Source organism: Schistocerca gregaria, unplaced genomic scaffold, assembly GCF_023897955.1.
Source record: "Schistocerca gregaria isolate iqSchGreg1 unplaced genomic scaffold, iqSchGreg1.2 ptg000345l, whole genome shotgun sequence".
NCBI classification, from domain to species: Eukaryota; Metazoa; Arthropoda; class Insecta; order Orthoptera; family Acrididae; genus Schistocerca; species Schistocerca gregaria.
Genome location: NW_026061808.1, coordinates 1,100 through 73,188, shown reverse-complemented (window position 1 = coordinate 73,188; position 72,089 = coordinate 1,100).

Genomic DNA, 72,089 nt, shown 5'->3' with positions numbered 1-72,089 from the left:
CATAAAACATTTCATCCCCTATTTCACTCTATTAGTGAGTTAAATTTCCAAAAGCAACGAAACACATTTGTTTTACATCCAACCGAGATGTCAAATACCTATTTTCATAGATGTAGCTATAGAAATGCTTCAGTAGTTCTTTAATAATTATTTATTTTCAAAAAACCTTCACTAATTATTTTATCCCCCAATGGAAGAATTTCGGAAAATGCTAAAAACTTGTTTCTTTTTTGTTTCTGACTGAGACACCAAGTATCAATTTTCGTAGTTTTGTAGTTATAGCTTCAATAGGGACATAGGGACATATATTAAAAAAAACTTTCAACCCATATTTCACCCCCTTAGGAGTGAAATTTCGAACAATCTCTTCTTAAATGATGCTTTCAGCGTAAGATTTACACCTTCATCAAATTTCAAGTCCATATACTTTGCAGGTTGGGCTGGAAGGCTATGGGTCAGTGAAACCTGTGCTCCTATTGCACCTTCTTGGTGGTTGTAGTTCCAAAAACAGTGAAACACGTATTTTTCAATAACACAATTTTCATAGATTTCGCTTTAAAAATTCTTTCGCACTGAAATACTTTCATAAAACATTACATCCTATATTCCACCCCTCTTAATGGTTGAATGTATCAAAAACAGGTTTTCATATATTTCATGAAACATTTCATCCTCTATGAAATGGGGTATGGTAGTGACACACCAAAATCACAATAGTAATCCGTTGTAGTTGCTACATATTTTATTACAATCAAAAGCATTATAAAATCACAATCACAATAATAGAGGAGACTGCCTTACAAGGCCAGATCAGTTGGACAAATAATAAATAAGTGGAACGAGACCCGTAAAACTTGAAATTTGAATATGACTAGGTAAATATACTTAGGTAAAGCTTTACTAAAATAGCACAAATGTCCATAAAATTCATAGCAGAACTCTCACTACTTGCAATCAGGGGAGAAACAGATTAAGCGTAAGAATACAGATATTTAACGTTCGGCTAGCCAACTTTCCTAAACAAAACTGTATAAAAATGACTAAAACAATTAAGGGGGTCCTTTAATTTTGACCAAACGGACCTTCAAATTTACTTACTCAGTTGATTAATCAACAATATTCTTAGAATGATTACAACTAGAACATGACTATATGACAATATCCTTAAAATAAGGTTGCTTCAATATTTCGCGTGAATTGGCGATAGACGCGAGCAGACTAAGGATTCTAATCAATACAAGAGATCCACGAGGCAGAGAATGACATAGAAATATACTCAACTTGGCAATGCAATTGAACTTTGGATGCTATAGTTCAGCACCGGAAAGATGGAATCACGCAAAAGTGACAACATAACCCAGGATGTAAAGGAGAGGACATGGCCTTAAATATCTCTCTGCCGCCGTGGTGCTCTGCTCGCAGTATGTTAGCGTCGACCGCTGCCAATTATCTCTAACAAAACACACATCAAGGGCAGACACTTTTCTGAGACATAAACTACACAACCTTATCTGGAGAACAGGTGAGCAATACAACTGGACTGAAACCAATGAGCCTCCGTGAGTTACTTGGCCAGTGCCAGCCCTTAAACTTCGATTAATAAGATCGCTAAAAATCATACCGAAGTTAAGATGACAAGACTTATCTCCAGGTTCGGCATATTAGTGGAAGAGACAATGAATTGGCGACGCTCTCAGCCGTATGTTCGCGGTAGAGTCTAGGGAAGGCAAGGGCCACGTGGAGCCGGATCTTGGGGTGAATTTCCTTCTCTCCGAGACACCCGGCTTCTTCTGCGACTTAGCCGGCAAACAGGTCGAGGACCCCGGGTGGGGACCGATTCGGCAGCAGTTGGCGGATGGCGAGGTCTTCGGGGGGGGGGGGGGGGGTCTTGTGTAAAGGGGAAGACAACCGTGGTGAAGGGAAGGTCTGTATTCCACAGGAACGAGTTAGCATGGCACTCAGATATTTCCACTATTCGGCGGTAGGGGATCATTTGGGGTTCTACAAGTCCTTGAACCGAGTTCGGGAACACATGTTTTGGCCCAACCTATATGGTGATGGCAGGCGATTTGTTGGCAACTGTGTCCAGTGTAAGCGCGGTAAGCCCGATGTTGGGCCGCACAGGGAACTACTACAGTCGCTTAGGGAGCAGTGTCCTCTGGACCGCGACTCAAAGATCGAAACAACGATCGATGGAAACTGGCGCCAGAAACGCACCAGCTCACTCTATTTCATCCCCTTAGAGGTTGAACTTCCAAAAACACGAAAATACGTATTTTCTTATTTGTAACCTTGAAGTCAAATACCAATTTTCGTAGATGTAGCCTTAAAAATACTTCCATAGTTCTTCCATAATTTTTTTATCTCAAAATAAAATGTTCATCCACTATTTCACCTCATAGAGGTTAAATCCCCAATAATACTGGAACACATATTTCTTTATTTCTGACCTAGAAACCAGATACAAGTTTTCGTCTGCCAAGCTTCAAAATTACCTTAATAGCTACATGTTTCAAAAATCCTTTCATTTCCTGTGCATCCCCCTTAGAGGTGGAATTTCGAAATATGCAGCATAAGCGGTATAAGATCAACACCCTTTCCAAATCTCAAGGTTTATTTTCGTTGGCGGTCTGGACTGTGTGAATTTAATAGTAATGGCATCCACACACACACGCACACACACACACACACACACACACACACACACACACACACACACACCACTAACAATGCCACCACCACCTCCTGGGGAAATTTCTGCAGACTCCCTTGTTCCACTGCAGTCATATTTTGCCGACGACCTACATTTAGCAGCGTGGGAGGGATAGTGTCGTGCAACAGACAGTATACTCAGTAGACAACGAACTGTTCGTTGTGAAATCAGCGACATAGGAACCGAGACTGACACAGAAGGTGCTGTAGGTGAAGCACACTAGACTCGTGTCTACCACGGCTTCAAATAGTATCGATTTACTATGAACGGAAGTTCCGAAAAGTGAGCAAGTAATTTTACAGTGAATTCAGTACCGATTGTGAGGATATACAACGAAAAACATTTCTATAATATTTCAGAAATAATGAAACATTCCACTCAAGTCGCGCGGCAGAAAACGCAATGGATATGCTTGCACTTAAGACGGAAGGCCCCACGTGCTTACGCAGGCTTACGACAGATCGCAAAATTCGGCAGTAGGCGTAAGGCAACCTCTTGTGCTGCCATCTGTTATTGATGCCAGGAATCAAGGTCTCAGTAGTACGACCATCCACTGGAGAGTAGTTTGCTTTGTAAGCACTCCGTCTTCAGGCCACGAGTGGCCTACTGGGACGGGACCATCCGACCGCCGTGTCATCATCCGTGGAGGATGCGAACAGGAGGGGCGGGGGTCAGCACACTGTTCTCCCAGTCGTTATGATGGTTTTCTTTGACCGGAGCCGCTACTATTGGGTCGAGTAACTCCTCGATTGGCATCATGAGGCTTAGTGCACCCCGAAAAATGGCAAGAGCGCATGGCGGACTGGATGATCACCCATCCAATTGCCTTCAACGCCCGACAACGCACTTAACTTCGGTGATCTCACGTGAACCGATGTAACCTCCGCGGCAAGTCCGTTGCTGCAGATATTTTAGAGTAGTTGTTACGTTTCATAATTATCTAGTTTACGGGGAAAATGTAAAAAAGGCGATTGTCACCGAAGCTACAACTAATCTGAATTTCTGGTTAGTTATCAAGTGGTCTTATGTGCAAGCCTGAATATTTCATCCTTTGAGGTGGGAATGATTCAAACCCGTCATGTTCTTCTTATGAGGTGTTCTATTTATTTTGCACACAATGATCGTTTGTAGTTGTGTTGAGTTACCACCTTGATAAATTTTTGGATGGCGCATGTATCATAACTGAGATCTGCGCTTGCGCTTAATGGCTGAAGGTCAATTAGCGTAATGAGTAGTAGCGAATGTTATAGTTACATGTTTGTAAATTATTTCAGGTAAATTACCTTAGTAGTGTAATATTATCAGTATACCAGTACAGTATGTGGGCCAATTACGTTAGTCATGGAATACTATCCGTATAAGACTATGTCATCTTGATGTCCCGGAATTGGCTTCAATTTTGGAATCCACGAAAGAACTGGAAATTTTCCTTTACACAGCTTTCCATATAATTTCTATTACAGTGATTCAGTCTTGTCTCTCACTCGACTTTTCTGACTGTGAAATAAATTCTATCGCTCAGGTGCTTATTACCACTTCGTGTTTCCATTTGCCGATATTGCGCATAAACACTTACATATCTCAAAGTTGCTATGGACATTGATGGAACGACACACTTTTCTGTGGCGACATTGCAGTTTAGAGATAGAAAAACCGATCAGTTAAAACGACATGGGTATTTTAGTTCTGAATAACCGATGTCTTTCGGTATTTGTTTGCTCTCGGTTATAACAAGTATCTTTTTATTTTTTCCTGATAACCACGTAAAAACAGATATACCAATTAGCCACAGCTGTCGTAGTAAAATTTTTAGTTTTCAAATAAACCTTTTTTAAAAAAGACGAGTAATTTTTATTCGTAAGATTTCCATAGTTCTGAAATACTGCGTTATTACAGAAAAAATGGGAAAAGTGATGTATGCCGCTTTAATAACACTGCTGATAGAAACGAGCAACAAATGAATTGGTCCAACATTGCCGAGACAATACTGTGCGTGCCTGTTATACAAGCAGTTCGCGAGAATGGACGCAGTTTCTCGCTGTTATCGAACGTCAGTTGTAACACAGAATGGCACCATCTGAAAGCCTGGAAGTATTTTACGATATGCAGTACGAGTGAAGCACAATGGTCGATTTGGTCACTTGCGACATCATACAAGGAAAAAAGTTAAAATTTTACAAATCATTCATAGTTCGGAATAAAAATAGAAAGTGCCTGATCTGCTGCCTGTGTCTACGTAGTATGCCGTTATCTGCTTTTAGCCGTTAACAGAGAAATATAAACGAAAAAGAGAGTTCTCCTGCCGCAGTTTTCACTTTTTATCGCTGGATTATACATAATGCCCGCATAGTGCTGTGATAACCGATTTAAATATAATTTTTGAGCAGAGTTCTAAAAACTAAAATCAGTAGGATAATACTGGCAGTTTTCTGTAGTATAGAAGCACTCGCTATATTTTGAGAGAAGCAGCGAACAGCGGACAAAGTTTTATTGGACTATTTAATTTAAAGAAATTAGAATTATATTAATACCGTCAGTTGCTCACGGGCGTTGATAAATATCAACGTGGACAAGTGAAAATGTGTGCCGCGATCGGGACTCGAACCCGGGATCTCTTGCTAAAATGACAGACGCTCTATCCATCTAGGCCACCGAGGGCACAGTGTATGGTTCGACTGCACGGACTATCTCGCGCACGCCTCCTGCGAGACTCACATTCTCACCTTGAATGTCCATACACTACAGTCGTAGAGTCCCACTCCAACACACTCATTCCTCGTGGAAGACATGTCCATATCCATATAAGTATATGGTTCTGGCAATACCAGCCATGACCTTCTTCTGTGAAGATGCACAAGTATTCCCCGAACTGCTACGGGACTTGGTAAGAATGTGTTCCACGAGTAATGAGTGTGTTGGTGTGGGACACTACGAATGTAGTGTGTGCATATGCAAGGTGAGAATGTGAGTCTCGCGGGAGGCGTGCGCGAGATAGTACCTGCAGTCACACTATCGTCTGTGCCCTCGGTGGCTCAGATGGGCAGAGCGCCTGCCATGTAAGCAGGATATCCCGGGTTCGAGTCCCAGACGTGCACACATTGTCACCTGTCCCCGTTGATATTTATCGACACCCGTGAGCAGCTGACGGTATTAATATAATTCTAATTTCGTTCTGGACGGCTGCAGGTCGTCATAAATGTATTTGACGTTTTGATTCCATTTATCAATAAACTGAGAAAGTAAAATATTTTTAATCTTTGTTTGATTTCTACGTTTACTAGAGGAAATAATGTAAATAAAAGACTGAAAATCGGTTATTACGAGAACTGGTATTGTGACGGGCTTTAACAATTAGGTTAAAGTGAGGCTGGGAAACTGATAAGAGCCGAAAACCAGTTGTTTCAGCGATAACCGACATTCCCACTGCTGTTCTGAGTGGTAAGATTGACACGCAAGGACATCTACAACAGTTTCTCAGAAAGGTTACTGCAACTCTGATGTTCTCAAAATGAACGGGCCAGCCATTGGCGTCCGCGAGGGGGAAGGGGAGGGGGAGGGGAGGAGGTGGGGAGGGGAGGATTGGCAAAAGGGCACTTTCACCCGTCGCCCCTAACCATCCTTGGAATCTGGAGTAAAGAGTTTTTATTCGTTACAGTATACTCATACTCTTCCAGATAAGAATTCTCCACAATACTGCTAAACCTTAGCTTTGACCAGTTGTAGCGCTTATAGAGTTAGGGTCTTGTAGCTTGATGCACCTCGTAACTGACCAGCTGATTTGTACACAGAGTGCCAGTTTCAGAATCATGCATTCCAGCCCCGACGCGCCTTTCCCCCTCCCCACCACTGGAAATATTTCTGCAGACTCCAGTCTGCCACTGTGCATATATTTTGATAACATCCTGGTTTTAATAGCATCGAAGGAACAGCATTGTGGAGTAAAGGGTAGACCTAGCACAGAACACACCATTCACAATGAAACGCATCACTTAGTAGATGGTGAAGTACTCTGAAGCTAGCCAGATAGAAACAAAACCTCCTGACACTGTATCTAACCCAAATTCTAATCTTACACTAATCTCTTGTATGTACCTACCACGCCCTCAAAGGGGCAACGATTTACTATTATCAGAAGTTCCGAAAAATGAGGAAGAAATTGACCCACACTTTTTTCCGTTGTTCATTATTTCGATTACCCCATAAAGGGAATGGACTTGTAGCCACAGGTTACACAAGCGATAGATGGTTTAAAATACATAAAAAGAGATGACAATAGGAAACGATTTTTAAAAACACAATGATGCTCGGCTTTTACGATTTTTACAGGAAAAAAATGGATGACAAAATAAAGGTTTTTCAAAAATACGCTGGTGGACAATATTGGGGATTTTTTTATCTGTATAGATGACTAGCGGAAAAGCTTGGTGTTGACCAGGCATTTATTTACATCTGTGCGTCCACGTCCGTACTATGCAGCGTCTGGCCTTGTCCTGAGTTTTTATGACGTATCTCCTGAAACATGTGTCGTACAATGATATAATTTTGTAGGTACATTCAGCGTCATATGCGGATACTGTCTGCAAAATTTATTGCGAATATAGTACCAAAGAAGTAACAAATTTAAATGTCACGAATGCTGTGATCCCCACACACATGGGTGCAACTAATGTACACAGGATGCTTGGCTCCATCATTATGGCTACCATCACCTGTGGTCGAAATTGGACCAGCTGTGTCGACGTAGTGAAAATATAAATGTGCATAACATGGTAAACGTCCATTCTTTCCAGCCATCAGACCTGATCTACGATCAAAAATATCATGTAAAAGTGGTAGGGGCAACGGCCTTGCCGCAGTGGATACACCGGTTCCCGTCAGATCACTGAAGTTTAGCACTTTCGGGCGTGGTCGGCACTTGGATGGGTGACCATCCGATCCGCTATGCGCTGTTTCCATTTTTCGGCTTGCACTCAGCCTTGCGATGCCAATTGAGGAACTACTCGACCGAATAGTAGCGGCTCAAGTCAAAGGAAACTACCACAACGAGTGGGAGAGCCAGCTCCTCCTCCACCCTCAGTGAGAATGACGTGGCGGTCGGATGGTCCTGATTGGCCACTTGTGGTCTGAACACGGAGTGCTTTCTTAAAGTAGTGCTCCCTACATAAAATTGACAGTCTTGGCTCATGGACTGTCCACGGTAAATGCTGCATTGGACCTACGAATACTATTAAAATAACGGTTTGAGTTCTCTTTAATTGTCCAATCATCTGAAGTGAGTCCTTATTGAAGTGCGCTGAAAAATAGATTTTATGTTAATGGCGGATAAATTTTTTGTTAATGGCGGCAAATTAACTTTACCCTAATGACACACAAGGTCAATGCCGTTCTATCACGTAAAGTATTCTCAGATCGAAATGTTTTGCATTACCAAATCTCCAATGTAGATTCATCATACCGCAATTATAATTCTCAAAATAATTTGGAGCTACGTTCAATGCATATTTAAATGCATCTTTCAAAACAATACCAGAATTCTCATTAGATCATCATTATCAGTGGCTAGAGTATTCCTATTATTTCGTCTACCAAAATCCGCGTCTCACTATGGCTTTTTCAGTACGCTGTTTTGTTTTCCACTGCTGACAATAGAAACAATCTGGCAGATGTGACATTGTAGATGTCCAGTATGCGTGTCTTAATGCAAATAAACCGTCTGGAACATTTACCCTTAAACGTCCCTAGAATGGGATTTCATGGAACGTTATTACTTTCCTGTGTCCATTTCTATCACACCAGCTGATCGCAACGACTGGGGAGAGTGAGGAGGGGGTGGGGTGAAAGTTGGAAGCACTTTGAGTGGCAGAAACCTCACGTTTTCATAATGACGTAGTGCCAATTCGTCACATTGGACGCTTTTCTCTCGGAAACGTTTGCATTCATCGTCTGGATATTAATGTCGCCTTCTGAGGTATGCAGTCGCACCACTCTGTACGAAATAGGTCCTAAGCTGATGCAGTCGACAAGTAACGTCGATATATATCGTCACCTCGAAATATATCGACACCTCGAAATAAATCAACACCTATAAATAAATCGCCACCCCGAAATAAATCACAACCTCGAAATAAATCGACACCATGAAAAAAATCGAAACTTCGAAATAAATCGACATATCCAAAAGACTGCTACATCGAAATGATTCGATATACCGAAATATATCGACATCTAGACGCATTTCAACTTACCATATAGATCGATATCTCGAAACTCAAGGACCTCTCGAGATAAATCGAGGTATAGAAATCTATCGATATCTTGAAATATATTGGTACCTCGTAATATAGAGATATCTCTAAAAATACGATATCTAGAAATTTATGGATTACTTGAGATATAGAGGTTTCTTGAAATATATCGATATCTAGAAAGGAATCGATATCTGAAGTACACCAATACATTGAAATATATCGATACATCGAAATATATAGGCAACACGATTTGTGTCGGTATATCAAAATAAATCGATATCTCGACATAAACAGATACTTCGAAATCAATCGATACCTCGAAATAAATGGAGTCATCATTATAGATAGATATCTCGAATAAATCGACATCTCGATATAATGTGTGCCTCGACATAAGTCGATATATCGAAATGAATCGTTAATGGGAAAAAATGGACATCTCGAAATAAATCTGTACCCCTAAGAAAACTTTTCTCGAAATAAATAGATATATCGAAATATATCGCTATCTCGATAAATACCGATATCTAGTGGTCGGATATATGTTTCAAGATGACATGACATATCAGTATAGTTCGATATACATGAAAATACTTAGGATTTTCAATACATCGATAGATTTCTAGACCTTGGGGAAAAAATCGCCGATCCGACCTCGGTGCAAAAACGCAGACCTACGGAAAAAACGCCGACCTCGGGGAAAAACGTAGACCTCGAGGGAAAAACGTCGACCTCTGGGTAAAACGCCGACGTCGGGGTAAAACGCCGACCTCGGGGGAAAAACGCCGAACTCGGGGTAAAACGCCGGCCTCGGGGAAAAACGACGACATCGTGGGAAAACGCCGACCTCAGGGAGAAACGCCGCCGTTGGGAAAAAAGGCCAACCTCGGGGAAAAACTCCGACCTTGGGAAAAACGTCGACCTCGGGAAAAACGCCGACCTTCGGAAAACTGCCGACCTCAGGAAAAATCCAGTTTCATTAATTTACAAAGACACTAATGTATATCACCATTAGGTTCCCAAAATGCAAACAAATTACTGGTACTTATCAAATCACACAAAAAGTGGTCGTGACAGAAAAGTCTCGTTCTTTAGAAAGTTTAGAATGAGATGTTCTAAACATTGCAGTTTATCCATTTACAATAATCTAAAAGCACTGCACAATGAGAAGAGACTGTCAACCACAGCACTTTGAAATAGTGGACAGCCAGGAAGACAGAGGTTCCATTGCTGTTTTTAATCCTCTGGTGCTTGAGATTCAGAATAGAGGATTGCCTCGAATGAGAACAGCAAGAATGAATGTCCTGCACCAGTGTAGAACTTACTCTGGAACTCCACAGAAAATAACAAGGCACAATTATATCACATCATTCTCAGCAAACTACAGAAGCATCTAATGGACGTAACAACGTCGTCACCTCCTTCACCAGTGAAAGATCTTAGTAGCTATTGAGTCAAGAGTAGGTGACCAATTAATAATTTGTTGTTCAAAGCTAACTTCAGTGTATATGGGAATACTCAGTGGACATCTTTAACCATCATATTTTACTGTCTAAGATATGTCAACATCCCAGACTATAAGTATAAGCAGAGCTTGGTCTTTCCCAATCCGAGATTGTTTAGAATGGGTATCAAGGGAATCAGATCCACTGGGCATTTAGAGCAACCTGCTTTAAACAATATGAGCAGGCAGTAGACACAAACATACAATTTAAAATTTCTCTGTGAAGCGGTTACCTTCATCGTCTGCAAACTTATGTTGTGTGCTGCGGTATGCGGAGGCACTAATAGCAACACAGTAAAACACAGAAGAAGCTTATAAGATAATGTAATCAGCCAGTAAGAAGCAGTAAAATTCAAGTTTTAGTAATCGATTATTGACTTATTATCCGGCTTTGGTGCTTTGGACATGACCGACGACCTTAAGATTTTGCATGAAGGGAGGTCTAGAAGCCACGTTACACGAGAGAATGTGAAAAGTGTTCATATGTAGTAACAACCTAAGAAATAAGCCCGTTTTCGTCATTTGCTATCAAATCGACGTAATGCCAGAGCGTTACATTGGCAGCTTTTCTCTCTGAAACGGTTACATTTATCGTCTGCAAACTTATGTCGCGTGCTAAGGAATGCAGAGACACTAAAAACAACACAGTAGAACACAGAAGAAGCTTCTAGGTTGATGTAATTAGACCGTAGGAAACAGTACGATTCAGGTTTCAGCTATCGATTATTGATTTATTAGCCGGCTTTGGTGCCAGTGAAATGACCGACAACCTTAAGATTTGGCTTTAAACAAGGTCTGGCAGCCACGTTACACGAGAGAATGTGAAAAGTGTTCATATGTACTAAAAACCCAAGAAATCCACCCGTTTTCACATCTGCTTTCGAATCCACGTAATGCCAGATCGTCACATTGGCCGTTCTCTCTCTGAAACGGTTACATTTATCGTGTGCAAACTTATGTAGCGTGCTGCGGTATGAGGAGACACTAAAAGAACCATAGTAGAACACAGAAGAAGCTTCTAAGTTGATGTAATAGCCAATAAGTAGCTGTACAATTGAAGCATTAGTTGTCGATTATTGAGTTTTTAGAAGGCTTTAGTGCATTGGGCATGAGCTAGAACCTTACGTTTTAGTGTGAAGGGAGGTCTAGCAGCCACGTTGTACGGAACATTGTGAAAAGTGTTCATATGTAGAAAAAACCTGAGAAATCCGCCCGTTTTCTTCATTTGCTATCGAATCGACTAAATGCCAGATCTCACATTGGCCACTCCTCTATCTGAAACATTTACATTAATCGTGTGCAAAGCTATGACGTGTGCTGCGGTATGCGGAGACAATGAAAGCACCATAGTAGAACACAGAAGAAGTTCTTAAGTTGATGTAATAAGCAGTAAGAAGCAGTAAAATTCAATTTTTAGCTATCGGTTAATGACTTTTTAGCCGGCTTTGATGCCCTGCATGTGTGCTAGGACCTTACGATTTTGCATGAAGGAAGGTCTATCAGCCACGTTGCACGGGAGAACGTAACAAGTGTTCACATCTGGAAAAAAACCTGAGAAATCCGCTCGTTTTCGTCATTCGTTATCGAATCGACTTAATTCCAGATCGTCACATTGGCTGCTCTTTTCTCTGAAACGATTACATTTATCGTGTGCAAAGCTATGTCGCGGGCTCCGGTATGCGGAGACAATGAAAACACCATAGTAGAACACAGAAGAAGTTTCTACATTCATGTAATACCCAGTAAGAAGCAGTACAATTCAAGTATTAGCTTTCGATTATTGACTTTTTGGCCGGCTTTGGTGCATTGGACATGAGGTAGGACGTTACGAATTTGCATGAAGGGAGGTCTAGCAGCCAAGTTGCACGGGAGAATGTGGAAAGTGTTCATATGCAGTAAAAAGATAAGAAATCCGACCGTTTTCGTCATCTGCTTTCGAATCGACGTAATGCCAGATCGTCACATTGGCCGTTTTCTCTCTGAAACGGTTACATTTATCGTTTGCAAAGATATGTAGCGTGCTGCGGTATGCGGAGACAGTAAAAGCACCATAGTAGAACACCGAAGAAGCTTTTAATTTGGTGTAATAGCCAGTAAGAAGCAGTACAATTCAAGTTTTAGTTACCGATTATTGACTTCTTACAATACTTTGGTGCCATGGACATTAGCTAGGACATTACGATTTTGCATGAAAGGAGGACTGGCAGCCGCGTTGCATTGGAGAATGTGAAAAGTGTTCATATATAGTAAAAACTTGTGAAATCTGTCCGTTTTCCTCATTGGTGATCGAAACGACATAAAGCCAGATCGTCACATTGGCCGCTCTTCTCTCTGAAACGGTTACAATTGTCGTCTGCAAAGCTCTGTTGCGTGCTACGATATGCGGACACACTAAAAGCACCATACTAGAACACAGATGAAGCTTCTAGTTGATGTAATAGCCAGTAAGATGTAGTACAATTCAAGTTTTAGTTATCGATTATTGACTTTTTAGCCGGCTTTGGTGCCTTGGACATGAGCCAGGAACTTAAGATTTTGCATGAAAGGAGAACTAGCAGCCGCGTTGCACGGGAGAATGTGAAAAGTGTTCATATGTAGTAAAAACCTGAGAAATCCGTCCGTTTTCGTCATTTGTTATCGAATCGACTTGAAGCCAGATCGTCACATTGGCCGCACTTCAGTCTGAAACGGTTACATTTATCGTCTGCAAAGCTATGTCGCGTGCTGCGGTATGCGGAGACACTGAAAGCACCATAGTACAACACAGCTGAAGCTTCTAATTTGATGTAATAGCCAGTAAGAAGTCGTACAATTCAAGTTTTAGGTGTCGATTATTGACTTTTTAGCTGGCTTTGGTGCCTTTAACAAGAGCTAGGACCTTAAGATATTGCATGAAAGGAGGACTAGCAGCCGAATTGCACGGGAGAATGTCAAAAGTGTTCATATGTAGTAAAAACCTGAGAAATCCGTTCGTTTTCATCATTTGTTATCGAATCGACTTAAAGCCACTTCGCCACATTGGCCGCTCTTTTCCCTGAAACTGTTACATTTATCGTCTGCAATGCTATGTCGCGTGCTGCGGCATTAGGAGACACTGAAAGCACCATAGTAGAACACAGATGAAGCTTCTAAGTTGATGTAATAGCCAGTAAGAAACAGTACAATTCAAGTTTTAGCTATCGATTATTGATTTTTTACCCTTCTTTGGTGCCTTGGACATGAGCTAGGACCTTAAGATTCTGCATGAAAGGACGACTAGCAGCCGCGTTGCATTGGAGAATGTGAAAAGTGTTCATAAGTAGTAAAAACCTGAGAAATCATTCCGTTTTCTTCATTTGTTATCGAAACGACTTATTGCCAGATCGTCACACAGGCCGCTCTTCTCTCTGAATCGGTTACATTTATCGTCTGCAAAGCTATGTCGCGTGCTGCGATATGCGGAGACACTAAAAGAACCATAGTAGAACACAGATGAAGCTTCTACGTTGATGTAATAACCAGTAAGATGTATTACAATTAAAGTTTTAGTTACCAATTATTGACGTTTTGCCCTTCTTTGGTGAATTGGACAAGAGCTAGGACCTTAAGATTTTGCATCAAAGGAGAACTAGCAGCCGCGTTGCACTCGAGAATGTCATAAGTGTTCATATGTAGTAAAAACCTGAGAAATCCGTCCGTTTTCGTCATCTGTTATCGAATCGACTTAAAGCCAGATCGTCACATTTGCCGCTCCTCTCTCTCAAACGGTTACATTTATCGTCTGCAAAGCTATGTCGCGTGCTGCGGTATGCGGAGACCCTAAAAGCACCATAGTAGAACACAGATGAAGCTTCTATGTTGATGTAATAGCCAGTGAGAAGTAGTACAATTCAAGTTTTAGGTATCGATTATTGACTTTTTAGCTGGCTTGGGTGCCTTTGACATGAGCTAGGACCTTAAGATTCTGCATGAAAGGACGACTAGCAGCCGAGTTGCATGAGAGAATGTGAAAAGTGTTCATATGTAGTAAAACCCTGAGAATTCCGTCCGTTTTCGGCATTTGTTATCGAATCGACTTAAAGCCAGATCGTCACATTGACCGCTCTTTTCTCTCGAACACATTTATCGTCGGCAAAGCTATGTCGCGTGCTGCTTTATGCGGTGACACTAACAGCACCATAGTAGAACACAGATGACTCTTCTAAGTTGATGTAATAGCCAGTAAGAAGTAGTACAATTCAAGTTTTAGTTACCGATTATTGACTTCTTACAATTCTTTGGAGCCTTGGACATGAGCTGGGACATTACGATTTTGCATGAAAGGAGGACTAGCAGCCGCGTTGCATTGGAGAATGTGAAAAGTGTTCATAAGTAGTAAAAACCTGAGAAATCATTCCGTTTTCTTCACTTGTTATCGAAACGACTTATTGCCAGATCGTCACACAGGCCGCTCTTCTCTCTGAATCGGTTACATTTATCGTCTGCAAAGCTATGTCGCGTGCTGCGATATGCGGAGACACTAAAAGAACCATAGTAGAACACAGATGAAGCTTCTACGTTGATGTAATAACCAGTAAGATGTATTACAATTAAAGTTTTAGTTACCAATTATTGACGTTTTGCCCTTCTTTGGTGAATTGGACAAGAGCTAGGACCTTAAGATTTTGCATCAAAGGAGAACTAGCAGCCGCGTTGCACTCGAGAATGTCATAAGTGTTCATATGTAGTAAAAACCTGAGAAATCCGTCCGTTTTCGTCATCTGTTATCGAATCGACTTAAAGCCAGATCGTCACATTTGCCGCTCCTCTCTCTCAAACGGTTACATTTATCGTCTGCAAAGCTATGTCGCGTGCTGCGGTATGCGGAGACCCTAAAAACACCATAGTAGAACACAGATGAAGCTTCTATGTTGATGTAATAGCCAGTGAGAAGTAGTACAATTCAAGTTTTAGGTATCGATTATTGACTTTTTAGCTGGCTTGGGTGCCTTTGACATGAGCTAGGACCTTAAGATTCTGCATGAAAGGACGACTAGCAGCCGAGTTGCATGAGAGAATGTGAAAAGTGTTCATATGTAGTAAAACCCTGAGAATTCCGTCCGTTTTCGGCATTTGTTATCGAATCGACTTAAAGCCAGATCGTCACATTGACCGCTCTTTTCTCTCGAACACATTTATCGTCGGCAAAGCTATGTCGCGTGCTGCTTTATGCGGTGACACTAACAGCACCATAGTAGAACACAGATGACTCTTCTAAGTTGATGTAATAGCCAGTAAGAAGTAGTACAATTCAAGTTTTAGTTACCGATTATTGACTTCTTACAATTCTTTGGAGCCTTGGACATGAGCTGGGATATTACGATTTTGCATGAAAGGAGGACTAGCAGCCGCGTTGCATTGGAGAATGTGAAAAGTGTTCATAAGTAGTAAAAACCTGAGAAATCATTCCGTTTTCTTCATTTGTTATCGAAACGACTTATTGCCAGATCGTCACACAGGCCGCTCTTCTCTCTGAATCGGTTACATTTATCGTCTGCAAAGCTATGTCGCGTGCTGCGATATGCGGAGACACTAAAAGAACCATAGTAGAACACAGATGAAGCTTCTACGTTGATGTAATAACCAGTAAGATGTATTACAATTAAAGTTTTAATTACCAATTATTGACGTTTTGCCCTTCTTTGGTGAATTGGACAAGAGCTAGGACCTTAAGATTTTGCATCAAAGGAGAACTAGCAGCCGCGTTGCACTCGAGAATGTCATAAGTGTTCATATGTAGTAAAAACCTGAGAAATCCGTCCGTTTTCGTCATCTGTTATCGAATCGACTTAAAGCCAGATCGTCACATTTGCCGCTCCTCTCTCTCAAACGGTTACATTTATCGTCTGCAAAGCTATGTCGCGTGCTGCGGTATGCGGAGACCCTAAAAGCACCATAGTAGAACACAGATGAAGCTTCTATGTTGATGTAATAGCCAGTGAGAAGTAGTACAATTCAAGTTTTAGGTATCGATTATTGACTTTTTAGCTGGCTTGGGTGCCTTTGACATGAGCTAGGACCTTAAGATTCTGCATGAAAGGACGACTAGCAGCCGAGTTGCATGAGAGAATGTGAAAAGTGTTCATATGTAGTAAAACCCTGAGAATTCCGTCCGTTTTCGGCATTTGTTATCGAATCGACTTAAAGCCAGATCGTCACATTGACCGCTCTTTTCTCTCGAACACATTTATCGTCGGCAAAGCTATGTCGCGTGCTGCTTTATGCGGTGACACTACCAGCACCATAGTAGAACACAGATGACTCTTCTAAGTTGATGTAATAGCCAGTAAGAAGTAGTACAATTCAAGTTTTAGTTACCGATTATTGACTTCTTACAATTCTTTGGAGCCTTGGACATGAGCTGGGACATTACGATTTTGCATGAAAGGAGGACTAGCAGCCGCGTTGCATTGGAGAATGTGAAAAGTGTTCATAAGTAGTAAAAACCTGAGAAATCATTCCGTTTTCTTCATTTGTTATCGAAACGACTTATTGCCAGATCGTCACACAGGCCGCTCTTCTCTCTGAATCGGTTACATTTATCGTCTGCAAAGCTATGTCGCGTGCTGCGATATGCGGAGACACTAAAAGAACCATAGTAGAACACAGATGAAGCTTCTACGTTGATGTAATAACCAGTAAGATGTATTACAATTAAAGTTTTAGTTACCAATTATTGACGTTTTGCCCTTCTTTGGTGAATTGGACAAGAGCTAGGACCTTAAGATTTTGCATCAAAGGAGAACTAGCAGCCGCGTTGCACTCGAGAATGTCATAAGTGTTCATATGTAGTAAAAACCTGAGAAATCCGTCCGTTTTCGTCATCTGTTATCGAATCGACTTAAAGCCAGATCGTCACATTTGCCGCTCCTCTCTCTCAAACGGTTACATTTATCGTCTGCAAAGCTATGTCGCGTGCTGCGGTATGCGGAGACACTGAAAGCACCATAGTACAACACAGCTGAAGCTTCTAATTTGATGTAATAGCCAGTAAGATGTCGTACAATTCAAGTTTTAGGTGTCGATTATTGACTTTTTAGCTGGCTTTGGTGCCTTTGACAAGAGCTAGGACCTTAAGATTCTGCATGAAAGGAGGACTAGCAGCCGAATTGCACGGGAGAATGTCAAAAGTGTTCATATGTAGTAAAAACCTGAGAAATCCGTTCGTTTTCATCATTTGTTATCGAATCGACTTAAAGCCACTTCGCCACATTGGCCGCTCTTTTCCCTGAAACTGTTACATTTATCGTCTGCAAAGCTATGTCGCGTACTGCGGTATGCGGAGACACTGAAAGCACCATAGTACAACACAGATGAAGCTTCTAAGTTGATGTAATAGCCAGTAAGAAACAGTACAATTCAAGTTTTAGCTATCGATTATTGATTTTTTTACCCTTCTTTGGTGGCTTGGACATGAGCTAGGAACTTAAGATTTTGCATGAGAGGAGGACTAGCAGCCGAGTTGCACGGGAGAATGTGAAAAGTGTTCATATGTAGTAAAAACCTGAGAAATCCGTCCGTTTTCGTCATTTGTTATCGAATCGACTTAAAGCCAGGTCATCACATTGGCCGCTCTTCTCTCTGAAACGGTTGTACTTATCGTGTGCAAAGCTATGTCGCGTGCTGCCGTATGCGGAGACACTAAAAGCACCATAGTAGAACACAGACGAAGCTTCGAAGTTGATGTAATAGTAAGTAAGAAGTAGTACAATTCAAGTTTTAGTTATGGATTATTGACTTTTTACCCTTCCTTGGTGCCTTGCACATGAGCTAGGACCTTAAGATTTGGCATGAAAGGAGGACTAGCAGCCGCGTTGCCAGGGAGAATGTGAAAAGTGTTCATATGTAGTAAAAACCTGAGAAATCCGTCCGTTTTCGTCATTTGTTATCGAATCGACTTAAAGCCAGATCGTCACATTGACCGCTCTTCTCTCTGTAACGGCTGTACTTATCGTCTGCAAAGCTATGTCGCGTGCTGAGGAATGCGGAGACACTAGAAGCACCATAGTAGAAGACAGATGAAGCTTCGAAGTTGATGTAATAGCCAGTAAGAAGTAGTACTATTCAAGTTTTAGGTATCGATTATTGACTTTTTACCCTTCTTTAGTGCCTTGGGCATGAGCTAGGAACTTAAGATTTTGCATGATAGGAGGACTAGCAGCCGCGTTTCACGGGAGAATGTAAAAAGTGTTCATATGTAGTAAAAACCTGAGAAATCCGCCCCTTTTCTTCATTTGTTATAGAATCTACTTCAAGAGAGATCGTCACATTGGCCGCTCTTCTCTCTGAAACGGTTGTACTTATCGTCTGCAAAGCTATGTCGCGTGCTGCGGTATGCAGAGACACTAAAAGCACCACGGTAGAACACATATGAAGCTTCAAAGTTGATGTAATAGCCAGTAAGAAGTAGTACAATTCAAGTTTTAGTTATCGATTATTGACTTTTTAGCTGGTTTGGTGCCTTAAACATGAGCTAGGACGTTAACGTTCTGCATGAAATTACCACTAGCAGCGGAGTTGCACGGGAGAATGTGAAAAGTGTTCATATATAGTAAAAACCTGAAAAATCCGTCCATTTTCGCCATTTGTTATCGAATCGACTTAAAGCCAGATCGTCACATTGGCTGCTCTTCTCTCTGAAACTGTTGCACTTAGTGTCTGCAAAGCTATGTCGCGTGCTGCGGTATGCGGAGACACTAAAAGCACCATGGTAGAACACAGACAAAGCTTCTAAGAAGGTGTAATAGCCAGTAAGAAGTAGTACTATTCAAGTTTTAGGTATCGATTATTGACTTTTTACCCTTCTTTAGTGCCTTGGACATGAGCTAGGAACTTAAGATTTTGCATGATAGGAGGACTAGCAGCCGCGTTTCACGGGAGAATGTAAAAAGTGTTCATATGTAGTAAAAACCTGAGAAATCCGCCCCTTTTCGTCATTTGTTATAGAATCTACTTCAAGAGAGATCGTCACATTGGCCGCTCTTCTCTCTGAAACGGTTGTACTTATCGTCTCCAAAGCTATGTCGCGTGCTGTGGTATGCGGAGACACTAAAAGCACCATGGTAGAACACAGATGAAGCTTCTAAGAAGGTGTAATAGCCAGTAAGAAGTAGTACAATTCAAGTTTTAGTTATAGATTATTGACTTTTTAGCTGGCTTTGGTGCCTTGGACATGAGCTAGGACCTTAACATTTTGCATGAAAGGAGGACTAGCAGCCGAGGTGCACGGGAGAATGTGAATAGTGTTCATATGTAGTAAAAACCTGAGAAATCCGCCCGTTTTCGTCATTTGTTATCGAATCGACTTAAAGCCAGATCGTCACATTGGACGCTCTTATCTCTGAGACGGTTGTACTTATCGTCTGCAAAGCTATGTCGCGTGATGCGGTATGCGAGACACTAAAAGCACCATAGTAGAACACAGATGAAGCTTCTAAATTGATGTAATAGCCAGTAAGAGGTAGTACAATTCAAGTTTTAGTTATGGATTATTGACTTTTTAACATTCTTTGGTGCGTTGGACATGAGCTAGGAACTTATGATTTAGCATGATAGGAGGACTATCAGCCGCGTTCCACGGGAAAATGTGAAAAGTGTTCATATGTAGTAAAAACCTGAGAAATCCGTCCATGTTCGTCATTAGTTATTGAATCGACTTAAAGCCAGATCTTCACATTGGCCGCTCGTCTCTCTGAAACGCTTGTACGTATCGTCTGCAAAGCTATGTCGCGTGCTGCGGTATGCGGAGACACTAAGAGCACCATAGTAGAACACAGATGAAGCTTGTAAGTTGATGTAATAGCCAGTAAGAAGTAGTAAAATTCGAGTTTTAGTTATCGATTATTGACTTTTTAGTTGGCTTTGGTGCCTTGGAAATGAGCTAGGACCTTAACATTTTGCATGAAAGGAGGACTAGCAGCCGCGTTGCATGGGAGAATGTTAAAAGTGTTCATATGTAGTAACAACATGAGTAATCCTCCCATGTTCGTCATTTGTTATCGAATCTACTTCAAGAGAGATCGTCACATTGGCCGCTCTTCTCTCTGAAACGGTTGTACTTATCGTCTGCAAAGCTATGTCGCGTGCTGCGGAAAGCGGAGACTCTAAAAGCACCATAGTAGAACACAGATGAAGCTTCTAAGTTGTTGTAATACCCAGTAAGGAGTAGTACAATTTGAGATTTAGTTATGGATTATTGACTTTTTACCCTTCTTTAGTGCCTTGGACATGAGCTAGGAACTTAAGGTTTTGCATGAAAGAAGGACTAGCAGCCGCGTTGCACGGGAGAATGTGAAAAGTGTTCATATGTAGTAAAAACCTGAGAAATCCGTCCATGTTCGTCATTTGTTATCGAATCTACTTAAAGCGAGATCTTCACATTAGCCGCTCTTCTCTCTGAAACGGTTGTACTTATAGTCTGCAAAGCTATGTCGGGTGCTGCGGTATGTGGAGACACTAAAAGCACCATAGTAGAACACAGATGAAGCTCCTAAGTTGATGTAATAGCCACTAAGAAGTAGTACAATTCAAGTTTTAGGTATCAATTGTTGACTTTTTACCCTCCTTTGGTGCCTTGGCCATGAGCTAGGAACTTAAGATTTTGCATGATAGGAGGACTAGCAGCCGCGTTTCACGGGAGAATGTGAAAAGTGTTCATATGTAGTAAAAACCTGAAAAATCCGCCCGTTTTCGTCATTTGCTATAGAATCTACTTCAAGAGAGATCGTCACATTGGCCGCTCTTCTCTCTGAAACGGTTGTACTTATCGTCTGCAAAACTATGTCGCGTGCTGCGGTATGCGGAGACACTAAAAGCACCATGGTAGAACACAGATGAAGCTCCTAAGAAGGTGTAATAGCCAGTAAGAAGTAGTACAATTCAAGTTTTAGGTATTGATTATTGACTTTTTACTCTTCTTTGGTGCCTTGAACATGAGCTAGGAACTTAAGATTTTGCATGAATGGAGGACTAGCAGCCGCGATGCGCGAGAGAATGTGGAAAGTGTTCATATGTAGTAAAAACCTGAGAAATCCGTCCATGTTCGTCATTTGTTATCGCATCGACTTAAAGCCAGATCGTCACATTGGCCACTCTTCTCTCTGAAAAAGTTGTACTTATCGTCTGCAAAGCTATGTCGCGTGCTGCGGTATGCGGAGATACTAAAAGCACCATAGTAGAACACAGATGAAGCTTCTAAGTTGATGTAATAGCAAGTAAGAAGTAGTAAAATTCAAGTTTTAGTTATCGATTATTGACTTTTTAGCTGGCTTCGATGCCTTGGACATGAGCTAGGACCTTAACGTTTTGCATGAAAGGAGGACTAGCAGCCGAGGTGCACGGGAGAATGTGAAAAGTGTTCATATGTAGGAAAAACTTGAGAATTCCGTCCGTGTTCGTCATTAGTTATTGAATCGACTTAAAGCCAGATCTTCACATTGGCCGCTCGTCTCTCTGAAACGCTTGTACGTATCGTCTGCAAAGCTATGTCGCGTGCTGCGGTATGCTTAGACACTAAAAGCACCATAGTAGAACACAGATGAAGCTTCTAAGTTGATGTAATAGCCAGTAAGAAGTAGTACAATTCGAGTTTTAGTTATCGATTATTGACTTTTTAGTTCGCTTTGGTGCCTTGGAAATGAGCTAGGAACTTAACATTTTGCATGAAAGGAGGACTAGCAGCCGCGTTGCATGGGAGAATGTTAAAAGTGTCCATATGTAGTAGAAACCTGAGAAATCCGCCCGTTTTCGTCATTTGTTATAGAATCGACTTCAAGAGAGATCGTCACATTGGCCGCTCTTCTCTCTGAAACGGTTGTACTTATCGTCTGCAAAGCTATGTCGCGTGGTGCAGTATGCGGAGATACTAAAAGCACCATGGTAGAACACAGATGAAGCTTCTAAGAAGGTGTAATAGCCAGTAAGAAGTAGTACAATTCAAGTTTTAGTTATAGATTATTGACTTTTTTAGCTCGGCTTTGGTGCCTTGGACATGAGCTAGGAACTTAAGATTTTGCATGAATGGAGGACTAGCAGCCGCGATGCGCGGGAGAATGTTAAAAGTGTTCATATGTAGTAAAAAATTGAGAAATCCGTCCGTTTTCGTCATTTGTTATCGAACCGACTTAAAGCCAGATAGTCACATTGGCCGCTTTTCTCTCTGAGACGGTTACAATAATCGTCTGCAAAGCTATGTCGCGTGCTGCGGTATGCGGAGACACTAAAAGCACCATAGTAGAACACAGAAGAAGCTTCCATGTTAAAGTAATAGCCAGTAAGAAGTAGTACAATTCAAGTTTTAATTGTCGATTATTCACTTTTTAGCCGGCTTTGGTGGCTTGGACATGACCTAGGACCTTAAGATTTTGCATGAAAGGAGGACTAGCAGCCGCGTTGCACGGGAGAATGTGAAAAGTGTTCATATGTAGTAAAAACCTGAGAAATCCGTCCGTTTTCGTCATTTGTTATCGAATCGACTTAAAGCCAGATCGTCACATTGGCCGCTTTTCTCTCTGAGATGGTTACATTTATCGTCTGCAAAGCTATGTCGCGTGCTGCGGTATGCGGAGACACTAAAAGCACCATAGTAGAACACAGAAGAAGCTCCTAAGTTGAAGCAATAGCCGTAAGAAGCAGTACAATTCAAGTTTTGGTTATCGATTATTCTTTTTTTGCGGCTTTGGTGCCTTGGACAAGAGGTGGAACCTTAAGATTTTGCATGAAAGGAGGACTAGCAGCCGCGTTGCACGGGAGAATGTGAAAAGGGTTCATATGTAGTAAAAACCTGAGAAATCCGTCCGTTTTCGTCATTTGTTATCGAATCGACTTAAAGCCAGATCGTCACATTGGCCGCTTTTCTCTCTGAAACGGTTACGTTTATCGTCTGCAAAGCTATGTCACGTGCTGCGGTATGCGGAGACACTAAAAGCACCATAGTAGAACACAGAAGAAGCTTCTAAATTGAAGCAATAGCCATAACAAGCAGTGCAATTCAAGTTTTGGTTATCGATTATTGATTTTTAGCCGGCTTTGGTGCCTTGGACATGTGGAGCCTTAAGATTTTGCATGAAAGGAGGACTAGCAGCTGCGTTCACGGGAGTATGTGAAAAGGGTTCATATGTAGTAAAAACCTGAGAAATCCCTCCGTTTTCGTCATTTGTTATCGAATCGACTTAAAGCCAGATCGTCACATAGGCCGCTTTTCTCTCTGAAACGGTTACGTTTATCGTCTGCAAAGCTATGTCACGTGCTGCGGTATGTGGAGACACTAAAAGCACCATAGTAGAACACAGAAGAAGCTTCTAAGTTGAAGCAATAACCAGTACGAAGTAGTACAAATCAAGTTTTAGTTGTCGATTATTCACTTTTTAGCCGGCTTTATTTACTTGGACATGACCTAGTTCCTTAAGATTTTGCTTGAAAGGAGGACTAGCAGCCGCGTTGCACGGGAGAATGTGAAAAGTGTTCATATGTACTAAAAACCTGAAAATCCGTCCGTTTTCGTCATTTGTTATCGAATCGACTTAAAGCCAGATCGTCACATTGGCCGCTTTTCTCTCTGAGACGGTTACATTTATCGTCTGCAAAGCTATGTCGCGTGCTGCGGTATGCGGAGACACTAAAAGCACCAAAGTAGAACACAGAAGAAGCTTCTAAGTTGAAGCAATAGTCAGCAAGATGTAGTACAATTCAAGATTTAGTTGTCGATTATTCACTTTTTAGCCGGCTTTGGTGGCTTGGACATGACCTAGGACCTTAAGACATTGCATGAAAGGAGGACTAGCAGCTGCGTTGCACGGGCGAATGTGAAAAGTGTTCATATGTAGTAAAAACCTGAGAAATCCGTTCGTTTTCGTCATTTGTTATAGAATCGACTTAAAGCCAGATCGTCACATTGGCCGCTTTTCTCTCTGAAACGGTTACATTTATCGTCTGCAAAGCTATGTCGCGGGCTGCGGTATGCGGAGACACTAAATGCACCATAGTAGAACACAGAAGAAGCTTCTAAGTTGAAGTAATAGCCAGTAAGAAGTAGTACAATTGAAGTTTTAGGCGTCGATTATTCACTTTTTAGCCAGTTTTGGTAGCTTGGACATGACTTCGGACCTTAAGATTTTGCATGAAAGGAGGACTAGTAGCCGCGTTACACGGGAGAATGTGAAAAGTGTTCATATGTAGTAAAAACCTGAGAAATCCGTCCGTTTTCGTAATTTGTTATCGAATCGACTTAAAGCCAGATCGTCACATTGGCCGCTTTCCTCTCTGAGACGGTTACATTTATCGTCTGCAAAGCTATGTCGCGTGCTGCGGTATGCGGAGACACTAAAATCACCATAGTAGAACACTGAAGAAGCTTCTAAGTTGAAGCAATAGCCATAAGAAGCAGTACAATTCAAGTTTTGGTTATCGATTATTGATTTTTAACCGGCTTTGGTGCCTTGGACATGAGGTGGAACCTTAACATTTTGCATGAAAGGAGGACTAGCAGCTGCGTTGCACCGAAGAATGTGAAAAGGGTTCATATGTAGCAAGAACCTGAGAAATACGCCGGTTTTCGTCATTTGTTATCAAATCTACTTAAAGCCAGATCGTCACTATGGCCGCTTTTCTCTCTGAAATGGTTACGTTTATCGTCTGCAAAGCTATGTCACGTGCTGCGGTATGCGGAGACACTAAAAGCACCATAGTAGAACACAGAAGAAGCTTCTAAGTTGAAGCAATAAAAAGTAACAAGTAGTACAATTCAAGTATTAGTTGTCGATTATTCACTTTTTAGCCGGCTTTATTGGCTTGGACATGACCTAGTACCTAAAGATTTTGCATGAAAGGAGGACTTGCAGCCGCGTTGCACGGGAGAATGTGAAAAGTGTTCATATGTACTAAAAACCTGAGAAATCCGGCCGTTTTCGTCATTTGTTATCGAATCGACTTAAAGCCAGATCGTCACATTGGCCGCTTTTCTCTCTGAAACGGTTACATTTATCGTCTGAAAAGCTATGTCGCGTCCTCCGGTATGCGGAGACCTTAAAAGCACCATAGTAGAACACAGAAGAAGCTTCTAAGTTGAAGTAATAGCCAGTAAGAAGTTGTACAATTCAAGTTTTAGGCGTTGGTTATTCACTTTTTAGCCAGTTTTGGTGGCTTGGACATGACCTAGGACCTTAAGATTTTGCATGAAAGGAGGACTGGTAGCCACGTTGCACGGGAGAATGTGAAAGGTGTTCATATGTAGTAAAAACCTGAGAAATCCGTCCGTTTTTGTCATTTGTTATCGAATCGACTTAAAGCCAGATCGTCACATTGACCGCTTTTCTCTCTGAGACGGTTACATTTATCGTCTGCAAAGCTATGTCGCGTGCTGCGGTATGCGGAGACACTAAAAGCACCATAGTGCAACACAGAATAAGCTTCTAAGTTGAAGCAATAGCCAGTAAGAAGTAGTACAATGCAAGTTTTAGTTGTCGATTATTCACATTTTAGCCGGCTTTGGTGGCTTGGACATGACCTAGGACCTTAATATTTTGCATGAAAGGAGGACTAACAGCCGCGGTACACGGGAGAATGTGAAAAGTGTTCATATGTACTAAATACCTGAGAAATCCGTCCGTTTTCGTCATTTGTTATCGAATCGACTTAAAGCCAGATCGTCACTATTGCCGCTTTTCTCTCTGAAACGGTTACGTTTATCGTCTGCAAAGCTATGTCACGTGCTGCGGTATGCGGAGACACTAAAAGCACCATAGTAGAACACAGAAGAAGCTTCTAAGTTGAAGCAATAAAAAGTAACAAGTAGTGCAATTCAAGTATTAGTTGTCGATTATTTACTTTTTAGCCGGCTTTATTGGCTTGGACATGACCCAGTACCCTAAGATTTTGCATGAAAGGAGGACTAGCAGCCGCGTTGCACGGGAGAACGTGAAAGGTGTTCATATGTACTAAAAACCTGAGAAATCCGTCCGTTTTCGTCATTTGTTATCGAATCGACTTAAAGCCAGATCGTCACATTGGCCGCTTTTCTCTCTGAAACGGTTACATTTATCGTCTGCAAAGCTATGTCGCGTGCTGCGGTATGCGGAGACACTAAAAGCACCATAGTAGAACACAGAAGAAGCTTCTATGTTGAAGTAATAGCCAGTAAGAAGTAGTACAATTCAAGTTTTAGGCGTCGATTATTCACTTTTTAGCCGTCTTTGGTGGCTTGGACATGACCTAGGACCTTAAGATTTTGCATGAAAGTAGGACTAGCAGCCGCGTTACACGGGAGAATGTGAAAAGTGTTCATATGTACTAAAAACCTGAGAAATCCGTCCGTTTTCGTCATTTGTTATAGAATCGACTTAAAGCCAGATCGTCACATTCGCCGCTTTTCTCTCTGAAACGGTTACATTTATCGTCTGAAAAGCTATGTCGCGTCCTCCGGTATGCGGAGACCTTAAAAGCACCATAGTAGAACACAGAAGAAGCTTCTAACTTGAAGTAATAGCCGATAAGACGTAGTACAATTCAAGTTTTAGGCGTCGATTATTCACTTTTTAGCCAGTTTTGGTGGCTTGGACACGACCTAGGACCGTAAGATCTTGCATTAAAGGAGGACTGGTAGCCGCGTTGCACGGGAGAATGTGAAAGGTGTTCATATGTAGTAAAAACCTGAGAAATCCGTTCGCTTTCGTCATATGTTATCGAATCGACTTAAAGCCAGATCGTCACATTGGCCGCTTTTCTCTCTGAGACGGTTACTCTTATCGTCTGCAAAGCTATGTCGCGTGCTGCGGTATGCGGAGACACTAAATCACCATAGTAGAACACAGAAGAAGCTTCTAAGTTGAAGCAATAGCCGTAAGAAGCAGTACAATTCAAGTTTTAGTTATCGATTATTGATTTTTAGCGGCTTTGGTGCCTTGGACAAGAGGTGGAACCTTAAGATTTTGCATGAAAGGAGGACTAGCAGCCGCGTTGCACGGGAAAATGTGAAAAGCGTTCATATGTAGTAAAAACCTGAGAAAACCGCCCGTTTTCGTCATTTGTTATCGAATCTACTTAAAGCCAGATCGTCACATTGGCCGCTCTTCTCTCTGAATCGGTTACATTTATCGTCTGCAAAGCTATGTCGCGTGCTGCGGTATGCGGAGATACTAAAAGCACCATAGTAGAACACAGAATAAGCTTCTAAGTTGAAGCAATAGCCAGTAAGAAGTAGTACAATTCAAGTTTTAGTTGTCGATTATTCACATTTTAGCCGGCTTTGGTGGCTTGGACATGACCTAGGACCTTAAGATTTTGCATGAAAGGAGGACTAGCAGCAGCGGTGCACGGGAGAATGTGAAAAGTGTTCATATGTAGTAAAAACCTGAGAAATCCGTAGGTTTTCGTCATTTGTTATCGAATCGACTTAAAGCCAGATCGTCACTATTGCCGCTTTTCTCTCTGAGACGGTTACGTTTATCGTCTGCAAAGCTATGTCACGTGCTGCGGTATGCGGAGACACTAAAAGCACCATAGTAGAACACAGAAGAAGCTTCTAAGTTGAAGCAATAAAAAGTAACAAGTAGTACAATTCAAGTATTAGTTGTCGATTATTTACTTTTTAGCCGGCTTTATTGGCTTGGACATGACCCAGTACCCTAAGATTTTGCATGAAAGGAGGACTAGCAGCCGCGTTGCACGGGAGAATCTGAAAAGTGTTCATATGTACTAAAAACCTGAGAAATCGGTCCGTTTTCGTCATTTGTTATCGAATCGACTTAAAGCCAGATCGTCACATTGGCCGCTTTTCTCTCTGAGACGATTACATTTATCGTCTTCAAAGCTATGTCGCGTGCTGCGGTATGCGGAGACACTAAAAGCACCATAGTAGAACACAGAAGAAGCTTCTAAGTTGAAGTAATAGCCAGTAAGAAGTAGTACAATTCAAGTTTTAGGCGTCGATTATTCACTTTTTAGCCGGCTTTGGTGGCTTGGACATGACCTAGGACCTTAAGATTTTGCATGAAAGGAGGACTAGCAGCCGCGTTGCACGGGAGAATGTGAAAAGTGTTCATATGTAGTAAAAACCTGAGAAATCCGTCCGTTTTCGTCATTTGTTATCGAATCGACTTAAAGCCAGATCGCCACATTGGCCGCTTTTCTCTCTGAGACGGTTACATTTATCGTCTGCAAAGCTATGTCGCGTGCTGCGGTATGCGGAGACACTAAAAGCACCATAGTAGAACACAGAAGAAGCTTCTAATTTGAAGCAATAGCCATAAGAAGCAGTACAATTCAAGTTTTGATTATCGATTATTGTTTTTTAGCGGCTTTGGTGCCTTGGACAAGAGGTGGAACCTTAAGATTTTGCATGAAAGGAGGACTAGCAGCTGCGTTGCACGGGAGAATGTGAAAAGGGTTCATATGTAGTAAAAACCTGAGAAATCCTCCCGTTTTCGTCATTTGTTATCTAAACTACTTAAAGCCAGATCGTCACATTGGCCGCTCTTCTCTCTGAATCGGTTACATTTATCGTCTGCAAAGCTATGTCGCGTGCTGCGATATGCGGAGACACTAAAAGCACCACAGTAGAACACAGAAAAAGCTTCTAAGTTGAAGCAATGGTCAGTAAGAAGTAGTACAATTCAAGTTTTGGCTATCGATTATTGATTTTTAGCCGGCTTTGGTGCCTTGGACATGAGGTGGAACCTTAAGATTTAGCATGAATGGAGGACTAGCAGCCGCGTTGCACGGGAGAATGTGAAAAGTGTTCATATGTAGTAAAAACCTGAGAAATCCGTTCGTTTTCGTCTTTTGTTATCAAATCGACTTAAAGCCAGATCGTCACATTGGCCGCTTTTCTCTCTGAGACGGTTACATTTATCGTCCTCAAAGCTATGTCGCGAGCAGCGGTATGCGAAGACACTAAAAGCACCATAGTAGAACACAGAAAAAGCTTCTAAGTTGAAGCAATAGCCATAAGAAGCAGTACAATTCAAGTTTTGGTTATCGATTATTGTTTTTTAGCGGCTTTGGTGCCTTGGACAAGAGGTGGAACCTTAAGATTTTGCATGAAAGGAGGACTAGCAGCTGCGTTGCACGGGAGAATGTAAAAAGTGTTCATATGTAGTAAAAACCTGAGAAATCCGCCGGTTTTCGTCATTTGTTATCTAATCTACTTAAAGCCAGATCGTCACATTGGCCGCTCTTCTCTCTGAATCGGTTACATTTATCGTCTGCAAAGCTATGTCGCGTGCTGCGGTATGCGGAGACACTAAAAGCACCATAGTAGAACACTGAAGATGCTTCTAAGTTGAAGTAATAGCCAGTAAGAAGTAGTACAATTCAAGTTTTAGGCGTCGATTGTTCACTTTTTAGCCCGCTTTGGTGGCTTGGACATGACCTAGGACCTTAAGATTTTGCATGAAAGGAGGACTGGTAGCCGCGTTGCACGGGAGAATGTGAAAGGTGTTCATATGTAGTAAAAACCTGAGAAATCCGTCCGTTTTCGTCATTTGTTATCGAATCGACTTAAAGCCAGATCGTCACATTGGCCGCTTTTCTCTCTGAGACGGTTACATTTATCGTCTGCAAAGCTATGTCCCGTGCTGCGGTATGCGGAGACACTAAAAGCACCATAGTAGAACACAGAAGAAGCTTCTATGTTGAAGTAATAGCCAGTAAGAAGTAGTACAATTCAAGTTTTAGGCGTCGATTATTCACTTTTTAGCCGGCTTCTGTGGCTTGGACATGACCTAGGACCTTAAGATTTTGCATGAAAGGAGGACTAGTAGCCGCGTTGCACGGGAGAATGTGAAAAGTGTTCATATGTAGTAAAAACCTGAGAAATCCTTCCGTTTTCGTCATTTGTTATAGAATCCACTTAAAGCCAGATCGTCACATTCGCCGCTTTTCTCTCTAAGACGGTTACATTTATCATCTGCAAAGCTATGTCGCGTGCTGCGGTATGCGGAGACCTTAAATATACCATAGTAGAACACAGAATAAGCTTCTAAGTTGAAGCAATGGTCAGTGGGAAGTAGTACAATTCAAGTTTTGGTTATCCATTATTGATTTTTAGCCCGCTTTGGTGCCTTGGACAACAGGTCGAACCTTAAGATTTTGCATGAAATTAGGACTAGCAGCTGCGTTGCACGGGAGAATGTGACAAGTGTTCATATGTAGTAAAAACCTTAGAAATCCGTCCGTTTTCGTCATTTGTTATCGAATCGACTTAAAGCCAGATCGTCACATTGGCCGCTTTTCTCTCTGAAACGGTTACGTTTATCGTCTGCAAAGCTATGTCACGTGCTGCGGTATGCGGAGACACTAAAAGCACCATAGTAGAACACAGAAGAAGCTTCTAAGTTGAAGCAATAAAAAGTAACAAGTAGTACAATTCAAGTATTAGTTGTCGATTATTTACTTTTTAGCCGGCTTTATTGGCTTGGACATGACCCAGTACCCTAAGATTTTGCATGAAAGGAGGACTAGCAGCCGCGTTGCACGGGAGAATGTGAAAAGTGTTCATATGTAGTAAAAACCTGAGAAATCCGTCCGTTTTCGTCATTTGTTATCGAATCGACTTAAAGCCATATCGCCACATTGGCCGCTTTTCTCTCTGAGACGGTTACATTTATCGTCTGCAAAGCTATGTCGCGTGCTGTGGTATGCGGAGACACTAAAAGCACCATAGTAGAACACAGAAAAAGCTTCTAAGTTGAAGCAATAGCCATAAGAAGCTGTACAATTGAAGTTTTGGTTATCGATTATTGTTTTTTAGCGGCTTTGGTGCCTTGGACAAGAAGTGGAACCTTAAGATTTTGCATGAAAGGAGGACTAGCAGCTGCGTTGCACGGGAGAATGTAAAAAGGGTTCATATGTAGTAAAAACCTGAGAAATCCGCCCGTTTTCGTCATTTCTTATCTAATCTACTTAAAGCCAGATCGTCACATTGGCCGCTCTTCTCTCTGAATCGGTTACATTTATCGTCTGCAAAGCTATGTCGCGTGCTGCGGTATGCGGAGACACTAAAAGCACCATAGTAGAACACAGAAGAAGCTTCTAAGTTGAAGCAATAGCCAGTAAGAATTAGTACAATTCAAGTTTTGGCTATCGATTATTCACATTTTAGCCGGCTTTGGTGGCTTGGACATGACCTAGGCCTTAAGATTTTGCTTGAAAGGAGGACTAGCAGCCGCGTTGCACGGGAGAATGTGAAAAGGGTTCATATGTAGTAAAAACCTGAGAAATCCGTCCGTTTTCGTCATTCGTTATCGAATCGACTTAAAGCCAGATCGTCACATTGGATGCTTTTCTCTCTGAAACGGTTACGTTTATCGTCTGCAAAGCTATGTCACGTGCTGCGGTATGCGGAGACACTAAAAGCACCACAGTAGAACACAGAAAAAGCTTCTAAGTTGAAGCAATGGTCAGTAAGAAGTAGTACAATTCAAGTTTTGGCTATCGATTATTGATTTTTAGCCCGCTTTGGTGCCTTGGACATGAGGTGGAACCTTAAGATTTAGCATGAATGGAGGACTAGCAGCCGCCGTGCACGGGAGAATGTGAAAAGTGTTCATATGTAGTAAAAACCTGAGAAATCCGTTCGTTTTCGTCTTTTGTTATCAAATCGACTTAAAGCCAGGTCGTCACATTGGCCGCTTTTCTCTCTGAGACGGTTACATTTATCGTCCTCAAAGCTATGTCGCGAGCAGCGGTATGCGAAGACACTAAAAGCACCATAGTAGAACACAGAAAAAGCTTCTAAGTTGAAGCAATAGCCATAAGAAGCAGTACAATTCAAGTTTTGGTTATCGATTATTGTTTTTTAGCGGCTTTGGTGCCTTGGACAAGAGGTGGAACCCTAAGATTTTGCATGAAAGGAGGACTAGCAGCTGCGTTGCACGGGAGAATGTAAAAAGGGTTCATATGTAGTAAAAACCTGAGAAATCCGCCCGTTTTCGTCATTTGTTATCTAATCTACTTAAAGCCAGATCGTCACATTGGCCGCTCTTCTCTCTGAATCGGTTACATTTCTCGTCTGCAAAGCTATGTCGCGTGCTGCGGTATGCGGAGACACTAAAAGCACCATAGTAGAACACTGAAGATGCCTCTATGTTGAAGTAATAGCCAGTAAGAAGTAGTACAATTCAAGTTTTAGGCGTCGATTGTTCACTTTTTAGCCCGCTTTGGTGGCTTGGACATGACCTAGGACCTTAAGATTTTGCATGAAAGGAGGACTGGTAGCCGCGTTACACGGGAGAATGTGAAAGGTGTTCATATGTAGTAAAAACCTGAGAAATCCGTCCGTTTTCGTCATTTGTTATCGAATCGACTTAAAGCCAGATCGTCACATTGGCCGCTTTTCTCTCTGAGTCGGTTACATTTATCGTCTGCAAAGCTATGTCGCGTGCTGCGGTATGCGGAGACACTAAAAGCACCATAGTAGAACACAGAAGAAGCTTCTATGTTGAAGTAATAGCCAGTAAGAAGTAGTACAATTCAAGTTTTAGGCGTCGATTATTCACTTTTTAGCCGGCTTTTGTGGCTTGGACATGACCTAGGACCTTAAGATTTTGCATGAAAGGAGGACTAGCAGCCGCGTTGCACGGGAGAATGTGAAAAGTGTTCATATGTAGTAAAAAACTGAGAAATTCTTCCGTTTTCGTCATTTGTTATAGAATCCACTTAAAGCCAGAACGTCACATTCGCCGCTTTTCTCTCTAAGACGGTTACATTTATCGTCTGCAAAGCTATGTCGCGTGCTGCGGTATGCGGAGACCTTAAATACACCATAGTAGAACACAGAATAAGCTTCTAAGTTGAAGCAATGGTCAGTGGGAAGTAGTACAATTCAAGTTTTGGTTATCCATTATTGATTTTTAGCCCGCTTTGGTGCCTTGGACATGAGGTCGAACCTTAAGATTTTGCATGAAATTAGGACTAGCAGCTGCGTTGCACGGGAGAATGTGAAAGGTGTTCATATGTAGTAAAAACCTTAGAAATCCGTCCGTTTTCGTCATTTGTTATCGAATCGACTTAATGCCAGATCGTCACATTGGCCGCTTTTCTCTCTGAAACGGTTACGTTTATCGTCTGCAAAGCTATGTCACGTGCTGCGGTATGCGGAGACACTAAAAGCACCATAGTAGAACACAGAAGAAGCTTCTAAGTTGAAGCAATAAAAAGTAACAAGTAGTACAATTCAAGTATTAGATGTCGATTATTCACTTTTTAGCCGCCTTTATTGGCTTGGACATGACCTAGTACCATAAGATTTTGCATGAAAGGAGAACTTAAAGCCGCGTTGCACGGGAGAATGTGAAAGGTGTTCATATGTACTAAAAACCTGAGAAATCCGTCCGTTTTCGTCATTTGTTATCGAATCGACTTAAAGCCAGATCGTCACATTGGCCGCATTTCTCTCTGAGACGGTTACATTTATCGTCTGCAAAGGTATGTCGCGTGCTGCGGTATGCGGAGACACTAAAAGCACCATAGTAGAACACTGAAGAAGCTTCTATATTGAAGTAATAGCCAGTAAGAAGTAGTACAATTCAAGTTTTAGGCGTCGATTATTCACTTTTTAGCCGGCTTTGGTGGCTTGGACATGACCTAGGACCTTAAGATTTTGCATGAAAGGAGGACTAGCAGCCGCGTTGCACGGGAGAATGTGAAAAGTGTTCATATGTAGTAAAAACCTGAGAAATCCGTCCGTTTTCGTCTTTTGTTATCGAATCGACTTAAAGCCATATCGTCACATTGGCCGCTTTTCTCTCTGAGACGGTTACATTTATCGTCTGCAACGCTATGTCGCGTGCTGCGGTATGCGGAGACACTAAAAGCACCATAGTAGAACACAGAATAGGCTTCTAAGTTGAAGCAATGGTCAGTAAGAAGTAGTACAATTCAAGTTTTAGGCATCGATTATTCACTTTTTAGCCGGCTTTGGTGCCTTGGACATGAGGTGGAACCTTAAGATTTTGCATGAAAGGATGACTAGCAGCTGCGTTGCACGGGAGAATGTGAAAAGGGTTCATATGTAGTAAAAACCTGAGAAATCCGTCCGTTTTCGTTATTTGTTATCGAATCGACTTAAAGCCAGATCGTCACATTGGCCGCTTTTCTCTCTGAAACGGTTACGTTTATCGTCTGCAAAGCTATGTCACGTGCTGCGGTATGCGGAGACACTAAAAGCACCATAGTAGAACACAGAAGAAGCTTCTAAGTTGAAGCAATAAAAAGTAACAAGTAGTACAATTCAAGTATTAGTTGTCGATTATTCACTTTTTAGCCGGCTTTATTGGCTTGGACATGACCTAGTACCTTCAGATTTTGCATGAAAGGAGGACTTGCAGCCGCGTTGCACGGGAGAATGTGAAGAGTGTTCATATGTACTAAAAACCTGAGAAATCCGTCCGTTTTCGTCATTTGTTATCGAATCGACTTAAAGCCAGATCGTCACATTGGCCGCTTTTCTCTCTGAGACGGTTACATTTATCGTCTGCAAAGCTATGTCACGTGTTGCGGTATGCGAAGACACTAAAAGCACCATAGTAGAACACAGAAGAAGCTTCTAAGTTGAAGTAATAGCCATAAGAAGCAGTACAATTCAAGTTTTGGTTATCGATTATTGATTTTTAGCAGCTTTGGTACCTTGGACAAGAAGTGGAACCATAAGATTTTGCATGAAAGGAGGACTAGCAGCCGCGTTGCACGGGAGAATGTGAAAAGGGTTCATATGTACTAAAAACCTGAGAAATCCGTCCGTTTTCGTCATTTGTTATCGAATCGACTTAAAGCCAGATCGTCACATTGGCCGCTTTTCTCTCTGAGACGTTTACATTTATCGTCTGCAAAGCTATGTCGCGTGCTGCGGTATGCGGAGACACTAAAAGCAGCATAGTAGAACACAGAAGAAGCTTCTAAGTTGAAGTAATAGCCAGTAAGAAGTAGTACAATTCAAGTTTTAGGCGTCGATTATTCACTTTTTAGCCAGTTTTGGTGGCTTGGACATGACCTAGGACCTTAAGATTTTGCATGAAAGGAGGATTAGCAGCCGAGTTGCACGGGAGAATGTGAAAAGTGTTCATATGTACTAAAAACCTGAGAAATCCGTCCGTTTTCGTCATTTGTTATCGAATCGACTTAAAGCCAGATCGTCACTTTGGCCGCTTTTCTCTCTGAAATGGTTACGTTTATCGTCTGCAAGGCTATGTCACGTGCTGCGGTATGCGGAGACACTAAAAGCACCATAGTAGAACACAGAAGAGGCTTCTAAGTTGAAGCAATAAAAAGTAACGAGTAGTACAACTCAAGTATTAGTTTTCGATTATTCACTTTTTAGCCGGCTTTATTGGCTTGGACATGACCTAGTACCTTAAGATTTTGCATGAAAGGAGGATTAGCAGCCGCGTTGCACGGGAGAATGTGAAACGTGTTCATATGTACTAAAAACCTGAGAAATCCGTCCGTTTTCGTCATTTGTTATCGAATCGACTTAAAGCCAGATCGTCACATTGGCCGCTTTTCTCTCTGAGACGGTTACATTTATCGTCTGCAAAGCTATGTCGCGTGCTGCGGTATGCGGAGACACTAAAAGCACCACAGTAGAACACATAAGAAGTTTCTATGTTGAAGTAATAGCCAGTGAGATGTAGTACAATTCAAGTTTTAGGCGTCGATTATTCACTTTTTAGGCGGCTTTGGTGGCTTGGACATGTCCTAGGACCTTAAGATTTTGCATGAAAGGAGGACTAGCAGCCGCGTTGCACGGGAGAATGTGAAAAGTGTTCATATGTAGTAAAAACCTGAGAAATCCGTCCGTTTTCGTCATTTGTTATCGAATCGACTTAAAGCCAGATCGTCACATTGGCCGCTTTTCTCTCTGAGACGGTTACATTTATCGTCTGCAAAGCTATGTCGCGTGCTGCGGTATGCGGAGGCACTAAAAGCACCATAGTGGAACACAGAAGAAGCTTCTAAGTTGAAGCAATAGCCATAAGAAGCAGTACAATTCAAGTTTTGGTTATCGATTATTGATTTTTAGCAGCTTTGGTACCTTGGACAAGAAGTGGAACCTTAAGATTTTGCATGAAAGGAGGACTAGCAGCCGCGTTGCACGGGAGAATGTGAAAAGGGTTCATATGTACTAAAAACCTGAGAAATCCGTCCGTTTTCGTCATTTGTTATCGAATCGACTTAAAGCCAGATCGTCACATTGGCCGCTTTTCTCTCTGAGACGGTTACATTTATCGTCTGCAAAGCTATGTCGCGTGCTGTGGTATGCGGAGACACTAAAAGCACCATAGTAGAACACAGAAAAAGCTTCTAAAATGAAGTAATAGCCAGTAAGAAGTAGTACAATTCAAGTTTTAGGCGTCGATTATTCACTTTTTAGCCGGCTTTGGTGGCTTGGACATGACCTAGTACCTTAAGATTTTGCTTGAAAGGAGGACTAGCAGCCGCGTTGCACGGGAGAATGTGAAAAGTGTTCATATGTACTAAAAACCTGAGAAATCCGTCCGTTTTCGTCATTTGTTATCGAATCGACTTAAAGCCAGATCGTCACTTTGGCCGCTTTTTTCTCTGAAATGGTTACGTTTATCGTCTGCAAGGCTATGTCACGTGCTGCGGTATGCGGAGACACTAAAAGCACCATAGTAGAACACAGAAGAGGCTTCTAAGTTGAAGCAATAAAAAGTAACGAGTAGTACAATTCAAGTATTAGTTGTCGATTATTCACTTTTTAGCCGGCTTTATTGGCTTGGACATGACCTAGTACCTTAAGATTTTGCATGAAAGGAGGATTAGCAGCCGCGTTGCACGGGAGAATGTGAAACGTGTTCATATGTACTAAAAACCTGAGAAATCCGTCCGTTTTCGTCATTTGTTATCGAATCGAGTTAAACCCAGATCGCCACATTGGCCGCTTTTCTCTCTGAAACGGTTACATTTATCGTCTGCAAAGCTATGTCACGTGCTGCGGTATGCGGAGACACTAAAAGAACCATAGTGGAACACAGAATAAGCTTCTAAGTTGAAGCAATGGCCAGTAAGAAGTAGTACAATTCAAGTCTTGGCTATCGATTATTGATCTTTAGCCGGCTTTGGTGCCTTGGACATGAGGTCGAACCTTAAGATTATGCTTGAAAGGAGGACTAGCAGCTGCGTTGCACGGGAGAATGTGAAAAGGGTTCATATTTAGTAAAAACCTGAGAAATCCGTCCGTTTTCGTCATTTGTTATCGAATCGACTTAAAGCCAGATCGTCACTATGGCCGCTTTTCTCTCTGAAATGGTTACGTTTATCTTCTGCAAGGCTATGTCACGTGCTGCGGTATGCGGAGACACTAAAAGCACCATAGTAGAACACAGAAGAAGCTTCTATGTTGAAGCAATAAAAAGTAACGAGTAGTACAATTCAAGTATTAGTTGTCGATTATTCACTTTTTAGCCGGCTTTATTGGCTTGGACATGACCTATTACCTTAAGATTTTGCATGAAAGGAGGACTTGCAGCCGCGTTGCACGGGAGAATGTGAAAAGTGTTCCTATGTACTAAAAACCTGAGAAATCCGTCCGTTTTCGTCATTTGTTATCGAATCGACGTAAAGCCAGATCGTCACATTGGCCGCTTTTCTCTCTGAGACGGTTACATTTATCGTCTGCAAAGCTATGTCGCGTGCTGCGGTATGCGGAGACACTAAAAGCAGCATAGTAGAACACAGAAGAAGCTTCTAAGTTGAAGTAATAGCCAGTAAGAAGTAGTACAATTCAAGTTTTAGGCGTCGATTATTCACTTTTTAGCCAGTTTTGGTGGCTTGGACATGACCTAGGACCTTAAGATTTTGCATGAAAGGAGAACTGGTAGCCGCGTTGCACGGGAGAATGTGAAAGGTGTTCATATGTAGTAAAAACCTGAGAAATCCGTCCGTTTTCGTCATTTGTTATCGAATCGACTTAAAGCCAGATGGTCACATTGGCCGCTTTTCTCTCTGAGACGGTTACATTTATCGTCTGCAAAGCTATGTCGCGTGCTGTGGTATGCGGAGACACTAAAAGCACCATAGTAGAACACAGAAGAAGCTTCTAAAATGAAGTAATAGCCAGTAAGAAGTAGTACAATTCAAGTTTTAGGCGTCGATTATTCACTTTTTAGCCGGCTTTGGTGGCTTGGACATGACCTAGGACTTTAAGATTTTGCATGAAAGTAGGACTAGCAGCCGCGTTGCATGGGAGAATGTGAAAAGTGTTCATATGTAGTAAAAAGCTGAGAAATCCGTCCGTTTTCGTCATTTGTTATCGAATCGACTTAAAGCCAGATCGTCACTTTGGCCGCTTTTCTCTCTGAAATGGTTACGTTTATCGTCTGCAAAGCTATGTCACGTGCTGCGGTATGCGGAGACACTAAAAGCACCATAATAGAACACAGAAGAAGCTTCTATGTTGAAGTAATAGCCAGCAAGTTGTAGTACAATTCAAGTTTTAGGCGTCGATTATTCACTTTTTAGCCGGCTTTTGTGGCTTGGACATGACCTAGGACCTTAAGATTTTGCATGAAAGGAGGACTAGCAGCCGCGTTGCACGGGAGAATGTGAAAAGTGTTCATATGTAGTAAAAACCTGAGAAATCCTTCCGTTTTCGTCATTTGTTATAGAATCCACTTAAAGCCAGATCGTCACATTCGCCGCTTTTCTCTCTGAGACGGTTACATTTATCGTCTGCAAAGCTATGTCGCGTGCTGCGGTATGCGGAGACCTTAAATACACCATAGTAGAACACAGAATAACCTTCTAAGTTGAAGCAATGGTCAGTGGGAAGTAGTACAATTCAAGTTTTGGTTATCCATTATTGATTTTTAGCCCGCTTTGGTGCCTTGGACATGAGGTCGAACCTTAAGATTTTGCATGAAATTAGGACTAGCAGCTGCGTTGCACGGGAGAATGTGACAAGTGTTCATATGTAGTAAAAACCTTAGAAATCCGTCCGTTTTCGTCATTTGTTATCGAATCGATTTAAAGCCAGATCGTCACATTGGCCGCTTTTCTCTCTGAAACGGTTACGTTTATCGTCTGCAAAGCTATGTCACGTGCTGCGGTATGCGGAGACACTAAAAGCACCATAGTAGAACACAGAAGAAGCTTCTAAGTTGAAGCAATAAAAAGTAACAAGTAGTACAATTCAAGTATTAGTTGTCGATTATTCACTTTTTAGCCGGCTTTATTGGCTTGGACATGACCTAGTACCATAAGATTTTGCATGAAAGGAGAACTTGTAGCCGCGTTGCACGGGAGAATGTGAAAGGTGTTCATATGTACTAAAAACCTGAGAAATCCGTCCCTTTTCGTTATTTGTTATCGAATCGACTTAAAGCCAGATCGTCACATTGGCCGCCTTTCTCTCTGAGACGGTTACATTTATCGTCTGCAAAGCTATGTCGCGTGCTGCGGTATGCGGAGACACTAAAAGCACCATAGTAGAACACTGAAGAAGCTTCTATATTGAAGTAAAAGCCAGTAAGAAGTAGTACAATTCAAGTTTTAGGCGTCGATTATTCACTTTTTAGCCGGCTTTGGTGGCTTGGACATGACCTAGGACCTTAAGATTTTGCATGAAAGGAGGACCAGCAGCCGCGTTGCACGGGAGAATGGGAAAAGTGTTCATATGTAGTAAAAACCTGAGAAATCCGTCTGTTTTCGTCTTTTGTTATCGAATCGACTTAAAGCCAGATCGTCACATTGGCCGCTTTTCTCTCTGAGACGGTTACATTTATCGTCTGCAACGCTATGTCGCGTGCTGCGGTATGCGGAGACACTAAAAGCACCTTAGTAGAACACAGAATAAGCTTCTAAGTTGAAGCAATGGTCAGTAAGAAGTAGTACAATTCAAGTTTTAGGCATCGATTATTCACTTTTTAGCCGGCTTTGGTGCCTTGGACATGAGGTGGAACCTTAAGATTTTGCATGAAAGGAGGACTAGCAGCTGCGTTGCACGGGAGAATGTGAAAAGGGTTCATATGTAGTAAAAACCTGAGAAATCCGTCCGTTTTCGTCATTTGTTATCGAATCGACTTAAAGCCAGATCGTCACATTGGCCGCTTTTCTCTCTGAAACGGTTACGTTTATCGTCTGCAAAGCTATGTCACGTGCTGCGGTATGCGAAGGCACTAAAAGCACCATAGTAGAACACAGAAGAAGCTTCTAAGTTGAAGTAATAGCCAGTAAGAGGTAGTACAATTCAAGTTTTATGCGTCGATTATTCACTTTTTAGCCAGTTTTGGTGGCTTGGACATGACCTAGGACCTTAAGATTTTGCATGAAAGGAGGACTGGTAGCCGCGTTGCACGGGAGAATGTGAAAGGTGTTCATATGTAGTAAAATCCTGAGAAATCCGTCCGTTTTCGTCATTTGTTATCGAATCGACTTAAAGCCAGATCGTCACATTGGCCGCTTTTCTCTCTGAGACGGTTACATTTATCGTCTGCAAAGCTATGTCGCGTGCTGCGGTATGCGGAGGCACTAAAAGCACCACAGTAGAACACAGAAGAAGCTTCTAAGTTGAAGCAATAGCCATAAGAAGCAGTACAATTCAAGTTTTGGTTATCGATTAGTGATTTTTAGTAGCTTTGGTACCTTGGACAAGAAGTGGAACCTTAAGATTTTGCATGAAAGGTGGACTAGCAGCAGCGTTGCACGGGAGAATGTGAAAAGGGTTCATATGTACTAAAAACCTGAGAAATCCGTCCGTTTTCGTCATTTGTTATCGAATCGACTTAAATCCAGATCGTCACTTTGGCCGCTTTTCTCTCTGAAATGGTTACGTTTATCGTCTGCAAGGCTATGTCACGTGCTGCGGTATGCGGAGACACTAAAAGCACAATAGTAGAACACAGAAGAAGCTTCTATGTTGAAGTAATAGCCAGTAAGAAGTAGTACAATTCAAGTTTTAGGCGTCGATTATTCACTTTTTAGCCGTCTTTGGTGGCTTGGACATGACCTAGGACCTTAAGATTTTGCATGAAAGGAGGACTAGCAGCCGCGTTGCACGGGAGAATGTGAAAAGTGTTCATATGTACTAAAAACCTGAGAAATCCGTCCGTTTTCGTCATTTGTTATAGAATCGACTTAAAGCCAGATCGTCACATTGGCCGCTTTTCTCTCTGAGACGGTTACATTTATCGTCTGCAAAGCTATGTCGCGTGCTGCGGTATGCGGAGACACTAAAAGCAGCATAGTAGAACACAGAAGAAGCTTCTAAGTTGAAGTAATAGCCAGTAAGAAGTAGTACAATTCAAGTTTTAGGCATCGATTATTCACTTTTTAGCCAGTTTTGGTGGCTTTTACATGACCTAGGACCTTAAGATTTTGCATGAAAGGAGGATTAGCAGCCGAGTTGCACGGGAGAATGTGAAACGTGTTCATATGTACTAAAAACCTGAGAAATCCGTCCGTTTTCGTCATTTGTTATCGAATCGACTTAAAGCCAGATCGTCACTTTGGCCGCTTTTCTCTCTGAAATGGTTACGTTTATCGTCTGCAAGGCTATGTCACGTGCTGCGGTATGCGGAGACACTAAAAGCACCATAGTAGAACACAGAAGAGGCTTCTAAGTTGAAGCAATGGTCAGTAAGAAGTAGTGCAATTCAAGTTTTGACTATCGATTATTGATTTTTGGCCGGCTTTGGTGCCTTGGACATGAGGTGGAACCTTAAGATTTTGCATGAAATGAGGACTAGCAGCCGCGTTGCACGGGAGAATGTGAAAAGGGTTCATATGTACTAAAAACCTGAGAAATCCGTCCGTTTTCGTCATTTGTTATCGAATCGACTTAAAGCCAGATCGTCACATTGGCCGCTTTTCTCTCTGAGACGGTTACATTTATCGTCTGCAAAGCTATGTCGCGTGCTGCGGTATGCGGAGACACTAAAAGCACCATAGTGGAACACAGAAGAAGCTTCTAAGTTGAAGCAATAGCCATAAGAAGCAGTACAATTCAAGTTTTGGTTATCGATTATTGATTTTTAGCAGCTTTGGTACCTTGGACAAGAAGTGGAACCTTAAGATTTTGCATGAAAGGAGGACTAGCAGCCGCGTTGCACGGGAGAATGTGAAAAGGGTTCATATGTACTAAAAACCTGAGAAATCCGTCCGTTTTCGTCATTTGTTATCGAATCGACTTAAAGCCAGATCATCACATTGGCCGCTTTTCTCTCTGAGACGGTTACATTTATCGTCTGCAAAGCTATGTCGCGTGCTGTGGTATGCGGAGACACTAAAAGCACCATAGTAGAACACAGAAGAAGCTTCTAAAATGAAGTAATAGCCAGTTAGAAGTAGTACAATTCAAGTTTTAGGCGTCGATTATTCACTTTTTAGCTGGCTTTGGTGGCTTGGACATGACCTAGTACCTTAAGATTTTGCTTGAAATTAGGACTAGCAGCCGCGTTGCACGAGGGAATGTGAAAAGTGTTCATATGTACTAAAAACCTGAGAAATCCGTCCGTTTTCGTCATTTGTTATCGAATCGACTTAAAGCCAGATCGTCACTTTGGCCGCTTTTCTCTCTGAAATGGTTATGTTTATCGTCTGCAAGGCTATGTCACGTGCTGCGGTATGCGGAGACACTAAAAGCACCATAGTAGAACACAGAAGAGGCTTCTAAGTTGAAGCAATAAAAAGTAACGAGTAGTACAATTCAAGTATTAGTTGTCGATTATTCACTTTTTAGCCGGCTTTATTGGCTTGGACATGACCTAGTACCTTAAGATTTTGCATGAAAGGAGGATTAGCAGCCGCGTTGAACGGGAGAATGTGAAACGTGTTCATATGTACTAAAAACCTGAGAAATCCGTCCGTTTTCGTCATTTGTTATCGAATCGACTTAAAGCCAGATCGCCACATTGGCCGCTTTTCTCTCTGAGACGTTTACATTTATCGTCTGCAAAGCTACGTCGCGTGCTGCGGTATGCGGAGACACTAAAAGAACCATAGTGGAACACAGAAGAAGCTTCTAAGTTGAAGCAATGGCCAGTAAGAAGTAGTACAATTCAAGTCTTGGCTATCGATTATTGATCTTTAGCCGGCTTTGGTGCCTTGGACATGAGGTCGAACCTTAAGATTATCCTTGAAAGGAGGACTAGCAGCTGCGTTGCACGGGAGAATGTGAAAAGGGTTCATATGTAGTAAAAACCTGAGAAATCCGTCCGTTTTCGTCATTTGTTATCGAATCGACTTAAAGCCAGATCGTCACTATGGCCGCTTTTCTCTCTGAAATGGTTACGTTTATCTTCTGCAAGGCTATGTCACGTGCTGCGGTATGCGGAGACACTAAAAGCAGCATAGTAGAACACAGAAGAAGCTTCTAAGTTGAAGTAATAGCCAGTAAGAAGTAGTACAATTCAAGTTTTAGGCGTCGATAATTCACTTTTTAGCCAGTTTTGGTGGCTTGGACATGACCTAGGACCTTAAGATTTTGCATGAAAGGAGGACTGGTAGCCGCGTTGCACGGGAGAATGTGAAAGGTGTTCATATGTAGTAAAAACCTGAGAAATCCGTCCGTTTTCGTCATTTGTTATCGAATCGACTTAAAGCCAGATCGTCACATTGGCCGCTTTTCTCTCTGAGACGGTTACATTTATCGTCTGCAAAGCTATGTCGCGTGCTGTGGTATGCGGAGACACTAAAAGCACCATAGTAGAACACAGAAGAAGCTTCTAAAATGAAGTAATAGCCAGTAAGAAGTAGTACAATTCAAGTTTTAGGCGTCGATTATTCACTTTTTAGCCGGCTTTGGTGGCTTGGACATGACCTAGGACTTTAAGATTTTGCATGAAAGTAGGACTAGCAGCCGCGTTGCATGGGAGAATGTGAAAAGTGTTCATATGTAGTAAAAAGCTGAGAAATCCGTCCGTTTTCGTCATTTGTTATCGAATCGACTTAAAGCCAGATCGTCACATTGGCCGCTTTTCTCTCTGAGACGGTTACATTTATCGTCTGCAAAGCTATGTCGCGTGCTGCGGTATGCGGAGGCACTAAAAGCACCATAGTAGAACACAGAAGAAGCTTCTAAGTTGAAGCAATAGCCATAAGAAGCAGTACAATTCAAGTTTTGGTTATCGATTATTGATTTTTAGCAGCTTTGGTACCTTGGACAAGAAGTGGAACCTTAAGATTTTGCATGAAAGGAGGACTAGCAGCCGCGTTGCACGGGAGAATGTGAAAAGGGTTCATATGTACTAAAAACCTGAGAAATCCGTCCGTTTTCGTCATTTGTTATCGAATCGACTTTAAGCCAGATCGTCACTTTGGCCGCTTTTCTGTCTGAAATGGTTACGTTTATCGTCTGCAAGGCTATGTCACGTGCTGCGGTATGCGGAGACACTAAAAGCACCATAGTAGAACACAGAAGAAGCTTCTATGTTGAAGTAATAGCCAGTAAGAAGTAGTACAAATCAAGTTTTAGGCGTCGATTATTCACTTTTTAGCCGTCTTTGGTGGCTTGGACATGACCTAGGACCTTAAGATTTTGCATGAAAGGAGGACTAGCAGCCGCGTTGCACGGGAGAATGTGAAAAGTGTTCATATGTACTAGAAACCTGAGAAATCCGTCCGGTTTCGTCATTTGTTATAGAATCGACTTAAAGCCAGATCGTCACATTGGCCGCTTTTCTCTCTTAGACGGTTACATTTATCGTCTGCAAAGCTATGTCGCGTGCTGCGGTATGCGGAGACACTAAAAGCAGCATAGTAGAACACAGAAGAAGCTTCTAAGTTGAAGTAATAGCCAGTAAGAAGTAGTACAATTCAAGTTTTAGGCGTCGATTATTCACATTTTAGCCAGTTTTGGTGGCTTGGACATGACCTAGGACCTTAAGATTTTGCATGAAAGGAGGACTAGCAGCCGAGTTGCACGGGAGAATGTGAAAAGTGTTCATATGTACTAAAAACCTGAGAAATCCGTCCGTTTTCGTCATTTGTTATCGAATCGACTTAAAGCCAGATCGTCACTTTGGCCGCTTTTCTCTCTGAAATGGTTACGTTTATCGTCTGCAAGGCTATGTCACGTGCTGCGGTATGCGGAGAGACTAAAAGCACCATAGTAGAACACAGAAGAGGCTTCTAAGTTGAAGCAATAAAAAGTAACGAGTAGTACAATTCAAGTATTAGTTGTCGATTATTCACTTTTTAGCCGGCTTTATTGGCTTGGACATGACCTAGTACCTTAAGATTTTGCATGAAAGGAGGATTAGCAGCCGCGTTGCACGGGAGAATGTGAAACGTGTTCATATGTACTAAAAACCTAAGAAATCCGTCCGTTTTCGTCATTTGTTATCGAATCGACTTAAAGCCAGATCGTCACATTGGCCGCTTTTCTCTCTGAGACGGTTACATTTATCGTCTGCAAAGCTATGTCGCGTGCTGCGGTATGCGGAGACACTAAAAGCACCTTAGTAGAACACAGAAAAAGTTTCTAAGTTGAAGCAATGGTCAGTAAGAAGTAGTGCAATTCAAGTTTTGACTATCGATTATTGATTTTTGGCCGGCTTTGGTGCCTTGGACATGAGGTGGAACCTTAAGATTTTGCATGAAAGGAGGACTAGCAGCCACGTTGCACGGGAGAATGTGAAAAGGGTTCATATGTACTAAAAACCTGAGAAATCCGTCCGTTTTCGTCATTTGTTATCGAATCGACTTAAAGCCAGATCGTCACATTGGCCGCTTTTCTCTCTGAGACGGTTACATTTATAGTCTGCAAAGCTATGTCGCGTGCTGCGGTATGCGGAGACACTAAAAGCACCATAGTAGAACACATAAGAAGTTTCTATGTTGAAGTAATAGCCAGTAAGAAGTAGTACAATTCTAGTTTTACGCGTCGATTATTTACTTTTTAGGCGGCTTTGGTGGCTTGGACATGTCCTAGGACCTTAAGATTTTCCATGAAAGGAGGACTAGCAGCCGCGTTGCACGGGAGAATGTGAAAAGTGTTCATATGTAGTAAAAACCTGAGAAATCTGTCCGTTTTCGTCATTTGTTATCGAATCGAATTAAAGCCAGATCGTCACATTGGCCGCTTTTCTCTCTGAGACGGTTACATTTATCGTCTGCAAAGCTATGTCGCGTGCTGCGGTATGCGGAGGCACTAAAAGCACCATAGTGGAACACAGAAGAAGCTTCTAAGTTGAAGCAATAGCCATAAGAAGCAGTACAATTCAAGTTTTGGTTATCGATTATTGATTTTTAGCAGCTTTGGTACCTTGGACAAGAAGTGGAACCTTAAGATTTTGCATGAAAGGAGGACTAGCAGCCGCGTTGCACGGGAGAATGTGAAAAGGGTTCATATGTACTAAAAACCTGAGAAATCCGTCCGTTTTCGTCATTTGTTATCGAATCGACTTAAAGCCAGATCGTCACATTGGCCGCTTTTCTCTCTGAGACGGTTACATTTATCGTCTGCAAAGCTATGTCGCGTGCTGTGGTATGCGGAGACACTAAAAGCACCATAGTAGAACACAGAAGAAGCTTCTAAAATGAAGTAATAGCCAGTAAGAAGTAGTACAATTCAAGTTTTAGGCGTCGATTATTCACTTTTTAGCCGGCTTTGGTGGCTTGGACATGACCTAGTACCTTAAGATTTTGCTTGAAATTAGGACTAGCAGCCGCGTTGCACGGGAGAATGTGAAAAGTGTTCATATGTACTAAAAACCTGAGAAATCCGTCCGTTTTCGTCATTTGTTATCGAATCGACTTAAAGCCAGATCGTCACTTTGGCCGCTTTTCTCTCTGAAATGGTTACGTTTATCGTCTGCAAGGCTATGTCACGTGCTGCGGTATGCGGAGACACTAAAAGCACCATAGTAGAACACAGAAGAGGCTTCTAAGTTGAAGCAATAAAAAGTAACGAGTAGTACAATTCAAGTATTAGTTGTCGATTATTCACTTTTTAGCCGGCTTTATTGGCTTGGACATGACCTAGTACCTTAAGATTTTGCATGAAAGGAGGATTAGCAGCCTCGTTGCACGGGAGAATGTGAAACGTGTTCATATGTACTAAAAACCTGAGAAATCCGTCCGTTTTCGTCATTTGTTATCGAATCGACTTAAAGCCAGATCGCCACATTGGCCGCTTTTCTCTATGAGACGGTTACATTTATCGTCTGCAAAGCTACGTCGCGTGCTGCGGTATGCGGAGACACTAAAAGAACCATAGTGGAACACAGAATAAGCTTCTAAGTTGAAGCAATGGCCAGTAAGAAGTAGTACAATTCAAGTCTTGGCTATCGATTATTGATCTTTAGCCGGCTTTGGTGCCTTGGACATGAGGTCGAACCTTAAGATTATGCTTGAAAGGAGGACTAGCAGCTGCGTTGCACGGGAGAATGTGAAAAGGGTTCATATGTAGTAAAAACCTGAGAAATCCGTCCGTTTTCGTCATTTGTTATAGAATCTACTTAAAGCCAGATCGTCACATTGGCCGCTTTTCTCTCTGAGACGGTTACATTTATCGTCTGCAAAGCTATGTCGCGTGCTGCGGTATGCGGAGACACTAAAAGCACCATAGTAGAACACATAAGAAGTTTCTATGTTGAAGTAATAGCCAGTAAGAAGTAGTACAATTCAAGGTTTAGGCGTCGATTATTCACTTTTTAGCCGGCTTTGGTGGCTTGCACATGACCTAGTACCTTAAGATTTTGCTTGAAAGAAGGACTAGCAGCTGCGTTGCACGGGAGTATGTGAAAAGGGTTCATATGTAGTAAAAACCTGAGAAATCCGTCCGTTTTCGTCATTTGTTATAGAATCTACTTAAAGCCAGATCGTCACATTGGCCGCTTTTCTCTCTGAGACGGTTACATTTATCGTCTGCAAAGCTATGTCGCGTGCTGCGGTATGCGGAGACACTAAAAGCACCATAGTAGAACACATAAGAAGTTTCTATGTTGAAGTAATAGCCAGTAAGAAGTAGTACAATTCAAGGTTTAGGCGTCGATTATTCACTTTTTAGCCGGCTTTGGTGGCTTGGACATGACCTAGTACCTTAAGATTTTGCTTGAAAGGAGGACTAGCAGCCGCGTTGCACGGGAGAATGTGAAAAGTGTTCTTATGTACTAAAAACCTGAGAAATCCGTCCGTTTTCGTCATTTGTTATCGAATCGACTTAAAGCCAGATCGCCACTTTGGCCGCTTTTCTCTCTGAGACGGTTACGTTTATCGTCTGCAAGGCTATGTCACGTGCTGCGGTATGCGGAGACACTAAAAGCACCATAGTAGAACACAGAAGAGGCTTCTAAGTTGAAGCAATAAAAAGTAACGTGTAGCACAATTCAAGTATTAGTTGTCGATTATTCACTTTTTAGGCGGCTTTATTGGCTTGGACATGACCTAGTACCTTAAGATTTTGCATTAAAGGAGGATTAGCAGCCGCGTTGCACGGGAGAATGTGAAACGTGTTCATATGTACTAAAAACCTGAGAAATCCGTCCGTTTTCGTCATTTGTTATCGAATCGACTTAAAGCCAGATCGCCACATTGGCCGCTTTTCTCTCTGAAACGGTTACATTTATCGTCTGCAAAGCTATGTCGCGTGCTGCGGTATGCGGAGACACTAAAAGAACCATAGTGGAACACAGAATAAGCTTCTAAGTTGAAGCAGTGGCCAGTAAGAAGTAGTACAATTCAAGTCTTGGCTATCGATTATTGATCTTTAGCCGGCTTTGGTGCCTTGGACATGAGGTCGAACCTTAAGATTATGCTTGAAAGGAGGACTAGCAGCTGCGTTGCACGGGAGAATGTGAAAAGGGTTCATATGTAGTAAAAACCTGAGAAATCCGTCCGTTTTCGTCATTTGTTATCGAATCGACTTAAAGCCAGATCGTCACTATGGCCGCTTTTCTCTCTGAAATGGTTACGTTTATCTTCTGCAAGGCTATGTCACGTGCTGCGGTATGCGGAGACACTAAAAGCACCATAGTAGAACACAGAAGAAGCTTCTATGTTGAAGCAATAAAAAGTAACGAGTAGTACAATTCAAGTATTAGTTGTCGATTATTCACTTTTTAGTCGGCTTTATTGGCTTGGACATGACCTATTACCTTAAGATTTTGCATGAAAGGAGGACTTGCAGCCGCGTTGCACGGGAGAATGTGAAAAGTGTTCCTATGTACTAAAAACCTGAGAAATCCGTCCGTTTTCGTCATATGTTATCGAATCGACGTAAAGCCAGATCGTCACATTGGCCGCTTTTCTCTCTGAGACGGTTACATTTATCGTCTGCAAAGCTATGTCGCGTGCTGCGGTATGCGGAGACACTAAAAGCACCATAGTAGAACACAGAAGACGCTTCTAAGTTGAAGTAATAGCCAGTAAGAAGTAGTACAATTCAAGTTTTAGGCGTCGATTATTCACTTTTTAGCCAGTTTTGGTGGCTTGGACATGACCTAGGACCTTAAGATTTTGCATGAAAGGAGGACTGGTAGCCGCGTTGCACGGGAGAATGTGAAAGGTGTTCATATGTAGTAAAAACCTGAGAAATCCGTCCGTTTTCGTCATTTGTTATCGAATCGACTTAAAGCCAGATCGTCACATTGGCCGCTTTTCTCTCTGAGACGGTTACATTTATCGTCTGCAAAGCTATGTCGCGTGCTGTGGTATGCGGAGACACTAAAAGCACCATAGTAGAACACAGAAGAAGCTTCTAAAATGAAGTAATAGCCAGTAAGAAGTAGTACAATTCAAGTTTTAGGCGTCGATTATTCACTTTTTAGCCGGCTTTGGTGGCTTGGACATGACCTAGGACTTTAAGATTTTGCATGAAAGTAGGACTAGCAGCCGCGTTGCATGGGAGAATGTGAAAAGTGTTCATATGTAGTAAAAAGCTGTGAAATCCGTCCGTTTTCGTCATTTGTTATCGAATCGACTTAAAGCCAGATCGTCACATTGGCCGCTTTTCTCTCTGAGACGGTTACATTTATCGTCTGCAAAGCTATGTCGCGTGCTGTGGTATGCGGAGACACTAAAAGCACCATAGTAGAACACAGAAGAAGCTTCTAAAATGAAGCAATAGCCAGTAAGAAGTAGTACAATTCAAGTTTTAGGCGTCGATTATTCACTTTTTAGCCGGCTTTGGTGGCTTGGACATGACCTAGGACTTTAAGATTTTGCATGAAAGTAGGACTAGCAGCCGCGTTGCATGGGAGAATGTGAAAAGTGTTCATATGTAGTAAAAAGCTGAGAAATCCGTCCGTTTTCGTCATTTGTTATCGAATCGACTTAAAGCCAGATCGTCACATTGGCCGCTTTTCTCTCTGAGACGGTTACATTTATCGTCTGCAAAGCTATGTCGCATGCTGCGGTATGCGGAGACACTAAAAGCACCATAGTGGAACACAGAATAAGCTTCTAAGTTGAAGCAATGGCCAGTAAGAAGTAGTACAATTCAAGTTTTGGCTATCGATTATTGATGTTTAGACGGCTTTGGTGGCTTGGACATGAGGTCGAACCTTAAGATTTTGCTTGAAAGAAGGACTAGCAGCTGCGTTGCACGGGAGTATGTGAAAAGGGTTCATATGTAGTAAAAACCTGAGAAATCCGTCCGTTTTCGTCATTTGTTATCGAATCTACTTAAAGCCAGATCGTCACATTAGCCGCTTTTCTCTCTGAGACGGTTACATTTATCGTCTGCAAAGCTATGTCGCGTGCTGCGGTATGCGGAGACACTAAAAGCACCATAGTAGAACACATAAGAAGTTTCTATGTTGAAGTAATAGCCAGTAAGAAGTAGTACAATTCAAGGTTTAGGCGTCGATTATTCACTTTTTAGCCGGCTTTGGTGGCTTGGACATGACCTAGTACCTTAAGATTTTGCTTGAGAGGAGGACTAGCAGCCGCGTTGCACGGGAGAATGTGAAAAGTGTTCATATGTACTAAAAACCTGAGAAATCCGTCCGTTTTCGTCATTTGTTATCGAATCGACTTAAAGCCAGATCGCCACATTGGTCGCTTTTCTCTCTGAAACGGTTACATTTATCGTCTGCAAAGCTATGTCGCGTGCTGCGGTATGCGGAGACACTAAAAGAACCATAGTGGAACACAGAATAAGCTTCTAAGTTGAAGCAACGGCCAGTAAGAAGTAGTACAATTCAAGTCTTGGCTATCGATTATTGATCTTTAGCCGGCTTTGGTGCCTTGGACATGAGGTCGAACCTTAAGATTATGCTTGAAAGGAGGAATAGCAGCTGCGTTGCACGGGAGAATGTGAAAAGGGTTCATATGTAGTAAAAACCTGAGAAATCCGTCAGTTTTCGTCATTTGTTATCGAATCGACTTAAAGCCAGATCGTCACTATGGCCGCTTTTCTCTCTGAAATGGTTACGTTTATCTTCTGCAAGGCTATGTCACGTGCTGCGGTATGCGGAGACACTAAAAGCACCATAGTAGAACACAGAAGAAGCTTCTATGTTGAAGCAATAAAAAGTAACGAGTAGTACAATTCAAGTATTAGTTGTCGATTATTCACTTTTTAGCCGGCTTTATTGGCTTGGACATGACCTATTACCTTAAGATTTTGCATGAAAGGAGGACTTGCAGCCGCGTTGCACGGGAGAATGTGAAAAGTGTTCCTATGTACTAAAAACCTGAGAAATCCGTCCGTTTTCGTCATATGTTATCGAATCGACGTAAAGCCAGATCGTCACATTGGCCGCTTTTCTCTCTGAGACGGTTACATTTATCGTCTGCAAAGCTATGTCGCGTGCTGCGGTATGCGGAGACACTAAAAGCAGCATAGTAGAACACAGAAGACGCTTCTAAGTTGAAGTAATAGCCAGTAAGAAGTAGTACAATTCAAGTTTTAGGCGTCGATTATTCACTTTTTAGCCAGTTTTGGTGGCTTGGACATGACCTAGGACTTTAAGATTTTGCATGAAAGTAGGACTAGCAGCCGCGTTGCATGGGAGAATGTGAAAAGTGTTCATATGTAGTAAAAAGCTGAGAAATCCGTCCGTTTTCGTCATTTGTTATCGAATCGACTTAAAGCCAGATCGTCACATTGGCCGCTTTTCTCTCTGAGACGGTTACATTTATCGTCTGCAAAGCTATGTCGCGTGCTGTGGTATGCGGAGACACTAAAAGCACCATAGTAGAACACAGAAGAAGCTTCTAAAATGAAGTAATCGCCAGTAAGAAGTAGTAAAATTCAAGTCTTAGGCATCGATTATTCACTTTTTAGCCGGCTTTGGTGGCTTGGACATGACCTAGGACTTTAAGATTTTCCATGAAAGTAGGACTAGCAGCCGCGTTGCATGGGAGAATGTGAAAAGTGTTCATATGTAGTAAAAACCTGAGAAATCCGTCCGTTTTCGTCTTTTGTTATCGAATCGACTTAAAGCCAGATCGTCACATTGGCCGCTTTTCTCTCTGAGACGGTTACATTTATCGTCTGCAAAGCTATGTCGCGTGCTGCGGTATGCGGAGACCTTAAAAGCACCATAGTAGAACACAGAAGAAGCTTCTAAGTTGAAGCAATAGCCATAAGAAGCAGTACAATTCAAGTTTTGGTTATCGATTATTGATTTTCAGCGGCTTTGGTGCCTTGGACAAGAGGTGGAACCTTAAGTTTTTGCATGAACGGAGGACTAGCAGCCGCGTTGCACTTGAAAATGTGAAAAGGGTTCATATGTACTAAAAACCTGAGAAATCCGTCCGTTTTCGTCATTTGTTATCGAATCGACTTAAAGCCAGATCGTCACTATTGCCGCTTTTCTCTCTGAAACGGTTACGTTTATCGTCTGCAAAGCTATGTCACGTGCTGCGGTATGCGGAGACACTAAAAGCACCATAGTAGAACACAGAAGAAGCTTCTAAGTTGAAGCAATAAAAAGTAACAAGTAGTGCAATTCAAGTATTAGTTGTCGATTATTTACTTTTTAGCCGGCTTTATTGGCTTGGACATGACCCAGTACCCTAAGATTTTGCATGAAAGGAGGACTAGCAGCCGCGTTGCACGGGAGAACGTGAAAAGTGTTCATATGTACTAAAAACCTGAGAAATCCGTCCGTTTTCGTCATTTGTTATCGAATCGACTTTAAGCCAGATCGTCACATTGGCCGCTTTTCTCTCTGAGATGGTTACATTTATCGTCTGCAAAGCTATGTCGCGTGCTGCGGTATGCGGAGACACTAAAAGCACCATAGTAGAACACAGAAGAAGCTTCTAAGTTGAAGTAATAGCCAGTAAGAAGTAGTACAATTCAAGTTTTAGGCGTCGATTATTCACTTTTTAGCCGGCTTTGGTGGCTTGGACATGACCTAGGACCTTAAGATTTTGCATGAAAGGAGGACTAGCAGCCGCGTTGCACGGGAGAATGTGAAAAGTGTTCATATGTAGTAAAAACCTGAGAAATCCGTCCGTTTTCGTCATTTGTTATCGAATCGACTTAAAGCCAGATCGTCACATTGGCCGCTTTTCTCTCTGAAACGGTTACGTTTATCGTCTGCAAAGCTATGTCACGTGCTGCGGTATGCGGAGACACTAAAAGCACCATAGTAGAACACAGAAGAAGCTTCTAAGTTGAAGTAATAGCCAGTAAGAAGTAGTACAATTCAAGTTTTAGGCGTCGATTATTCACTTTTTAGCCAGTTTTGGTGGCTTGGACATGACCTAGGACCTTAAGATTTTGCATGAAAGGAGGACTGGTAGCCACGTTGCACGGGAGAATGTGAAAGGTGTTCATATGTAGTAAAAACCTGAGAAATCCGTCCGTTTTCGTCATTTGTTATCGAATCGACTTAAAGCCAGATCGTCACATTGACCGCTTTTCTCTCTGAGACGGTTACACTTATCGTCTGCAAAGCTATGTCGCGTGCTGCGGTATGCGGAGACACTAAAAGCACCATAGTAGAACACAGAAGAAGCTTCTATGTTGAAGTAATAGCCAGTAAGAAGTAGTACAATTCAAGTTTTAGGCGTCGATTATTCACTTTTTAGCCGGCTTTGGTGGCTTGGACATGACCTAGGACCTTAAGATTTTGCATGAAAGGAGGACTAGCAGCCGCGTTGCACGGGAGAATGTGAAAAGTGTTCATATGTAGTAAAAACCTGAGAAATCCTTCCGTTTTCGTCATTTGTTATAGAATCGACTTAAAGCCAGATCGTCACATTCGCCGCTTTTCTCTCTGAGACGGTTACATTTATCGTCTGCAAAGCTATGTCGCGTGCTGCGGTATTCGGAGACCTTAAAAGCACCATAGTAGAACACAGAATAAGCTTCTAAGTTGAAGCAATGGTCAGTAAGATGTAGTACAATTCAAGTTTTGGTTATCGATTATTGATTTTTAGCCGGCTTTGGTGCTTTGGACATGAGGTCGAAACTTAAGATTTTGCATGAAAGGACGACTAGCAGCTGCGTTGCACGGGAGAATGTGAAAAGGGTTCATATGTAGTAAAAACCTGAGAAATCCGTCCGTTTTCGTCTTTTGTTATCGAATCGACTTAAAGCCAGATCGTCACATTGGCCGCTTTTCTCTCTGAGACGGTTACATTTATCGTCTGCAAAGCTATGTCGCGTGCTGCGGTATGCGGAGACACTAAAAGCACCATAGTAGAACACAGAAGAAGCTTCTAAGTTGAAGCAATAGCCATAAGAAGCAGTACAATTCAAGTTTTGGTTATCGATTATTGATTTTCAGCGGCTTTGGTGCCTTGGACAAGAGGTGGAACCTTAAGTTTTTGCATGAACGGAGGACTAGCAGCCGCGTTGCACTTGAAAATGTGAAAAGGGTTCATATGTACTAAAAACCTGAGAAATCCGTCCGTTTTCGTCATTTGTTATCGAATCGACTTAAAGCCAGATCGTCACTATTGCCGCTTTTCTCTCTGAAACGGTTACGTTTATCGTCTGCAAAGCTATGTCACGTGCTGCGGTATGCGGAGACACTAAAAGCACCATAGTAGAACACAGAAGAAGCTTCTAAGTTGAAGCAATAAAAAGTAACAGGTAGTGCAATTCAGGTATTAGTTGTCATTTATTTACTTTTTAGCCGGCTTTATTGGCTTGGACATGACCCAGTACCCTAAGATTTTGCATGAAAGGAGGACTAGCAGCCGCGTTGCACGGGAGAACGTGAAAAGTGTTCATATGTACTAAAAACCTGAGAAATCCGTCCGTTTTCGTCATTTGTTATCGAATCGACTTTAAGCCAGATCGTCACATTGGCCGCTTTTCTCTCTGAGATGGTTACATTTATCGTCTGCAAAGCTATGTCGCGTGCCGCGGTATGCGGAGACACTAAAAGCACCATAGTAGAACACAGAAGAAGCTTCTAAGTTGAAGTAATAGCCAGTAAGAATTAGTACAATTCAAGTTTTAGGCGTCGATTATTCACTTTTTAGCCAGTTTGGTGGCTTGGACATGACCTAGGACCTTAAGATTTTGCATGAAAGGAGGACTAGTAGAAGCGTTGCACGGGAGAATGTGAGAGGTGTTCATATGTAGTAAAAACCTGAGAAATCCGTCCGTTTTCGTCATTTGTTATCGAATCGACTTAAAGCCAGATCGTCACATTGGCCGCTTTTCTCTCTGAGACGGTTACATTTATCGTCTGCAAAGCTATGTCGCGTGCTGCGGTATGCGGAGACACTAAAAGCACCATAGTAGAACACAGAAGAAGCTTCTATGTTGAAGTAATAGCCAGTAAGAAGTAGTACAATTCAAGTTTTAGGCGTCGATTATTCACTTTTTAGCCAGTTTTGGTGGCTTGGACATGACCTAGGACCTTAAGATTTTGCATGAAAGGAGGACTGGTAGCCACGTTGCACGGGAGAATGTGAAAGGTGTTCATATGTAGTAAAAACCTGAGAAATCCGTCCGTTTTCGTCATTTGTTATCGAATCGACTTAAAGCCAGATCGTCACATTGACCGCTTTTCTCTCTGAGACGGTTACACTTATCGTCTGCAAAGCTATGTCGCGTGCTGCGGTATGCGGAGACACTAAAAGCACCATAGTAGAACACAGAAGAAGCTTCTATGTTGAAGTAATTGCCAGTAAGAAGTAGTACAATTCAAGTTTTAGGCGTCGATTATTCACTTTTTAGCCGGCTTTGGTGGCTTGGACATGACCTAGGACCTTAAGATTTTGCATGAAAGGAGGACTGGTAGCCACGTTGCACGGGAGAATGTGAAAGGTGTTCATATGTAGTAAAAACCTGAGAAATCCTTCCATTTTCGTCATTTGTTATAGAATCGACTTAAAGCCAGATCGTCACATTCGCCGCTTTTCTCTCTGAGACGGTTACATTTATCGTCTGCAAAGCTATGTCGCGTGCTGCGGTATGCGGAGACCTTAAAAGCACCATAGTAGAACACAGAATAAGCTTCTAAGTTGAAGCAATGGTCAGTAAGAAGTAGTACAATTCAAGTTTTGGTTATCGATTATTGATTTTTAGCCGGCTTTGGTGCTTTGGACATGAGGTCGAAACTTAAGATTTTGCATGAAAGGAGGACTAGCAGCTGCGTTGCACGGGAGAATGTGAAAAGGGTTCATATGTAGTAAAAACCTGAGAAATCCGTCCGTTTTCGTCTTTTGTTATCGAATCGACTTAAAGCCAGATCGTCACATTGGCCGCTTTTCTCTCTGAGACGGTTACATTTATCGTCTGCAAAGCTATGTCGCGTGCTGCGGTATGCGGAGACACTAAAAGCACCATAGTAGAACACAGAAGAAGCTTCTAAGTTGAAGCAATAGCCATAAGAAGCAGTACAATTCAAGTTTTGGTTATCGATTATTGATTTTCAGCGGCTTTGGTGCCTTGGACAAGAGGTGGAACCTTAAGTTTTTGCATGAACGGAGGACTAGCAGCCGCGTTGCACTTGAAAATGTGAAAAGGGTTCATATGTACTAAAAACCTGAGAAATCCGTCCGTTTTCGTCATTTGTTATCGAATCGACTTAAAGCCAGATCGCCACTATTGCCGCTTTTCTCTCTGAAACGGTTACGTTTATCGTCTGCAAAACTATGTCACGTGCTGCGGTATGCGGAGACACTAAAAGCACCATAGTAGAACACAGAAGAAGCTTCTAAGTTGAAGCAATAAAAAGTAACAAGTAGTGCAATTCAGGTATTAGTTGTCATTTATTTACTTTTTAGCCGGCTTTATTGGCTTGGACATGACCCAGTACCCTAAGATTTTGCATGAAAGGAGGACTAGCAGCCGCGTAGCACGGGAGAACGTGAAAAGTGTTCATATGTACTAAAAACCTGAGAAATCCGTCCGTTTTCGTCATTTGTTATCGAATCGACTTTAAGCCAGATCGTCACATTGGCCGCTTTTCTCTCTGAGATGGTTACATTTATCGTCTGCAAAGCTATGTCGCGTGCTGCGGTATGCGGAGACACTAAAAGCACCATAGTAGAACACAGAAGAAGCTTCTAAGTTGAAGTAATAGCCAGTAAGAATTAGTACAATGCAAGTTTTAGGCGTCGATTATTCACTTTTTAGCCAGTTTGGTGGCTTGGACATGACCTAGGACCTTAAGATTTTGCATGAAAGGAGGACTAGTAGAAGCGTTGCACGGGAGAATGTGAGAGGTGTTCATATGTAGTAAAAACCTGAGAAATCCGTCCGTTTTCGTCATTTGTTATCGAATCGACTTAAAGCCAGATCGTCACATTGGCCGCTTTTCTCTCTGAGACGGTTACATTTATCGTCTGCAAAGCTATGTCGCGTGCTGCGGTATGCGGAGACACTAAAAGCACCATAGTAGAACACAGAAGAAGCTTCTATGTTGAAGTAATAGCCAGTAAGAAGTAGTACAATTCAAGTTTTAGCCGTCTTTGGTGGCTTGGACATGACCTAGGACCTTAAGATTTTGCATGAAAGCAGGTCTAGCAGCCGCGTTGCACGGGAGAATGTGAAAAGTGTTCATATGTACTAAAAACCTGAGAAATCCGTCCGTTTTCGTCATTTGTTATAGAATCGACTTAAAGCCAGATCGTCACATTCGCCGCTTTTCTCTCTGAAACGGTTACATTTATCGTCTGCAAAGCTATGTCGCGTGCTGCGGTATGCGGAGACACTAAAAGCACCATAGTAGAACACAGAAGAAGCTTCTATGTTGAAGTAATAGCCAGTAAGAAGTAGTACAATTCAAGTTTTAGGCGTCGATTATTCACTTTTTAGCCAGTTTTGGTGGCTTGGACATGACCTAGGACCTTAAGATTTTGCATGAAAGGAGGACTAGCAGCTGCGTTGCACGGGAGATTGTGAAAAGGGTTCATATGTAGTAAAAACCTGAGAAATCCGTCCGTTTTCTTCATTTGTTATCGAATCGACTTAAATCCAGATCGTCACATTGGCCGCTTTTCTCTCTGAAACGGTTACGTTTATCGTCTGCAAAGCTATCTCACGTTCTGCGGCATGCGGAGACACTAAAAGCACCATAGTAGAACACAGAAGAAACTTCTAACTTGAAGTAATAGCCGGTAAGACGTAGTACAATTCAAGTTTTAGGCGTCGATTATTCACTTTTTAGCCAGTTTTGGTGGCTTGGACACGAACTAGGACCGTAACATCTTGCATTAAAGGAGGACTGGTAGCCGCGTTGCACGGGAGAATGTGAAAGGTGTTCACATGTAGTAAAAACCTGAGAAATCCGTTCGCTTTCGTCATATGTTATCGAATCGACTTAAAGCCAGATCGTCACATTGGCCGCTTTTCTCTCTGAGACGTTTACATTTATCGTCTGCAAAGCTATGTCGCGTGCTGCGGTATGCGGAGACACTAAAAGCACCATAGTAGAACACAGAAGAAGCTTCTAAGTTGAAGCAATAGGCAGTAAGTATTAGTACAATTCAAGTTTTGGATATCGAGTATTCACATTTTAGCCGGCTTTGGTGGCTTGGACATGACCTAGGGCCTTACGATTTTGCTTGAAAGGAGGACTAGCAGCCGCGTTGCACGGGAGAATGTGAAAAGGGTTCATATGTAGTAAAAACCTGAGAAATCCGTCCGTTTTCGTCATTCGTTATCGAATCGACTTAAAGCCAGATCGTCACATTGGATGCTTTTCTCTCTGAAACGGTTACGTTTATCGTCTGCAAAGCTATGTCACGTGCTGCGGTATGCGGAGACACTAAAAGCACCACAGTAGAACACAGAAAAAGCTTCTAAGTTGAAGCAATGGTCAGTAAGAAGTAGTACAATTCAAGTTTTGGCTATCGATTATTGATTTTTAGCCGGCTTTGGTGCCTTGGACATGAGGTGGAACCTTAAGATTTAGCATGAATGGAGGACTAGCAGCCGCGGTGCACGGGAGAATGTGAAAAGTGTTCACATGTAGTAAAAACCTGAGAAATCCGTTCGCTTTCGTCATATGTTATCGAATCGACTTAAAGCCAGATCGTCACATTGGCCGCTTTTCTCTCTGAGACGTTTACATTTATCGTCTGCAAAGCTATGTCGCGTGCTGCGGTATGCGGAGACACTAAAAGCACCATAGTAGAACACAGAAGAAGCTTCTAAGTTGAAGCAATAGGCAGTAAGTATTAGTACAATTCAAGTTTTGGATATCGAGTATTCACATTTTAGCCGGCTTTGGTGGCTTGGACATGACCTAGGGCCTTACGATTTTGCTTGAAAGGAGGACTAGCAGCCGCGTTGCACGGGAGAATGTGAAAAGGGTTCATATGTAGTAAAAACCTGAGAAATCCGTCCGTTTTCGTCATTCGTTATCGAATCGACTTAAAGCCAGATCGTCACATTGGATGCTTTTCTCTCTGAAACGGTTACGTTTATCGTCTGCAAAGCTATGTCACGTGCTGCGGTATGCGGAGACACTAAAAGCACCACAGTAGAACACAGAAAAAGCTTCTAAGTTGAAGCAATGGTCAGTAAGAAGTAGTACAATTCAAGTTTTGGCTATCGATTATTGATTTTTAGCCGGCTTTGGTGCCTTGGACATGAGGTGGAACCTTAAGATTTAGCATGAATGGAGGACTAGCAGCCGCGGTGCACGGGAGAATGTGAAAAGTGTTCATATGTAGTAAAAACCTGAGAAATCCGTTCGTTTTCGTCTTTTGTTATCAAATCGACTTAAAGCCAGATCGTCACATTGGCCGCTTTTCTCTCTGAGACGGTTACATTTATCGTCCTCAAAGCTATGTCGCGAGCAGCGGTTTGCGAAGACACTAAAAGCACCATAGTAGAACACAGAATAAGCTTCTAAGTTGAAGCAATGGCCAATAAGAAGTAGTACAATTAAAGTTTTGGCTAACGATTATTGATTTTTAGCCGGCTTTGGTGCCTTGGACATAAGGTGGAACCTTAAGATTTTGCTTGAAAGGAGGACAAGCAGCCGCGTTCCACGGGAGAATGTGAAAAGTGTTCATATGTAGTAAAAACCTGAGAAATCCGTCCCTTTTCGTCATTTGTTATCGAATCGACTTAAAGCCAGATCGTCACATTGACGCTCTTCTCTCTGACATGGTTACATTTATCGTCTGCAAAGCTATGTCGCGTGCTGCGGTATGCGGAGACACTAAAAGCACCATAGTAGAACACAGAAGAAGCTTCTAGGTTGAAGTAATAGCCAGTAAGAAGTAGTACAATTCAAGTTTTAGGCGTCGATTATTCACTTTTTAGAAAGTTTTGGTGGCTTGGACATGACCTAGGACCTTAAGATTTTGGCTGAAAGGAGGACTAGTAGAAGCGTTGCACGGGAGAATGTGAGAGGTGTTCATATGTAGTAAAAACCTGAGAAATCCGTCCGTTTTCGTCATTTGTTATCGAATCGACTTAAAGCCAGATCGTCACATTGGCCGCTTTTCTCTCTGAGACGGTTACATTTATCGTCTGCAAAGCTATGTCGCGTGCTGCGGTATGCGGAGACACTAAAAGCACCATAGTAGAACACAGAAGAAGCTTCTATGTTGAAGTAATAGCCAGTAAGAAGTAGTACAATTCAAGTTTTAGCCGTCTTTGGAGGCTTGGACATGACCTAGGACCTTAAGATTTTGCATGAAAGCAGGTCTAGCAGCCGCGTTGCACGGGAGAATGTGAAAAGTGTTCATATGTACTAAAAACCTGAGAAATCCGTCCGTTTTCGTCATTTGTTATAGAATCGACTTAAAGCCAGATCGTCACATTGGCCGCTCTTCTCTCTGAATCGGTTACATTTATCGTCTGCAAAGCTATGCCGCGTGCTGCGGTATGCGGAGACACTAAAAGCACCATAGTAGAACACAGAAGAAGCTTCTAAGTTGAAGCAATAACTAGTACGAAGTAGTACAATTCATGTTTTAGTTGTCGATTATTCACTTTTTAGCCGGCTTTATTGGCTTGGACAAGTCCTAGTACCTTAAGATTTTGCTTTAAAGGAGGACTAGCAGCCGCGTTGCACGGGAGAATGTGAAAAGTGTTCATATGTACTAAAAACCTGAGAAATCCGTCCCTTTTCGTCATTTGTTATCGAATCGACTTAAACCAAGATCGTCACATTGACGCTCTTCTCTTCGAGATGGTTACATTTATCGTCTGCAAAGCTATGTCGCGTGCTGCGGTATGCGGAGACACTAAAAGCACCATAGTAGAACACAGAAGAAGCTTCTAGGTTGAAGTAATAGCCAGTAAGAAGTAGTACAATTCAAGTTTTAGGCGTCGATTATTCACTTTTTAGAAAGTTTTGGTGGCTTGGACATGACCTAGGACCTTAAGATTTTGCATGAAAGGAGGACTGGTAGCCGCGTTGCACGGGAGAATGTGAAAGGTGTTCATATGTAGTAAAAACCTGAGAAATCCGTCCGTTTTCGTCATTTGTTATCGAATCGACTTAAAGCCAGATCGTCACATTGGCCGCTTTTCTCTCTGAGACGGTTACATTTATCGTCTGCAAAGCAATGTCGCGTGCTGCGGTATGCGGAGACACTAAAAGCACCATAGTAGAACACAGAAGAAGCTTCTAAGTTGAAGCAATAACCAGTACGAAGTAGTGCAATTCATGTTTTAGTTGTCGATTATTCACTTTTTAGCCGGCTTTATTGGCTTGGACAAGTCCTAGTACCTTAAGATTTTGCTTGAAAGGAGGACTAGCAGCCGCGTTGCACGGGAGAATGTGAAAAGTGTTCATATGTAGTAAAAACCTGAGAAATGCGTCCGTTTTCGTCATTTGTTATCGAATCGACTTAAAGCCAGATCGTCACATTGACCGCTTTTCTCTCTGAGACGGTTACATTTATCGTCTGCAAAGCTATGTCGCGTGCTGCGGTATGCGGAGACACTAAAAGCATCATAGTAGAACACAGAAGAAGCTTCTATGTTGAAGTAATAGCCAGTAAGAAGTAGTACAATTCAAGTTTTAGGCGTCGATTATTCACTTTTTAGCCGGCTTTGGTGGCTTGGACATGACCTAGGACCTTAAGATTTTGCATGAAAGGAGGACTAGCAGCCGCGTTGCACGGGAGAATGTGAAAAGTGTTCATATGTAGTAAAAACCTGAGAAATCCGTCCGTTTTCGTCATTTGTTATCGAATCGACTTAAAGCCAGATCGTCACTATGGCCGCTTTTCTCTCTGAGACGGTTACATTTATCGTCTGCAAAGCTATGTCGCGTGCTGCGGTATGCGGAGGCACTAAAAGCACCATAGTAGAACACAGAAGAAGCTTCTAAGTTGAAGCGATAAAAAGTAACGAGTAGTAAAATTCAAGTATTAGTTGTCGATTATTAACTTTTTAGCCGGCTTTATTGGCTTGGACATGACCTATTACCTTAAGATTTTGCATGAAAGGAGGACTTGCAGAAGCGTTGCACGGGAGAATGTGAAAAGTGTTCCTATGTACTAAAAACCTGAGAAATCCGTCCGTTTTCGTCATTTGTTATCGAATCGACTTAAAGCCAGATCGTCACATTGGCCGCTTTTCTCTCTGAGACGGTTACATTTATCGTCTGCAAAGCTATGTCGCGTGCTGTGGTATGCGGAGACACTAAAAGCACCATAGTAGAACACAGAAGAAGCTTCTAAAATGAAGTAATAGCCAGTAAGAAGTAGTACAATTCAAGTTTTAGGCGTCGATTATTCACTTTTTAGCCGGCTTTGGTGGCTTGGACATGACCTAGGACTTTAAGATTTTGCCTGAAAGTAGGACTAGCAGCCGCGTTGCACGGGAGATTGTGAAAAGGGTTCATATGTAGTAAAAACCTGAGAAATCCGTCCGTTTTCTTCATTTGTTATCGAATCGACTTAAAGCCAGATCGTCACATTGGCCGCTTTTCTCTCTGAAACGGTTACGTTTATCGTCTGCAAAGCTATCTCACGTTCTGCGGTATGCGGAGACACTAAAAGCACCATAGTAGAATACAGAAGAAACTTCTAACTTGAAGTAATAGCCGGTAAGACGTAGTACAATTCAAGTTTTAGGCGTCGATTATTCACTTTTTAGCCAGTTTTGGTGGCTTGGACATGACCTAGGACCTTAAGATTTTGCATGAAAGGAGGACTAGCAGCCGCGTTGCACGGGAGAATGTGAAAAGTGTTCATATGTAGTAAAAACCTGAGAAATCCTTCCGTTTTCGTCATTTGTTATAAAATCGACTTAAAGCCAGATCGTCACATTCGCCGCTTTTCTCTCTGAGACGGTTACATTTATCGTCTGCAAAGCTATGTCGCGTGCTGCGGTATGCGGAGACCTTAAAAGCACCATAGTAGAACACAGAATAAGCTTCTAAGTTGAAGCAATGGTCAGTAAGAAGTAGTACAATTCAAGTTTTGGTTATTGATTATTGATTTTTAGCCGGCTTATGTGCCTTGGACATGAGGTCGAAACTTAAGATTTAACATGAAAGGAGGACTAGCAGCTGCGTTGCACGGGAGAATGTGAAAAGGGTTCATATGTAGTAAAAACCTGAGAAATCCGTCCGTTTTCGTCATTTGTTATCGAATCGACTTAAAGCCAGATCGTCACTTTGGCCGCTTTTCTCTCTGAAATGGTTATTTTTTCGTCTGCAAGGCTATGTCACGTGCTGCGGTATGCGGAGACACTAAAAGCACCATAGTAGAACACAGAAGAGGTTTCTAAGTTGAAGCAATAAAAAGTAACGAGTAGTACAATTCAAGTATTAGTTGTCGATTATTCACTTTTTAGCCGGCTTTATTGGCTTGGACATGACCTAGTACCTTAAGATTTTGCATGAAAGGAGGACTTGCAGCCGCGTTGCACGGGAGAATGTGAAAAGTGTTCATATGTACTAAAAACCTGAGAAATCCGTCCGTTTTCGTCATTTGGTATCGAATCGACTTAAAGCCAGATCGTCACATTGGCCGCTTTTCTCTCTGAGACGGTTACATTTATCGTCTGCAAAGCTACGTCGCGTGCTGCGGTATGCGGAGACACTAAAAGCACCATAGTAGAACACAGAAGAAGCTTCTAAGTTGAAGTAATAGCCGGTAAGAAGTAGTACAATACAAGTTTTAGGCGTCCATTATTCACTTTTTAGCCAGTTTTGGTGGCTTGGACATGACCTAGGACCTTAAGATTTTGCATGAAAGGAGGACTAGCAGCCGCGTTGCACGGGAAAATGTGAAAAGCGTTCATATGTAGTAAAAACCTGAGAAATCCGCCCGTTTTCGTCATTTGTTATCGAACCTACTTAAAGCCAGATCGTCACATTGGCCGCTCTTCTCTCTGAATCGGTTACATTTATCGTCTGCAAAGCTATGTCGCGTGCTGCGGTATGCGGAGATACTAAAAGCACCATAGTAGAACACAGAATAAGCTTCTAAGTTGAAGCAATAGCCAGTAAGAAGTAGTACAATTCAAGTTTTAGTTGTCGATTATTCACATTTTAGCCGGCTTTGGTGGCTTGGACATGGCCTAAGACCTTAATATTTTGCATGAAAGGAGGACTAGCAGCCGCGGTGCACGGGAGAATGTGCAAAGTGTTCATATGTAGTAAAAACCTAAGAAATCCGTCCGTTTTCGTCATTTGTTATCGAATCGACTTAAAGCCAGATCGTCACTATTGCCGCTTTTCTCTCTGAGACGGTTACGTTTATCGGCTGCAAAACTATGTCACGTGCTGCGGTATGCGGAGACACTAAAAGCACCATAGTAGAACACAGAAGAAGCTTCTAAGTTGAAGCAATAAAAAGTAACAAGTAGTACAATTCAAGTATTAGTTGTCGATTATTTACTTTTTAGCCGGCTTTATTAGCTTGGACATGACCCAGTACCCTAAGATTTTGCATGAAAGGACTAGCAGCCGCGTTGCACGGGAGAATGTGAAAAGTGTTCATATGTACTAAAAACCTGAGAAATCCGTCCGTTTTCGTCATTTGTTATCGAATCGACTTAAAGCCAGATCGCCACATTGGGCGCATTTCTCTCTGAGACGGTTACATTTATCGTCTGCAAAGCTATGTCGCGTGCTGCGGTATGCGGAGACACTAAAAGCACCATAGTAGAACACAGAAGAAGCTTCTAAGTTGAAGTAATAGCCAGTAAGAAGTAGTACAATTCAAGTTTTAGGCGTCGATTATCCACTTTTTAGCCGGCTTTGGTGGCTTGGACATGACCTAGGACCATAATATTTTGCATGAAAGGAGGACTAGCAGCCGCGTTGCACGGGAGAATGTGAAAAGTGTTCATATGTAGTAAAAACCTGAGAAATCCGTCCGTTTTCGTCATTTGTTATCGAATCGACTTAAAGCCAGATCGCCACATTGGCCGCTTTTCTCTCTGAGACGGTTACATTTATCGTCTGCAAAGCTATGTCGCGTGCTGCGGTATGCGGAGACACTAAAAGCACCATAGTAGAACACAGAAGAAGCTTCTAATTTGAAGCAATAGCCATAAGAAGCAGTACAATTCAAGTTTTGATTATCGATTATTGTTTTTTAGCGGCTTTGGTGCCTTGGACAAGAGGTGGAACCTTAAGATTTTGCATGAAAGGAGGACTAGCAGCTGCGTTGCACGGGAGAATGTGAAAAGGGTTCATATGTAGTAAAAACCTGAGAAATCCTCCCGTTTTCGTCATTTGTTATCTAAACTACTTAAAGCCAGATCGTCACATTGGCCGCTCTTCTCTCTGAATCGGTTACATTTATCGTCTGCAAAGCTATGTCGCGTGCTGCGGTATGCAGAGACACTAATAGCACCATAGTAGAACACAGAAGAAGCTTCTAAGTTGAAGCAATAGCCAGTAAGAAGTAGTACAATTCAAGTGTTAGTTGTCGATTATCCACATTTAGGCGGCTTTGGTGGCTTGGAGATGACCTAGGACCTTAAGATATTGCATGAAAGAAGGACTAGCAGCCGCGGTGCACGGAAGAATGTGAAAAGTGTTAATATGTAGTAAAAACCTGAGAAATCCGTTCGTTTTCGTCTTTTGCTATCAAATCGACTTAAAGCCAGATCGTCACATTGGCCGCTTTTCTCTCTGAGACGGTTACATTTATCGCCTGCAAAGCTATGTCGCGAGCAGCGGTATGCGAAGACACTAAAAGCACCATAGTAGAACACAGAATAAGCTTCTAAGTTGAAGCAATGGCCAGTAAGAAGTAGTACAATTCAAGTTTTGGCTATCTATTATTGATTTTTAGCCGGCTTTGGTGCCCTGGACATGAGGTGGAACCTTAAGATTTTGCTTGAAAGGAGGACTAGCAGCCGCGTTGCACGGGAGAATGTGAAAAGGGTTCGTATGTAGTAAAAACCTCAGAAATCCGTACGTTTTTGTCATTTGTTATCGAATCGACTTAAGGCCAGATCGTCACTATCGCCGCTTTTCTCTCTGAAACGGTTACGTTTATCGTCTACAAAGCTATGTCACGTGCTGCGTTATGCGGAGACACTAAAAGCACCATAGTAGAACACAGAAGAAGCTTCTAAGTTGAAGTAATAGCCAGTAAGAAGTAGTACAATTCAAGTTTTAGGCGTCGATTATTCACATTTTAGCCGGCTTTGGTGGCTTGGACATGACCTAGGACCTTAAGATTTTGCATGAAAGGAGGACTAGCAGTCGCGTTGCACGGGAGAATGTGAAAAGTGTTCATATGTACTAAAAACCTGAGAAATACGTCCGTTTTCGTCATTTGTTATCGAATCGACTTAAAGCCAGATCGCCACATTGGCCGCTTTTCTCTCTGAGACGGTTACATTTATCGTCTGCAAAGCTATGTCGCGTGCTGCGGTATGCGGAGACACTAAAAGCACCATAGTAGAACACAGAAGAAGCTTCTAAGTTGAAGCAATAAAAAGTAACAAGTAGTACATTTCAATATTAGATGTCGATTATTCACTTTTTAGGAGGCTTTATTGGCTTGGACATAACCTAGTACCTTACGATTTTGCATGAAAGGAGGACTAGCAGCCGCGTTCCACGGGAGAATGTTAAAAGTGTTCATATGTAGTAAAAACCTGAGAAATCCGTCCGTTTTCGTCATTTGTTATCGAATCGACTTAAAGCCAGATCGTCACATTGACGCTTTTCTCTCTGAGACGGTTACATTTATCGTCTGCAAAGCTATGTCGCGTGCTGCGGTATGCGGAGACACTAAAAGCACCATAGTAGAACACAGAAGAAGCTTCTAGGTTGAAGTAATAGCCAGTAAGAAGTAGTACAATTCAAGTTTTAGGCGTCGATTATTCACTTTTTAGAAAGTTTTGGTGGCTTGGACATGACCTAGGACCTTAAGATTTTGCATGATAGGAAGACTGGTAGCCGCGTTGCACGGGAGAATGTGAAAGGTGTTCATATGTAGTAAAAACCTGAGAAATCCGTCCGTTTTCGTCATATGTTATCGAATCGACTTAAAGCCAGATCGTCACATTGGCCGCTTTTCTCTCTGAGACGGTTACATTTATCGTCTGCAAAGCAATGTCGCGTGCTGCGGTATGCGGAGACACTAAAAGCACCATTGTAGAACACAGAAGAAGCTTCTAAGTTGAAGCAATAGCCATAAGAAGCAGTACAATTCAAGTTTTGGTTATCGATTATTGATTTTTAGCCGGCTTTGGTGCCTTGGACATGAGGTGGAACCTTAAGATTTTGCATGAAAGGAGGACTAGCAGCTGCGTTGCTCGGGAGAATGTGAAAAGGGATCATATGTCGCAAAAACCTGAGAAATCCGCCCGTTTTCGTCATTTGTTACCGAATCTACTTAAAGCCAGATCGCCACATTGGCCGCTCTTCTCTCTGAATCGGTTACATTTATCGTCTGCAAAGCTATGTCGCGTGCTGCGGTATGCGGAGACACTAAAAGCACCATAGTAGAACACAGAAGAAGCTTCTAAGTTGAAGCAATAGCCAGTAAGAAGTAGTACAATTCAAGTTTTGGCTATCGATTATTCACATTTTAGCCGGCTTTGGTGGCTTGGACATGACCTAGGACCTTAATATTTTGCATGAAAGGAGGACTAGCAGCCGCCGTGCACGGGAGAATGTGAAAAGTGTTCATATGTAGTAAAAACCTGAGAAATCCGTTCGCTTTCGTCATTTGTTATCGAATCGACTTAAAGCCAGATCGTCACTATGGACGATTTTCTCTCTGAAACGGTTACGTTTATCGTCTGCAAAGCTATGTCACGTGCTGCGGTATGCGGAGGCACTAAAATCACCATAGTAGAACACAGAAGAAGCTTCTAAGTTGAAGCAATATAAAGTAACAAGTAGTACAATTCAAGTATTAATTGTCGATTATTGACTTTTTAGCCGGCTTTATTGGCTTGGACATGACCTAGTACCTTAAGATTTTGCATGTTAGGAGACTAGCAGCCGCGTTGCACGGGAGACTGTGAAAAGTGTTCATATGTACTAAAAACCTGATAAATCCGTCCGTTTTCGTCATTTGTTATCGAATCGACATAAAGCCAGATCGTCACATTGGCCGCTTTTCTCTCTGAGACGGTTACATTTATCGTCTGCAAAGCTATGTCGCGTGCTGCGGTATGCGGAGACACTAAGAGCACCATAGTAGAACACAGAAGAAGCTTCTAAGTTGAAGTAATAGCCAGTAAGAAGTAGTACAATTCAAGTTTTTGGCGTCGATTATTCACTTTTTAGCCAGTTTTGGTGGCTTGGACATGACCTAGGCCCTTAAGATTTTGCATGAAAGGAGGACTGGTAGCCGCGTTGCACGGGAGAATGTGAAAGGTGTTCATATGTAGTAAAAACCTGAGAAATCCGTCCGTTTTCGTCATTTGTGATCGAATCGACTTAAAGCCAGATCGTCACATTGGCCGCTTTTCTCTCTGAGACGGTTACATTTATCGTCTGCAAAGCTACGTCGCGTGCTGCGGTATGCGGAGACACTAAAAGCACCATAGTAGAACACAGAAAAAGCTTCTAAGTTGAAGCAATAGCTATAAGAAGCAGTACAATTCAAGTTTTGGTTATCGATTATTGATTTTTAGCGGCTTTGGTGACTTGGACAAGAGGTGGAACCTTAACATTTTGCAAGAAAAGAGGACTAGCAGCTGCGTTGCACGGGAGAATGTGAAAAGGGTTCGTATGTAGTAAAAACCTGAGAAATCCGTCCGTTTTCGTAAATTGTTATCGTATCGATTTAAAGCCAGATCGTCACATTGGCCTCTTTTCTCTCTGAGACGGTTACATTTATCGTCTGCAAAGCTATGTCGCGTGCTGCGGTATGCGGAGACACTAAAAGCACCATAGTAGAACACAGAAGAAGCTTCCAAGTTGAAGTAATAGCCAGTAACAAGTAGTACAATTCAAGTTTTAGGCATCGATTATTCACTTTTTAGCCGGCTTTGGTGGCTTGGACATGACCTAGGACCTTAAGATTTTGCATGAAACGAGGACTAGCAGCCGCGTTGCATGGGAGAATGTGAAAAGTGTTCATATGTAGTAAAAACCTGAGAAATCCGTCCGTTTTCGTCATTTGTTATCGAATCGACTTAAAGCCAGATCGCCACATTGGGCGCATTTCTCTCTGAGACGGTTACATTTATCGTCTGCAAAGCTATGTCGCGTGCTGCGGTATGCGGAGACACTAAAAGCACCATAGTAGAACACAGAAGAAGCTTCTAAGTTGAAGCAATAGCCATAAGAAGCAGTACAATTCAAGTTTTGGTTATCGATTATTGTTTTTTAGCGGCTTTGGTGCCTTGCATGAAAGGAGGACTAGCAGCTGCGTTGCACGGGAGAATGTGAAAAGGGTTCGTATGTAGTAAAAACCTGAGAAATCCGCCAGTTTTCGTCATTTGTTATCTAATCTACTTAAAGCCAGATCGTCACATTGGCCGCTTTTCTCTCTGAATCGGTTAATTTCATCGTCTGCAAAGCTATGTCGCGTGCTGCGGTATGCGGAGACACTAAGAGCACCATAGTAGAACACAGAAGAAGCTTCTAAGTTGAAGTAATAGCCAGTAAGAAGTAGTACAATTCAAGTTTTAGGCATCGATTATTCACTTTTTAGCCAGTTTTGGTGGCTTGGACATGACCTAGGACCTTAAGATTTTGCCTGAAAGGAGCACTAGCAGCCGCGTTGCAAGGGAGAATGTGAAAAGTGTTCATATGTAGTAAAAACCTGAGAAATCCGTCCGTTTTCGTCATTTGTTATCGAATCGACTTTAAGCCAGATCGTCACATTGGCCGCTTTTCTCTCTGAGATGGTTACATTTATCGTCTGCAAAGCTATGTCGCGTGCTGCGGTATGCGGAGACACTAAAAGCACCGTAGTAGAACACAGAAGAAGCTTCTAAGTTGAAGTAATAGCCAGTAAGCAGTAGTACAATTCAAGTTTTAGTTGTCGATTATTCACTTTTTAGCCGGCATTGGTGGCTTGGACATGACCTAGGACAATAAGATTTTGTATGAAAGGAGGACTTGCAGCCGCGTTGCACGGGAGAATGTGAAAAGTGTTCATATGTAGTAAAAACATGAGAAATCCGTCCGTTTTCGTCATTTGTTATCGAATCGACTTGAAGGAAGATCGTCACATTGGCCGTTCTTCTCTCTATAGCGGTTACATTTATCGTCTGCAAAGATATGTCGTGTGCTGCGGTAAGCCGAAACACTAAAAGCACCATAGTAGAACACAGAAGAAGCTTCTAAGTTTAAGTAATAGCCAGTAAGAAGTAGTACAATTCAAGTTTTAGTTGTCGATTATTCACTTTTTAGCCCGCATTGGTGGCTTGGACATGTCCTAGGACCATAAGATTTGCATGAAAGGAGGACTTGCAGCCGCGTTGCACGGGAGGATGTGAAAAGTGTTCATATGTAGTAAAAACATGAGAAATCCGTCCGTTTTCGTCATTTGTTATCGAATCGACTTTAAGCCAGATCGTCACATTGGCCGCGTTTCTCTCTGAGACGGTTACATTTATCGTCTGCAAAGCTATGTCGCGTGCTGCAAAATGCGGAGACACTAAGAGCACCATACAACACAGAAGAAGCTTCTAAGTTGAAGTAATAGCCAGTAAGAAGTAGTACAATTCAAGTTTTAGTTGTCGATTGTTCACTTTTTAGCCGGCTTTGGTGGCTATGACATGTCCTAGGACCATACGATTTTGTATGAAAGGAGGACTAGCAGCCGCGTTGCACGGGAGAATGTGAAAAGTTTTCATATGTAGTAAAAACCTGAGAAATCCGCCCGTTTTCGTCATTTGTTATCGAATCGACTTAAAGCCAGATCGTCACATTGGCCG